The sequence below is a fragment of the Sturnira hondurensis genome, unplaced genomic scaffold (genome assembly GCF_014824575.4).
Source record: "Sturnira hondurensis isolate 20B ecotype Veracruz unplaced genomic scaffold, ASM1482457v3 Scaffold0009223, whole genome shotgun sequence".
In the NCBI taxonomy this organism is placed as follows: domain Eukaryota; kingdom Metazoa; phylum Chordata; class Mammalia; order Chiroptera; family Phyllostomidae; genus Sturnira; species Sturnira hondurensis.
Genome location: NW_028081854.1, coordinates 283,151 through 355,239, shown reverse-complemented (window position 1 = coordinate 355,239; position 72,089 = coordinate 283,151). Strand labels below are relative to the sequence as shown.

General features: G+C 37.3%; 1 pseudogene; it reads left to right on the top strand.

The window, feature by feature from the left end:
• Window positions 1-40,173: 40,173 nt before the first annotated feature.
• Window positions 40,174-45,473, top strand: LOC118994263 (serine/threonine-protein kinase 16-like; annotated as a pseudogene).
• The last annotated feature ends 26,616 nt before the right edge of the window (window positions 45,474-72,089 follow it).

The window sequence follows — 72,089 nt, the reverse complement described above, 5'->3', positions numbered from 1 at the left end:
GAAGATAAATAAACTATAGTAGGAATTCTAGTGACTTAATATGCATAAACTTGCTGGAGAAGAAATGAATGTTAAAAGTTATGTAGGAGAGAAAATATCACTAATCATGGAGAAGACCACAATGGATTTAGTCTCAGTAGACTTTAGCATTTACCTTTTTTTTCTTTCTGGATCAACCTCTGGTGTTGTCCACTGTTGATCCCGTCTGACCTTAGGCACCCTGCTCTGATAGTGCCAGAGATCTGTTGTCTATAGTTGTGTCTTTCAGTTGTTCATTAGCCACTTTTCACTCAGCAGTCTGGCTTAATCTTCATGAAGGGTGCAGAATCCCTCCTGGGGTTAGGGATGTTGTTTTCCCTCAGGCTGCTTCTGCTCAGAGAGGAGTGGTCTTCTTGAGCAGGATGAGTGTTGCAGTATGGGTGACCACTCAGCACTGAGATCCCAAGATCTGTTCTCTCAGCTCTCTCCCCCAAGATTCTGTCCCAAGTTTCACCTCTGGCATCTCTAGCCCCCGCCTCAGGTGTCTCCAGCCTCTTCTGCTCCCACCTTTGCAGGAACCCTGGTAAGTGACAGCAAATTAAAATTTGTGCATTGGCCATTTAAAGGGCTTTTTATATCTCCAGCCATTTGTTTCTGGAAGAGAGCAACCCTGCTTCTTTTTGCTGCTGGTTGTTATCTGTGCATTTTGGGGGCTCTAGTGTTTTAGGCTGGGGGTTCCAGCTTAGGATCTAGACACCATTATTCTCAGGGAAATCCAACCTTCCCAGACAGCCTTCTCAAGTCTCCATCACACTCCTTACCAGACTCCTATGGAGATATTTTTTCCTTTGTCTTTATTTTTTTCTTTACTTCTAAAGTCAAAATACTCATGAAATTATAATAACATGATATCTTTTAACTATTTTGTTTTTGCTGGGTAAGCAATACCCATGTTCCTGAAATTCCCTCCAGCATTTTATGTTCACTAGAATTGTAAGAAGGTACAGCCAGGGGCTCCCCAAAGAAGGATTTGTAATGGGGTCCAGAATTCAAGTTGTCTAGGAAATAGTAAAAATATGGTATGTCCTCATCCCCACAAGTCTGAACTGGGGGGATGGGACACATGGTGCAGGTGCATTGAGAGTTGTTTTGCATAGCAACAGTTTTGCAGATAACCTCTAGAATGTCATTTCACATATCTATAACCTTTAACTGGTTTCAAAGATATGTTAAATAGCTGTGGCCATACTTTGAGCCAGAAAGCAGGGAATGACTTCCTCCCAAGCTATAACAGGGAGGCAACTCCTCCTGGTTACAGGACCTGCATAAGAGCTTGTGGCTCCACACCACAGGGCCATGCTGACCCAGACTTACTATGGCAGCCCAGAAAAAAAACTGGAAAAATATGGGAATGCTGGCAAGTATAGCCGATTGTGGGAGGGGTCAGAAATAGGGCTGCAGAGAAACATTGGCGCTGGGATTTAAATCCAGGCACAGCAGCCATGACAAGAAGAACCATGTGGCTTTGGCAGAGGAGAACTATGTGGCTTTTGGTCTCCTGTTTCCATGCAGCTTAGGAACCTGGAAAGCAAGATGTAGCAGTGATGCAGATCTCTCTCTTAGCAATTTAAAAAACTGTAGGAGAGACACTGTGTGAGAAAAGGGGTAAAAGAACTCTTTCTGGTGGGCCATGAGAAGGTGCCATGTGGTTTTGTATTAAGAACTGGAGATCCCAGTAACATAACGATTGTGCCAGGAATCGAGGGAGGCCTACCAGGCAAGCACGGATTACTGGGAGGAATGAGGGGCTACCTTAGCCACAGATCTTTATTTCTTTCCCTGAGATATGGTACCCTGGGCTGGGCAATGAGGGGAAGGGAGGACTATGTGTGTTTGTGGGTGTTTTAAGGAACTTTGGGATTTTGATGATGATATTAAGTCATTACTCTTAAGTCTGTAATAACTTTTGAACAAATAATTCCTTTACTTCTTACCAATCTCTGAGATGGAGAGCTATAATTCACTGGTGACAGGCAAGGCAAACATAGCACAGGGGGACCCCAGGAGAAGGGAGGTCCATTTAGTAACATCATGTGACCCCTTTTCCAGTGGCTAATCAAGGAAAATTAGGGAGACCACATGTGCAGTAGCTTAAAGTAATACAACTACTTGTACATGTGCAGTAAAAGCCCACTGAAACTAACCAGGAAGGATCTGCCCTGTAAGAATAAAATCCCCCCAGCCCACGAGGTCAATCTCTACTTGGAATTGGCCTGCTCCCATGTTCTCTGCTATACACTCTGTGTGTTCAGTTCAATTCTTTGTCTCAGTCACCAAGAACCTGGTTACCTGTGCACACTGGTGACAAAATGTCAATAACTGATGAAGACAGAGTCTAAAGGCAGCTGTTTTTATGCACATCTCAGCCAAACAAAATACCAAATTTCTTCTGAATGTGCTTTTTCCTAAAACAGTGTGATTGAAAACCAGTAACCACCATACTTAACACATATTCTACCAAAAACATAAAAATGCCTACATATGCATAAAATATAAAAAGGGAAGAGAAGCTCACAAATATTTTTGACATGAAGCAAAAACAGTATATTATTTGTAGAGATTTTATAAAGGCCTAGCAAAAATCAATTGTATCTATACTTTTACTACTTGAAACTCATGACATCTGTCCTCATGATAAAAAGTACTCTCAAATTATCCATTTTAATGCTAACTGTTTTGCTAACACAAAGAGATATCTGGAAGAATTAGTACAATATGATAGGGTAATTTATTTACTAGTATTAATACTTTTGAATGACAAAAAAAGTTAAATAGAAGGATCTAAGAATTTAGAACGTGATTCTCTCTCACTAGAAAAAAATGAAACAATGAAAGAGCTGCTATAATAGCTTGTCTCATTGTGGTAGCACACGAATCCAACAATCCACCTAACCATTAGAAAACAGTCATTAAATATTAACTTTTTTGTCCACCATTTTTCAGAATGTAAAATTTTCAAAAGTTGCATTTTGGACCATAACTACTATTTTTCTAAAGGATACCATTTTTGATATACTATTTTTCAGAGTGGTGTTAGGTTCACAGAGATATTGTTAGGTAAGTACATATGCTCAACTTATATTGGAATTATGTCACAATAAATCCAATGTAAAATCAAAATATTGCAAGCCAAAATGCAATTGAAAAACCTAACAGAAAAACACCATTGCTTAGCCTAGTACGCCTTAAATGTGCTCAGAAAAAGGCTAACTACACAGTACATTGTAGAGGTTAGGTTGTATTCTCTAGTGAACACCTACCTTACTGGGAACTGCAGCTTGACTCACTGCCACTACCCAGCAGAATGAGATAATATTGTACAAAACACCAAAAGTCTCCAATAAAGCATATCACTTTCACATCATCATAAATTTGAAAAGTTGTAAATTGAACCATCATAAGCTGGGGACCACCTGTATAGAAATTTACCATGCGTTCCCTTTTTCCCATATGTATAATTTCAACAATTTTCAACACCCCCCACCTGAGTTGTGTATTTGTTACCACTAATGAACTTACATTGACATATCATTATCACTGAGAGTGCAAAGTTTACATAGGATTTTCTCAAGGTGTTTTACATTTTACAGGTTTGCACAAATTTAAGATATGTAGCCTTCATTATAGTATTATACAGAGTAGATACACTGTTCTCTAAATCCTCTGTGCTTTGCTCATTAATCTTTTTCTCCATGTTCTAATTCTCAACAAACACTGATCTTTTTACTGTTTTCATAGTTCTGCCTTTAGAAAATGGCATAGAGTTGTAATCACAAAGCCTACACCCTTTTTATCATGATTTCTTTCAATTAGTAATATGCATTTATGTTTTTTCTATGTATTTACATGGAAGGATAGCACATTTTTAATCACACTAAGTGGTCTTCCATTTATTTGATGTACCACAGTTTATGTATTCATTCATTCACTGAAGGACATATTGGTTGCTTCCAAGTTTTGGTAATCATAAGTAAAGCTTCAATAAACATCTGTGTGCAAGTTTTTTTTTGTACATAACTTTTTAGCTCCTCTGAACAAAAAACAAAGAAAGCAAGTGCTGGATCAAATGGTCAGAGTTGTAAGAACCACAGAATTGTCTTTCCAAGTAGCAGCACCATTTTAAATTTCTAATAACAATGACTGATGGTTCTAGTGGCTCCGTATCCTCATCAGCATTTGTTGTTGTCAGTTTCCTGAATTTTGGCCATGATATTAAGCATACGGTGATAGCTCATGGTTTTAATTTGCATTTCTCTGATGACATATGATGACAAACTTCTTTTCATATGTTTATTTGTGATCTGTATATCTTCTTTCTTGAGATGTCTTGTAAAGTCTTTGGCCCATATTTTAATTGACCTGCTTTTTTTTATTATTGAGTTTTAAGGGTTCTTTGTGCCCTGTAGATACAAGTCCTTCTTCAGATATGTCTTTTGCAAGTCTGAGGCTTTTCTTTTAATTTTTAATTTAAATGAATTTCAGCTCATAAATTTTTAAACAAATAATGCTTTTATGTTATAGCTAAAAAGTTATCTAGATTTTCTTTCAAAGTTTTGCATTTACATCTAGAATCTGCAATCAATTTAGATTTCATATTTGTGAAGAGTGTAAGAAGTATGTCTAGAATCACTTTTTGTTTTACTGATACCTAGTTATTACAAGACCATTTATTGAAAATGACTATTCTCCACTGAGTTACCTTTGCTCCTTTGTCAAATATCAGTTGACTGGCTTCTTTTTTTTAATGTAACTTTTTAAATTTAATTATTGTTCCAGTAAAGTTTTCTGTCTTATATTCCCAGCCCTGCCCCCCAAGTGCACCCCACCTCCCTCCTATTTCTACCCCCCATCTTATTGTCCATGTGTCCTTTATACTTGTTCATGTGAGTCCTTCCCCTTTTCCCCTGTGATTCTTTCTACTCTCCCCTCTGGTCCCTGTCAGCCTTTTCTGTATTTGGTCATATTTTGCTTGCTCATTTGTTTTGTTGTTTAGATTCCTGTTAATGGTGATATCATATGGTATTCGTCTTTCACTGCCTGGCTTATTTCACTCAGTATAATGCTTTCCAGTTCCGGCTTCTTGTAAGTCAATCTCCGCGCTCTATCTTCCATACCACTGACCTATATGTTCATTTCTTGCTAATGACACACTGTCTTAAGTACTGTAGCTTTATACTAGTAAGCGTTTTTTAACTCTTCACCCAAGGGTATATTTTCATTGCTTTTAGAGAGAGAGGAAGGGAGACAGAGAAACACTGATGCCAGAGAAAGAGAGAAGCATTGATCAGTTGCCTCCCATAAGCACCTGGACATGGGATCAAACCTGCAAGCTAGGTATGTGCCCTGACCTGGAATAAAACCTACAACCTTTTGATTATGGGACAATACTCCAGCCAACTGAGCCACACTGACCAGACCATATACTAGTAAGCCCTGAAGTCAGGTAGTATTAATCTTCCAACTTTGTTCTTCTTTAATATTGTGTGTGCTGTTCTGGGTCTTTTCATTCACACCAGTACTACAGTTCTTGTGCAGTCTTCCTATCATATGGTCAAAATCTGGTCTGTGTGGGCCTGATGAATGATGCTGGAAAGACCCTGATTAATCCCTGAGACTCAGTCCCACCACAAAGGTCCACGAGCAGCACATGGAAGGTGGCAACTAACCTTTGTGTACCCTGAAACTGTCTCAAACAAGATGAACTTAAAGAAGCAAATACAAAGACACATCATAACTAAAGTGGCAAAAGTTAAAGACAAAAGCAGAATCTTAAAAGCAGCAAGAAAAAGACAGTTACCTGCAAGAAAGCTCCCATGAAATTCTCAGCTGATTTCTCAACAGAAATATTTTAGACCTGAAGGTTTGGGCATTAAATATTCAAAGTGATGAAAAGCAAAGACCTACAACCAAGACTACTCTACCTAATAAGTCTATTATTCAGAATTAAGGTGAAATAAATACCTTCTCAGACAAGAGAAAGCTAAATGAATTTACTAACACAAAACCAGGGTTATAAGAAATGCTAAAGGGTCTTCTTTAATAAGAAAGAAAAAAACACACAGACAGAACCATAGTCATAAAGAATAGCAATAAACACATGCCTATATATAATTTCCTGTAATGTAAATGACTTAAATGAGCCAATCAAAAGAAAAAGGTAGCGTAATGGATAAGAAAACAAGACCCATATATTCTGTCTATATGAAACCTACCTCAATCCAGAGACACATGAAGAGATGCTCAATATCGCTTGTTATCAGAGAGACAAAAATTAAAACCACAATGAGATACCACTTTACACCGGTGAGAATAGCTATCATAAACAAAGCAATAAACAACAAATGTTGGAGAGGGTGTGGGGAAAAGGGGACTCTGGTCCACTGTTGGTGGGATTGTAGACTGGTACAACCATTATGGAAAACAGTATGGAATTTTCTCAGAAAACTAAAATTGGACCTGCCTTTTGACCCAGCAATTCCACTGCTAGGATTGTATCTGAAGAACCCTAAAACACCAATCCCAAAGAACATATGCACCCCAATGTTCATAGCAGCACAATTTACAATAGCCAAGAGTTGGAAGCAAACTAGGTGCCCACCAGTAAATGAATGAATCAAAAAACTATGGTACATATACACAATGGAATTCTAGGCCACAGAAAGAAAGAAGGAGCTCCTACCTTTTGCAACAACATGGATGGAACTGGAAAGCATTATGCTGAGGGAAATAAGCCAGGTGTTGAAGGACAAATACCATATGATCTCACCTTTAACAGGAAGCTAAACAACAAAACAAACAAGCAAGCAAAATATAACCAAAGACACTGAACTAGAGAACAGGCTAACAGTGACCAGAAGGGAGGGAATTTCAGGGGAAATAGGGGAGGGATTTAGAGGAACATATATAAAGGATACATGGACAACAACTGAGAAGAGTGGAAATGAGGGGGAGAGGGGAGCATGGGGGGTGGGATGGGATGGGAGTAATAGACAGAAAACTGTACTTGAAAAATAATTAAATAATTTTTTTTAAAAAAAGAAACTTACCCCAGAACAAAAGATACACACTGATTGAAAGTAAAGAAATGGAAAAGAATATGAGAGGTCCCCCCAAACTGGAATTTACTTATAAAAATCATGTATTTATTCTTATATGTTTAAACTTCATTAACCTTCAAATTACTCCCCATTTGATGGAATATGTCTATTGAGACATTTTTTTCAAAGGCTCAAAACAGTTTTTGAACTCTTAGATTTCGATGACTTTTAGTGCTTCCGCCATCTTCTGCTTTGCTTCTTCCACATCAACAAAATGTTTCCCTTTGAAGACTCTTTTTTCATCTGAGGAAATACAAAAGTCACTCAGGGTGAGGTTGGTAATTAGAGAAGATGGGTATGGGTGTTATGCTGTTTTTGGTCAAAAAACTGATGAACACTCAGAATGCTGTGGGCAGGTGCACTCATAAATCAGCCATCATTATATGGGCAAACATGTGAAAAGAGCCTTTAAAAAATTCACTGAATCCAAAGGCAGTCTCGCACAACAACACCAGCTGGTACACGGATACGTATGGGTTCTTAGAACACTGACCTAGTGGGTAAATCCTGTAATACAAAGAACCTGCCCTCCAGAATATAATTTCATTTTTGCAGGAGTGACCCCTCATATATTAAAAAACTGAAAAAGAAAAAAAAGTTGAGGTAGCAGTGTTTATAATGGACAAGTTATATTTCAAAACAAACGCTATAAGAGACAAAGATGGACACTACATAATGATAAAAGGGACAACCCAACAAGAAGATATAATCCTTTTAAAGATTTAGGCACCCAACATAGAAGCAACTCAATATGAAATGCAAATATTCATTGATATAAAGGAAGGGATCAAGAGAAATAGAGTCATACTAGGGAATTTTTAACATCTCACTGAAATCAGTAGAATGCTCTTCCAGACAAAAACTCAACAAAAACAGCAGCTTTTAAATGACAGACTAGATCAGAAAGATTTCATTGATATTTTCAGAGCATTTCAAACCAAGAATCTTCTCCAACCACAATGGTATGAAACTAGAAATATATTACAAGAAAAGAACTGAAAACGCACAAAAACATGGAGGCTAAATAACATGTGAGCCAACAACGAAGGAACAAAAATGAGACCAAAGAAGATATCAAAACATACCTTGAGACAAATGAAAATGAGCACACAACAACTGAAAACCTATGCATAAAGGAAAAGTAACCCAAAAAAGGGAAATTCAGAACAACACAGGAATACCTTAAAAAGCATAAAATATAAAATATACAATCTAAACTTACACATAAAGGCATTAGAAAACAAGTAATAAACAAGGCACCAAATTAGTAGAAGAAAGGAAATAATAAACATTAGAGAAGTGATAAGTGATATAGAGACTAAATAAAAAGGAAACCGAGAGCTGTATTTTTGCAAGACAAACAAGATTGACAAATATATAACCAGACTCATAAAAAAGAGAGAGAGAATCCAGATAAATAAAATCAGAAATGAAAGAAGAGTAACAACGGATACCACAGAAATACAAAAGATTGTGAGAAAATGTAACAAACAACTATATGCCAACAAATTTCACAACCAGGAAGAAACATAAATTCCTACAAACATGCATTCTTCCATAACAGAACAGAATAAATTAGAAAATCTAGCACAGTGATTAAAACTAATGATATCAGAGTAAAAATTTAAAAAACTGTCAGATGTTTTAATGATGTTAATTCTTCCTACCCATTGTTATGGTACGAACTTCCACTTATTTGTATCTTGTTCAATTTCTTTCTTGGGTGTCTTATAATTTTCCAAGTGAAGGTTTTTTACATCCTTGGTTAGCATTATTCTTAGGCATTTTATTCTTTTTGAAACAATTGTGAATGGGATTGTTTTCTTAATTTCCCTTTCTGTTAGTTCATTATTGGCATATAAAAATGCAATTGATTTCTGGATATTAATTTTGTATCTGGTTACTTTGCTGAATTCATTTATCAGTTCTAGGAACTTCTTGGTGGAATCTTCTTTATGTACAGTATTGTCATCTGCAACTAAAATCAGTTTTACTTCTTCATTTCCAATTCTTCTTGTCTGTTTGCTGTGACAGGATTTCCAGTACTATGTTGAATAAGATAAGTGAAAGCAGACATCCCTGTCTTGTTCCCAATGTTAAGGGGAACACTTGTAGGTTTTGCCATTGAGTTTGATGCTGCTAGTGGGTTTGCCTTTATTATGTTTAAATATGTTACCTCTAATCCCACTTTGCTGAGAGTTTTTTTTTATCATAAATGGGTGATGGATTTTATCAAATGAATTTCTGCATCTATTGATGTGATTTGTGTGATTTTTATCCTTCATTTGTTTATGTGGTGTATCACATTTATTGCTTTGTGAATGTTGTACCAACTTTACATTCCTGGAATAAATCCCTCTTGATCGCGGTATGTGAATTAGCTTTCTGATGTATTTCTGTATTCAGTTTGCTAATATTTTAAGGTTATTACATCTATGTACATCAGGGATACTGGCCTGCCATGTCTTGACCTGGTTTGGGAATTAAGATAATGCTGACCTTGTATAATGGGATTGGGACCTTTCCCTCTTCTTGAATTTTTGAACTAGTTTGAGAAGGAGAGGTGTTAGTTCTTCTCTGAATGTTTGCTAAAATTGACCTGTGAAGGTATCAAGTCCAGGGATTTTGTACCCAAAGCAATCTATAAATTCAATGCAATTCTGAACAGGATACCAATGACATGTTTCACTGAAGTAAAAAAAAAGTTTCAAAAAGGTGTATGGAACCATAAAAAGCCCTGCTTAGCAACAGTGATTCTGAGAAAGAATAACAAAGTTGGAGAAATTATAGCATCTAATACAAAACTACACTATAAGGTGATAGTAAGCAAAACAGCATGGTACTGAATAAAAACAGACACATAGATTAATGGAACATAATAAAGAATCCAGAACAAACCCACACCTTCAGAGCCAATTATATTCTATAGACAAAACGAACACATACAATGGGCTGTAGGTAATTTATTCAATAAATTATGTTTGGAAAAGTGGACAGATACATGAGGAAAAATTAAACTAGACCACCTTCTTACACCACACACAAGAATAAACTGAAAATAAATTAAAGACTTAAATCTTAGACCCCAAACCAAAACTATAGAAGAAAACATAGGCATAAAATCACAGACACTGTTTGTAGCAATATGTTTCAGGTATTTCCTCCCAGGCAAGAGAAACAAAAGAAGACAGGTAAACAAATGGGCCTATATTAAAGTAAAAAAATTGCACAGCAAAGGAAAACATCAAAAAATAAAAGGACAATCACAGAATGAGAGAACATACTTACCAATACACCTAATAAGGGGTAAATATCCAAAATGTATAAAGATCTTACAATACTCAACATCAAACAAACAACCCAATTAAAAAATGGCCAAAGGACCTGAATAGAACAAACAACCCAATTAAAAAAAGGCCAAAGGACCTTCCACAAATAGAACATCCAGATAGCTAATAGACATATGAAAAGACACTCAATGTCACTACTTATCAGAGAAATGTACATTAAAAACCACAATGAGATATAATCTCACACCTGTCAGAACAGATCATCAATGAGGCAACAAACAAGTGTTGGCGAGGATGTGGAGAAAAGAGAATCCTTTTGCACTATTTGTGGGAGTGCAGATTGATGCAGCCACTGTGGGAAAAAGTATGAGTATACTTCAAAAAAGTTAAAGATAGATGTGCCTTTTGACCCAGCAATCCCATTTCTGGGAATATATCTAAAGAAATACAAAACACTCATTCAAAAAATATAAGCACCCCTATATTCATTGCAACATTATTTACAATTGCCAAGATACGGCAGCAGCCCAAGCATCCATCAGTAGATGCATGCATCAAACAACTATGGGGTTTTTAGGAAGATAGTGGCAAAGTAGGTGGGAACTGAGCCCACTTACTTGTGCACCCAACTATAACACTTAGCCATTCTTCCAAAAAACAAAATGAGCTGTCAATAGAATCTTACCTGATATGAAGCATGGAAGCCAAAGTCTACAGAGGATGCTTCAAAATGGGCAGTAAGTAGGCTTTATAAGTGGATAGGTAGAGTCCCCTGGCATGGTGCCAGAAACCACAGCTGCCGCAGGGACAATATCCGAAGAGAACCTGGTCAGGAATAGCAGCCTAGTGGCTTCCTTCCCTCCCAGGGTGGGGGAACAGAACTAAACCAGGACTGACTTGAAATCACAAAGTCACTGGGGAGAAACAGGCTGCACACATACACACAGTTGGCAGTGGACCCTAGCAGGGGCGGTGGTTGCTGGTGGGGAGATTGCCAAATTGTGGAGGGGACTGTGGCTGTTCCTGAATCTGGAAGAAAGGACAGCCATGACTGGCTGTGACTCAGATGAGCTCTTGACTTGTCATAGAGTTGGAGTGTGTGGAAAGCCAGGCAGTGGGTCAGAGCCAGGGACAACCAAAGAGATTTATCAAAAGGGGAACTGAAGCATGCTGAGCATGGACCACACATGTTTGTTGCTGCCTAACCAACAAGGAGGGAGTTGGGGGCACTATTTGCTCTCACTGGTGGACCTGTCAGATTGATCAATAGGATGCAAAGCAAGGCGCTTTCTTTGCCCCAGCCAAGGGCAATGGCTCAGACTGGAGAGTGAGCCACAGAGTGCTGTGAGGGCAGTGAGCTGGAAACTGTGCACTTGTGATTACTGTAGGCCAGACTGAGCCCTCTTCCTTGGCAGAACCACCAAGAAGGGAAAAGTGAGCCCAGACCCCTCCTCTGGCAGGATCAGGGGTGGGGGAGTTACCAGAGGAGGGAGGAGATCTGCAAAACCAGTGAGGAGGCTTAACAACCAGCAGAGTTTTTTCTGCAAGAGCAAAACAGTAAGATTAACACCTGAAGGGGCCCATTTTGAACTCCTCGCAGGGAGACAAAGTGTACTGTGTCCAAGGGCCCTATTTCACTGAGGCCATCAAAATAGGAAGGTAAGACAGGGTACAACAAGGGGGTTGAGAGTGCCACCTCAACTTGGCTCACACACACAGCTACAGACTACCTCAAGCACTAGAGAGCTGACACTCTTATGCAGATTGCCCCCTGCCTCCAATGAAACAGACAGATATTTAAGCAGAAACTATACATTACAGGAAATAAACTGGGACAGACTAAGATGGGAGGGGCAGGGGAAACGTACCCACAATTTTCCCAGAAAACCAAAAGGTGTCTTCCAGTGGAAACACAGAGACTTCACCCTCTCCATCACAACAGAACCTCCCTCTAAAGAGAGGTGAAGGAGATACAGGCAATGTTGCCAGAAGCTGGACAATCTGCCTGGGACCTTGAGCTGAATGAAAACCAGAGTCGGGTCCAGAAAGAAGTCAGAAAGTGAACACCAACAGCTGAGACAAATTTCAATTTGATTTTCATCAGAACCTGCATGATTTTTAAAAATTTTCTTTCTTTTTTCTTATCTTTTATGTTTTGGGTTTTCTTGCTTCCTTTCATATAGCATTATATTTTTTCATATAGCATTATATTTTTTCTTCTTTCACTTCACTGATATTCCAAATAACTCACTACTCTTGGTCTTTTACTTTTTATTCTTTTAACTAAGATTATATATTTTTATCATATTATTGTTATTCCAAATCACAAGCAGCACTCTTCCCTGGTCTTAATCCATTCTGCCATCTTCCTGACCTTTGGTACTGTTTTAAACTTTATTTTCTTTCACACTAAGTCATTTTCCTATCCCTTACTCTTACTGTTTCTCCTCCAGCTAAACTTGCATAAGCTCTCTTCTTTCTTAAGTCAGCTTACATTCCCCCCACCCCTTTTGATAGTCTTATTTCCTTTCCATCTTTATGAATTGTGGCTAATTGGGCAAACTGCCATGGTTATTGTTGTACTTCTCCAAAGGAACTCCTATTTGTTCACTATTTGTTTATATTTTAAATCCCATAAAATATTCTCCCTCTGTCTCTATTATGGCTTCTCTCTGCCCTTGCTCAGTTCAGTGAGGAATTTTATTTTAATTTTTATCCTCTCTCAGCCTGGGCTTTACCCCTTACTCTTATTAGTTTGCTTCCCCCATCCTCTCAAAATTATTTTTCTTTACCATATAAATCATATTCACTTTTCTCTTTTACAATATTTTACAATATTCTTATTCCCTTTCCACTTTTATTAAATTTTATTTAGTTGTGGTTGCTATTGACCTTCCTGTGGTTTGTCTGCAATTTTGCTACCATTGGTTCAATATTTTTTTTAATTTTACTTTGAACTTTATAGTATACTCTTCACCTTTCTTACCCCATTTTTGCCATTGCACTTCTGCATTTTGCTTATATTTTAAATTTTGTTGTTTCCCTTTCTTCACCATGGTTCTATCACTGCTCTTATTAATTCTCCTCCTTCTACCCACTCAAAAACATTTTTCCTTTTTTTAGTGATCTCATATTCCCTTTCTATTATAATATTTGTAATCTCTCTTCACCTTTATTAAACTTTGCTCAATTGTGGTTGATATTGCTGATGTGTTGGGGGTGGCTCTTTTTGCTGGTGTATGTTTGGATGTCTGGTAATGCTGCTTGGTTAACCAACACCTGTATAACAGCATATAAGACCATGAGGGAGTTGTGACTACAAGGAAGTACACTGGAGGGGAGAACACACCAACAAAGAAGCCACCAACAAACAAAGTCCAAGTACAACAAGAGAGCCCAAACAAACAGAATAAAGGGCAACTCTTGAGCATCCAGGCAAGAAGATCAAAGATAGTGCACCACTAAGTCCCACAGAACTCCTACCAAAGAAGTCTACCCCACAAAGAGCACAGGCAGGCACAGAAGAGCATCTGGAAATGTAGACACAAACAACAAGAGTGACATAAAATGGAGAGACAAAGAAAGAACCCCCAATCAAAAATGATGGAAGAATCCCCAGAAAAAGAGCTAAATGAAATGGAGGCAAACAATGTATCAGACACACAATTTTTAAAAAATGATTATAAGAATGTTCAGGCCCTGGCTGGTGTAGCTCAGTGGATTGAGCGCGGGCCTGCGAACCAGAGGATCGCGGTTCGATTTCCAGTCAGGGCACATGCCTGGCTTGTAGTCCAGTTCCCTGCAGGCCAACTCCCAGCAGGGGACGCACAAAAGGCAACCATACATTGATGTTTCTCTCCCTCTCTCCTTCCTCTCTAAAGATAAATAAATAAATAAAATCTAAAAAAAAATGATTATAAGAATGTTCAAGGAACTCAATGACAACTATTAAGAACTAAGTGGGAAATACAACAGCATGGAAAAGGAAATAGAAACTATAAACAAGAACCAGGAAGAAATGAACAATACAATACTTGAAATTGAAAAAATACAATATAAGAAATTACATGCTTGCTGGTAAAGCAGAGCAGCAAATTACCAAGTTGGAAGACAAGGTAGAAGGAAATGTTCAAGTAGAGTACCAAAATGAAAAAGCATTAAAAAACTATGAGATAGCTTAAGGTCACTTAACAATGACATGAAATATAACAACATTCCCATCCTAGGAATACAAGAATGAGATGGGAAGGGGCAAAGGATAGAAAACTTGTTTGAAAAAATAATGACAGAAAACTTCTTTAACTTGGAGAGGAGAAAAGCCATGCAAGTTCAGGAAGCACAGAGGGTCCCAATCAAGAAGAACCCAAAGAAGCCTATTTCAAGAAACATAATAATTAAAATGCCAAAATTTAAAGACAAGGAGAGAATCTTAAAGGCAGTAAGGGAGAAATAGATAGCAATGTAAAAAGAAGCTCTGATAAGGCTAGCAGCTGATTTCTTAACAGAAACACTACAAGCCAGAGGGAATGGCAAAAAATAATGCAGGTAATGAAAAGCAAACACCTGCTACCAAGACTGCTGTACCCAGCAAGGTTGTCATCTAAAGTGGAAGGTGAAATAAGGAGTTTCAAAGTAGGTGAAATAAGGAGTTTCAAAGTATATATATACACATATATATACACTTATATATATATATATATGTATACACATACACACACACACACACATACATATATATGCAATGGACTATTACTCTGCCATAAAAAAGAAAGAATAAAATCTTAACCATTTCAGAGAGCATGGATCGTCCTGGAGTATATTATGCTCAGTGAAGTAAATCAGTCAGAGAAAACCAAATACCATATGATTTCACTTATAAGTAGGTGAAGAGGTGATGGTACTAAGGAGAACAAATTGGTAATTACAAAATAGTCACAAGCAATTAACGAACTATCAAAAATATAGTTAATAATATTGTGATAACTATGTATGGTGCCATTTGGGATACTAGAAATATCAAAGGAAATACTCTGTAAAGTGTATCCTTGTCTAACCACTAATCTATATACTTAAAACCAATACTTAGTGTAATTAAATAATTAGTAAAATAACTAAAAGTGTACATATAATGAGTTTCAAGCTACATATTTTATAATAAACACAAATGTTATTTCAAACAGTCTTTCAAATAATCAAATATTTTGAAATATTTGTCTGAGTTATTTATATTTAATTTTTTTTCTAATTTCTGGTCCTCACTCACCATCTCCCTACCTTTCACAGCATTTTTAGTTTGTTTTGTTTTAAGCTTTTTATATGTATGAGCTTTAAAAAAGGGAACACTGCCTTCATTTGACTACTTTCTACTTAGGATTTTCTTTTGTTTTTCAACTATCTTCCAAAACTTTCCCTTTAGCAACCATCAGGTTGTTCTCTGTATCTATGCGTCTATTTCTGTTTTGTTTATTCATTTTTAAGGTAAAATCACAAGGTATTTGCCTTTCTCTGTCTGACTTACTTCACTTATATCCATTCATGAATCCAACAACACCCATTTTAAGACTGCATATTTGTATGATTTGAAGTTTACCATCTAATTTGATCAGGTGATCAGATAATATTGTACTATACTGGAATAGTTTGATATTTCAAAGAATGAAATTTGTTGATATGAGCCTTTTCTAATATTTCATCACAATAAATTAAGAAGCATACAAGAAAAGCCCTGTGAAACATATTGCATTTAAGATAATGATATTATTTAAAGTGTTTCTCCATACCCTCAATACCCAAGGTACCATTGCTTTGCTGTGATAGATTCTGTGTGGGTCATGCAGATATCCACATTTCTCTGTAGCATCTATGGTTAGGAAATGCTCAGTTTGTGACTTATCTCTAGAAAGTCAATTGGACTTGATGTTGTCAATGTATGTATCAACTTTGCTCCTTATTTCACTTAAAAATTTTACAGTGATATTTGCCTTTAGCTCTATCTCTTCACTTCATAATTTTATTGTACTTATATTTGTAACCACCTTAAATCTTTTTAAGTGGAAAATACATTATAAGAAAAACAATAAGTAAATACTAATTAAATACTCACTATTTTTTTGAAGTTTTACAATAGAAGTAAAATGAAATCTAAAACAGGATTTCAAGAAAGGCTTGCAACCCTTAGGGCTTTGTGTTGGATTACAACTACAAGCAACCTATTTTTTAAAAGTGTGTATTAAAAATAGAAAGCACAAAGTTTCAGGAAAGTAAATGCATTAGGGGCTAGAAGAGAGAAAAATCAGAATGCTGTTTGGGTGTCTGGCAGTCTGCTTGAACCATAACACTCCCTCCCACCCTAGAAACAGTAAATAAGTAAATAAAACAAAGACTGGCTCGTATTAAATATAAAACCTCAGCTAGAAGGAAACTGAACCTCAAGCCTAAAGTCAGGCCACATACTCTTTGAACTTCTTCTATGCTCATAATGATTCCACCATAACAAAATAATGGAAATGTTATAGTCTACCTATAAAATCTATAATTATTTTAACACACTAACTAGCATTCCCTATTTTTGTGAATGATTATAATTAGCAAGAAATTATTCCATGTCCACATATAAAATTTGTTTTATTTATAAAATCTGACACAGAATACTGGTTTAGTCAACCAAAATTACAAGAGGGAAAAATGATTGCTTTTTCTCCCTTGCAAAGATTTAAGTGGCTCAATACATTGGAGTACATAAGTTCAAAATAATCAAGCAACTGTATATAAAATGGATTTAAATGACACCTGTATTACTGCAGCTGAATACTAAAATAAATAAAATTTTTCTATCTAGGTTGACTCAATCAGAAATCAATATTGGAAAAAATTATAAGGGAAAATATATATACCAATAATGCTGTTCTCTGCATAACAACAAAATAATCAAAATAACAAAGAAAATATTAAGATAAATAAGACAGGCATAATATTTGTACTACCTTATCTGACAAAAAATGGGAGAGACATAATAAAATGGCAAACATTCCAAGCTGACACTTCAAGGCCAACGTGGATGCTTCCAAATTAAATATCCCAGAAAGTTGGAAATTCTAGTTTTCTAATCTGCTTATGGAGAACAAGACTAGTAAACTGGCATTGGTCCAGTCAAGACAGCATAAAGTATATAAAACAAAACTGCATCATTCATGTCAACTAAGAATGCCAACTAACATGGCTTCCATCAGCCATTACACTTTATTTCAAGATGGAAACTACCTAAATCACACTACACACTGGCAAGGAGACACTCCTAAGATATCTAAACACATGAAAAGAACAGACATATCTGCAGAGCAAGACCACTCATAGACTAACTATTGGGGAAATTCCCCACTTGCCATCAGCAATACCAAGACGCTTATCAAGAGACCCAGAAGGGTGGAGTACACCACTTTCAAAGATTTAACTGAGCAGGCTTGAGACCACTGATGAGACAGCTGGGTTCCACACACCAGTGTGCTGCTCTACACTGTGCTGGTCACCCTTGGCATCGACCACTAAAGACTCTGCCCTGACTGAGGACTCCATCTTTCCTGCTGCCCACCTGGCTTTGGAGATCTGTTTTTTAAAAAAATTATATTTATTTATCTTTAGAGAGGAAGAAAAGGAAGTGAAGGCGAGAGGGAGAGAAATATCAATGTATGGTTGCCTCTCATGTGTCCCCTGCTGAGAACTGGCCTGCAACCCAGGCATGTGCACTGACTAGGAATCAAACTGCGATCCTTTGGTTTGCAGGCCCATGCTCAGTCCACTGAGCTACACCAGCCTAGCTGGAGATTCTTACTTAAGACACTTGATGGCTCCCTTACTCACTTTGTTGTGTCACAGACAGACGTGCAGACTGACACTCTGGGACTCGGATTCATTATCCCCCAATTCTCTTGTGTGGTGTTATTACTGATTGTTTCTGAGTGATTAACATTGTTGTTAGGTTAGTATAAACTTACTAAATCTGCAGTAATAAAAGCTGAGTGAATGTGCATTAATAAAATCCAAATGAACAGCATAATAATCTGTGTCGGCTCCCTGTTATCTCGGTAGCAGTGTAGGAGTGGTGGTTGCACAGGAGGCTTGGCACTTTCAGTTCTTAAAGCCCAGATCAGAGAACCCCAGCAGGAACTGAAGGCTGGCTTATAGGAAAGACTATGTTGCAAACATACACTCTCAACACTGCTAAACAAATAAATTCTAAGAACAACTTGTTCTTGTTGAAGCACATTAAAGTAAAGAAGATGAGACCAAGTAAACATTCAGATGAACATGAAACATCCTACCCATTGTACAGAAAGGTGCTAAATGTTAGTGGATATGTAAAAAGTGAACAGTTTCAAGTTTCATGTGAATTTTCTATTCTCAGTGGAGTGACTAAAAACAACTGATTACTGTATTTGGGGCAAGAAAACTGATCCTTTCACAAGTATATCCAGAGTCATTGCAGTTGTGTTCCTCCCAGTCAAATAAACCATCTGAAATTTTATTTGGTATACAAAGGAAACATCTAGGATAGGATTATTTCCACAATAACATTTTTTCTAAAATTCAATGTAGAATTTTTTAAGATTTCCAATAATTGACAAAAATGTAAACTAGTATACTTTTCTTTAATCCTCATCTGAATTCATGTTGTATTACTTTCAGAGAGAGAGTCAAAGAAAAATGTTGATTGGTTGCCTTCTCATAAGCACTTCTACTGGGAATTAAACCTGTAACCTGGATACGTATCCTGATTAGGAATTGAACCCACAAGATTCCAGTCTATAGGATGATGTCTCAACCATCTGAGCAACACTGCCTAGGCCTTTAAAATGTGCTTTAAAGTCACAGATGGAAAGCCAAATATTTTATGAGCCTGGTTTTTAATTTTTATTTTAAATTTATTTTTAATTTTTAAAATAATTTTATTGTTGTTCAAGTAGTTTTCTGCCTTTTACCCCCACCCCTCCCCACCACCCCAGCCTTTCCCACCTTCCTCCCCTGTCAAATTTCTTTATAAAGTAAAATAAATAAATAAATTACATCTAGTTTGTTAAAGTGGATGGAAAACCTCAGAAAAACTAATATAATAATATTGTAGAACAGAATAGACGAATTACCTTTCCTTCTTTGAAGGACGGGTCAGAGCACAATTTACAATAGCCAAGTGTTGGAAGCAACCTAGGTGTGCATCAGTAAATGAATGGATCAAAAAAACTATGGTACATTTACACAATGGAATTCTATGCGGCAGAAAGAAAGAAGGAGCTCCTACCCTTTGCAACAGCATGGATGGAGCTGAAAAGCATTATGCTGAGTGAAATAAGACAGGTGGTGAAAGACAAATACCATAGGATCTCACCTTTAACAGGAACCTAACTAAAAAACAAAATAAAGAAACAAGCAAAATATAACCAGAGACACTGAAACAGAGAACAGGCTGGCAGTGACCAGAGGGGAAATCTCAGGGGAAAAGGTGAAGTGTTTACAGGAACAAGTGTAAAGGACACATAGACAAAAACTAGGGTGAGAGAAAATGGGAAGGAGGTGGGGAGGGATGAGGGGTGGGCTGGGATGGGAGTAAAAGAAAGAAAACTGTACATGAACAACAGTTAAAATTTAAAAAATAAATAAAATAATTAACATTAAAAAATAATTAAAGGAGAGATCAGCAATGCATGAGGGACTGTGTCTTAATATGGAATATGACACATAAGATTTACTTGCATTTTTTCAGGCCATTTTGAAGACTGAAATCCAGCACTGTTTGAGACAAACATGATTAGAGCAGGAACTTCTTGACTAGGCTTTATAGACTACTATGTGGTCAAAATAGGATTAAAAGAGGTCATTTTCTCCCCACTTCAAGTTTATTCTTTTGGACAAATGACATGGGTTACTTCCTTCAACTCAGGCATTAGAAAATGGATACTGTGTTGTACTAACAAGAACTTCTGTGATCTTAAAGAAAACAAGTGCAATTCAGTCCTACCACTGACTGTAACTTTGAGCCAGTTACTTATTCTCATAAAATCTCTTATAAATAAAATGCAAAAAATAATGTAATAACTCATAAAAAAATTGGCAGACTGCCTGAACCATGTACAGTATTTATTATAAGGCAGAGAGAAAAGCAAACGAAAAGTTAAAAATTAGTAGAAATAAAAACATAATATAAATATTGTAATAAAATATTTCAAAATTTAGATGAAAGTTAGAAATCACAAAAGTTTAACCACCTCAACTGGAAATTGAGAGGTAAAATAAGATGAACCTGTAGTAAATAACATTACAGAGAAAAAAGAAAAGCCACACAATAAACTATAATAAAAAGCCACACTTAATTAACTATAAGCAAGAGGCAAATTCTACCAAATTTGAAAGAAACTTATCTTTCAATCTGGTATACTGTGCTACAAAATAAAACAAAGACAGAAACACTCCTACCTTAATACCTCAATCAGAAAAGTACTGTATAAGCCCTGGCTGGTGTAGCTCCGTGGATTGAGCGCGAGCCTGTGAACCGCACGATCGGGGTTTGATTCCCAGTCAGGGCACATGCCTGGGTTGCAGGCCAGTTCCCAGCAGGGGACTCACGAGAGGCAACCACACATTGATATTTCTCTCCTTCTCTCCTTCCCTTCCCCTCTAAAGATAAATAAATAAAATATTAAAAAAAGAAAAGTACTGTATAAGAGGTAAAAGATAGACCAAAATTCTAAATATTAGCAAGCTAAGGCCCACAGGAATAAGAATAATATATTATCCATTATGACGAATTAGAGTTTAATCACAACATGCAAGGGAAATTTAAAAAAAGAAAAGCTATAATTTAACTCAATAGAAAATGGGGCAGTGGGGGACTCTTCTCAACTGTAGAAAAATAGCATTTCATAGGGATCATCTTGTGTCTTAAAATCTCTTAAAAACTAGTAATAGTTTATTAAATCTTATCAACTATCTTTCAAAAATATTAGAAATCCTTTAAAATCAAGAACAAAGCAAAGATGCCTACTATGAGTGCTTCTTCAATACTGTAGTAGAAGTTCTTGTCAGCTGAGAAAAAAGAAAAAATAATAACAGGTAGAAGATCTGGAAAAGAAGAAATAAAAGTGTTGATTTGCAGAAGATAGAATTTTTGACATAAGAAATATATTTTTGTATAATAATTTAACAACAGAAGGAATAAATATTCTAAAAACATAAATATTCAGAAATTTATATATTCTTCTTAAAGAAAATTGTAAAACTTTATTCAAAGAGATTAAGAATGTATAGAGCAGAATAAAGTGTCTTCTACAGGAAGACTCAATGTCTCTCAGAGTTCCTCTATACTGATTTATGGAGTCAGTGTTATTCCCATGAAAATCCCAAAGGATTTCATGTAAACTGCCAAGGTGTTCATAAATTCATATGGAGAAACAACAGCATAAGAATATTCAAGACACTTCTTGGAAGTAGTATATAATTGAGAAAGCATGGACTACTCAATAACAATGCTAGATTATTGGTTAGACATATAGAATGAAATTCATGCTTTCAGAAAAATATATATCCCCCATAGAATGAAGATGTAAATGAAAAAGGTAAAACTTTAAAATTTTAATACAAAATAAGAAAAATAATTTTGCAATTGTAAAACTGAAAGTGTTTTCTTAAATAAGAAACCAAAATTTCTCCTCTGGCAGCGACCAGAGGGGAGAGGAAAAGAAATTTCAGGGGAAATAGGGGAGGGATTTAGAGGAACAAATATAAAGGATATGTGGACAACAAATAAGAAGGGTGGAAATGGGAGGGAGTGGGGAGCATGGGAGGTGGGTTGGGATGGGAGTAATAGACAGAAAACTGTACTTGAAGAATAATTAAATAAATAAAAAACAATAAAACCTTAAAAAAAAGAAACCAAAATTTGTAACTTTAAAAAAAGAATAATTGATAAATTTAATTAAAATAAACAACATCAAAAGTTTCCTAATGAAATTTTTAAAAAAGCAACACAAATTGGAAAGATGTATCTATAATAATGTATAATCACAAATTAGGAGAATGGTTTTGCCTTCTAATTATCCATGCATCTACCTATCTATCATCTACTTATGCAATGAAGTACTCATATATATAATATATAAGGAATTCCTTAACATCAAAGCACAATAGGCCAATAACCCAGAAAAAATGGGAAAAAAATATGAACGCCCAATGACTAATATAAAAATGAAAAATGGATCAAACTGATTAGCAGTCAAATAAATGCAGATTAGGAGTATTGTGAAATATACATATTTTTACCCATTGGCCTGATTTTTTTAAAAAAAGAGTTGACTACAAATATTAATGAGCATGTATAGAAAGTAGAACACTCATCTGTATTGGTAAAGTGAAATTAATGCAGTATTATGAAAAATATTCTGATATTGTCTTCTAACACTGAACACGCATACTCTATGACTGAATTATCCATCCCTAAGGGACGTTACTATGGAAACTCTTGTATATGTGCACTAACAAATCTGAATGAAAAGTATACAAATGATTTATTGTTGTTTGAAATAGCAAAACCAAAACTTGCCTACTGAAAACAAAATAGATAAGTAAAAAATGTGATATATTAGTGAAATATTAAATAGCAAAAATAAATTTATTCATTTTATTTATAATATTCTTTTATTGAGTGTGGATTCACACTGTTTTATTATGTTTCAAAACTTATGAAGACATTCATATTCTTTTGTATGTGTCAACTGTTATATAATAGAGGGAGGAAAAACACAAATAATCATAATTTAACACAACTCCCTGAACTATAACAGTTACTCAATATAGCAGAAAATTATTTTCCAAAAATTTTATTGAAATTTTTCTTGAATATAATAAAATATACCAACTTAATTTATTTATATCAATATTTAAAGTAAATATTGAAAGTGGAGACTTAGAGAATAAAAAAGCTGTACTAATTTGAAAAGGGTTAGAAAAATCTAGATAAAAATCTTTACCTGGATATGAAGAGCCAGAACAAATTTGGAGAAAGAAAGAAAGTTACTGGCAGTTTTGTGGTCAAACTTAATAACAGCTCTCTTAACTCACTCACTGCTTAACAGTGTTTCTCACTCCCTTTATTTAAACACACTGACTGATATCCATAGGAGAGTGAATATGAACATATGCTCCGGTATGTTAAATCAGGACTGACTGTGTTGGGTCCCAAGTGTTCCAGATATATTTCACTTGCCTTCCGATAGCCACTCCCCATTCTTCTCATTCTTTTGTCTGTCCTAACGAAGTACACTATACCATATACATCAATGTACATCTCTGGTTTCCTTTTGAGGCCAACTAAAAGAAGTCAGAATAAGGAGAATGACCTTAGGGTAACTATTCTTCAGTGCTGCCTAATCCTTTATGGTTTCCCTGCACCTTGCCTATAGTTTTGTATTAGGCCCTTTATTAAACTCTCATTAAAACAATCTGAGTGTGCCTTCTGCTGCATTTGTTTGAACTTATAAATTCCCATTGAATTTATGGATGTTGCATGATTAAATTAAGCATTAAGTAACATAGTAGAATATGAATTCAAAAATAAAAGAGCACAGTGCTCCTTTTTGGGGAGACTGAATTAATGTGTTGGAAAAACTCAATAAAGATTAGACCAGTGTGGCTCAATTGGTTAGGTGTTATCCTGCAAAGCATAAAGTCACTGATTAAATTCCTGGTCAGGACATATCCCTGGGTTGTGGGTTTGGTCCCTGGTCAGGGTGCATTTGAAAAGCAACCAATTCATGTTTCTCTCATTGTCTTTCTCCCTCTGTTCCCCTTCTCCAAAAATAAACAAAATCTTTAAAAAGATCTTATTGTTAAATTAGGTATAGATGTAATAAAGACCTTAAAGGATTTGATCCTCAAATTGATTTCCAACTTCTTTAGGTTCTAAAGCAAAAATTTAATGATACCTAACCTAAAAAATCATATAATGAATCATGGGTGTGACTTACACAGAAAGACCAAATGGAATCAAAACTGCAAACCAGTTTCTTAAAGAAAAGACCACAGCCTTATTAACTTAATAATTATGGCTAAGAAAGTATGATAGAAAAATGATATATTCATATCTTTAACATCTTAAATTATATGACTATGCCTATGAACAGGCATTTGATAAATTTTAACATGTATTTCTAGTAAAAATACTAAAAAGTATAATTTAATATTTTTATTTATTTGAAAAATATGTGTAAAGTAATAAATATCGACTGAAAAATAAGTATTGACAGCAGCTTTATTTTTAGTATTTAAATAGATTATAGACATTTAAAACATTAAATCCAAAATATGTCAAGCAAAGTAGTATTGCTAGAAGACATCATAAAAATGTTTATCCTTGCTAGCAAAGTCATGATATTTTAAATATCAATAATAATTGAGCTCTGTTTACTCAAGTAACAAGTATTTAGTAAATTACAATGCTAATTGCTAGCAAATCTGCAAGGAAATGGGCATTCTAATATACTAATAATATGAGTAATCATTTTGGGTGTGTATTCAACACTTCTCCTATGTCTTCAAGGTTACAGTATCCTGTGCCCTTATTTTGTTTTGAAATTCTTTTCCTTTTCATTTTGTGACAATTCCTCCATATCCTTCAAGACTCAACCCAAATATGACTTATTCCAGAAACTTCACATACTTGGGATTAATTTAAATACTTTTTTATGCTCACAAAGCAACTCATGCAAACTCCTTTTAATACGCAACATAGCTTACTATAAACATAGTTGCTTGTCTGTCTTTCTTTCCATAGAGTCTCATAATCTATTGATTCTACTGAACTATAAGCAAACTGCAGAGATGAAGAGAATTGTTTATATCCTTAGCATATTCCATAAAGCCTGGGCCATAGTTAATGCCTAATAAGTACATACATAAATATGAATTGAAATAAATCAGTGAATAAATGAGTGAATGAATAAATGAACATAAAGTATCAGAAGCAATGTCAAGGGTTACCCAAAAGTATATGTTCTGCTTGAAGATAAAGTCTCTTGAGAGGACCAGTACATGTGGGACCATTTCTGTTCTGATGGATATGGACTGGTCTGGTTCACATGAATAAACAGGTGTATCCCCTTCTGCCAGAAACCTTTATATCTGGTTGAAAAATCAGCTGTGTATCCTTAAGACATACCAAAAGCCAATGGCTTGGTAAAGAGCAGAGCTTAGGGGAAAAGGATGAAGTATGAACTCAATAAATATTGAGAATAGTTATCAAGGGTCATGGCCAGAATTCTACCATAGTGTCATTAATGTATCAGATATTTCAAGTCATTCAGTTCAAATGGTTTTCTTGATGATGACAAAGAAATTAAGCTTTAATTAAAGGAAATCAAGAACTGGTGCTGCAAAAGGCATATAAAATACCCCTTGTAAAAAAGGTGCCTTATTATGGTGCACAACCTTAGGGAGACAAGAGAATGTGGAAGAGTCAGAAGAAACACTGCCCAATGGCTGGAGTTTAAAAAAGAATAAAGGAGAATACACATGAAGAAAAATGTTACTTGTCAATTTTACCTAAGACTGATCCTTATGCCCTCTTTTTCCTTGGCTCTTTTGGCCCTAAGTATAGTAAATGAAAATATTTCTTAGAAAAACATTGGAATTACTTATTTATTTTTAGGTCAAGAATTTCAAGACAATTTGAACTACAAAACATCTTGGAAGTATCATTTTCCCTCATAATTTCCTGGAAATTGTATCATAAAGTAGAAAACCACAAAATAGGGACTTTCAGCCAAGATGGAGGCATAGATAGATATGCTTTGACTCCTTGAACAACCAAAATAAGGACAACAACAAATTTAAAAACAAAAAATGACCAGAACTGCCATAAAATCAAACTGTATGGAAGTCCAACAACCAAGGAGTTAAAGAAAAAACATTCATCTAGACTGGTAGGAGGAGTGGAGATGGGTAGCTGGGGTGGACATGACTCACAGCAAGGTGGTGGCTCAAGGACCGAGGTGGGAGAGGTGGCAGCTGGCAGACCAGGTGGCCCCACATGTCTGTGCCAATAAACTGGGAGGAACAACAGGAGAGTGAGACAAATGGTGCAACCCAGGTTCCCACCATGGGGAAATAAAGCCTCAAAACTTCTGACTGAAAAAACCTGATGGGGTTGCAGGGGCTATAGAAACTCCCATCCTCACAGGAGAGATCACCGGAGAGACCCACAGGGTCCTAGAATGTACACAAACCCACCCACCTGGGAAACAGCACCAGAAGGGCCCAATTTGCTTGTGGGTAGTTGAGGAAATGGTTGAAAGCCAGCCAAGAGCCAAGCAAGCAGCATTGTGATGTTGTTTCTTCTCAGACCCCTTCCCCACATACAACATCACAAGTCAGCAAAGTGGATTGCCATGCCCTGGGGGATATCTAAGGCACTGCCTCTTAACATAACAGACATATAAAAAAAAAACACCAAAAATGTCCCAAATGAAAGAATAGATCAAAGCTCCAGAAAAAATAACACTAAGATATGAAGAGACAGACAACCTATCAGATCACAGTTCAAAACACAAATAATCAGGATGTTCACAGTAATGGTTGTGCATGGTCCCAAAATAGAGGAAGAAGTCAGAACTCCTTTCCCCTAGAAGCATGAGGTCTTAACCACACCCAGAGGTCCTCAACCCAGAGCAAGAGAGATGGGCAGAGGAGTCTGTGAAGCATGTGGTGGTGAGAACCATTGGGGATTTATCCTGCCCAGGATACTCAGACCATACCCTCACAGAGTAGAGCACTGCTATTACAGCATCAATCTGAGAAGTTCATGGTTCAGACTCTCAGGTCCTATGCAAGGGTCTGTTGGCTACACCCAGCAGTGACTTTTAGAAGGCCCTCTATTTTCTGGGAAGGCTTTGACAGAGCCCCAGACAGTGACTAAACTGTGTGCCTCTGGAAGGAGGATAGGTCCGCCACACTACAAGTGCACAAACACCACTCCTCCGTGACCATTTGAGCCAATTGGCCTGCCCAGTCCTGCTGAGTACACAGGTACAGAGGAGCTGTGCGGGGCTAGGAATATTGGGTGCTAGCAGCACCTGACCTGCCAAGAGCAACCATGTGGAGAGATCAGAGCACAGCAAAGGGCTGTGATTTGGGGCCATACTGCTTGGTTCAATGGGATACCAAGGAGACAAACAGAGATGGGATTTTCAGACTGTGTCTCCTAGAAAGGCTACTTTTCAGGAGCCAGATGGGAGTGTTCTGGGCTGCACGGTTGCATTGTGCGGAGGGAAATCTAATCTCCCTGTGAGTTCAGCCTGAGGTACCCCAAGAAGGGGAAGAAGTGGTACGTATGCTCCACTAATGCTATGTATGCACCACCCCCAATCAAAAACTGTTTGAATCAGCCCTGCTAAGTCCCAGATAATTCTGCTGGGTGCAGTTCCATGAGGAGAAGGAAGAAGCACAGAGCAAGGACATTCAAAGTGGGAGACCCCAGGAGGCTATTGTCTGGGAGCAGAACACAGAGCATGGCCCATTCACAGGATAGATGAGCATCATCTCAAATGGGAGACATTTTTGATCTGCTGTCCTGATTTCTGGGCAGCCAAGCTTGCTCCTGCAAATAAGATGGCTGGGTATACACACACCCACCACTCCACGACCCCAGCCATTCCCACCTCTCTGCCCTAATCCCACCCCACCCTTGGTTTTGTCCATGTGTCCTTTATAGTTGTTCCTGAAAACCCTTCACCCCACCATTGTCCCCTCCCACCTCCCTTCTGGTGACTGTTTGTTCTTAATTTCAACATCTCTGGTTGTATTTTATATCTCACCCACTTAAAGGCTAGATCATATGGTATTAGTCTTTCACCACTTGGCTTATTTCTCTTAGCATAATGCTTTCCAGTTCCTATCCATGCTGTCACAAAGGATAGGAGCTCCTTGTTTTTTTCTGCTGCACAGTTTTCCATTGTGTAAATGTATCATAGTTTTTTGATCCATTCATTTACTGATAGGCACTTAGGTTGCCTCTGGTGCTTGGCTATTGCAAATTGTGCTGCTATGAACAGTGGGGTGCATAGGTTCTTGGATTGATATTTCAGAGTATGTAGAATATAATCCCAGCAGTGGAGTTGCTGGGTCAAAAAGCAGTTTTATTTTTAGTTTTTTGAGGAAATTCCATACTGTTTTCCATAATGGTTGTACCAGTCTGCAATCCCACCAACTGTGAACTAGGGTTCCCTTTTCCCCACAACCTCTCCAACATTTGTTGTTTGTTGCTTTGTTTATGATGGCCATTCTGACCAGTGTGAAGTTGTATCTCATCATGGTTTTAATTTGCATCTCTCTGGTAGCTGGTGATGTTGAGCATCCTTTCATATGTCTCTGGGCCCTCTGTATATCCTCCTTAGAGAAGTGTCTGTTCAGGTCTTTGCCTATTTTTTAAGACTTTATTTATTTACCTTTAGAGAGCTAGGGAAGGAGAGAAGGAGAGAAATATCAAAATGTATGGTTGCCTCTCACGAGTTCCCTGCTGGGAACTGGCCCGCAACCCAGGCATGTGCTCTGACTGGGAATCGAACTGCGATCGTGTGGTTCGCAGGCCTGCACTCAATCAACTGAGCTACACCAGCCAGGGCATGGTCTTTGCCCATTTTTTAACTGGATTGTTTGTCTTCCTGGTGTGGAGTCATGTGAATTCTTTATATATTTTGGGGATCAAACTCTTATCCAAGGTATCATATGCAAAAATATTTTCCCATAAGTTTGGTTCCCTCATCATTTTACTGATATTTTCTTTAGCTGTGCAGAAGCTCTTTAATTTGATGTAGTCTCATTTCTTCATTTTTTACTTTGTATCTCTTGCTCCAATTAAGATATCAGTGCAAATATTGCTGCATGAAATAAAGTATATTTTAATTTTTTAAAAAACTAGAAAAACAACAACAAAACAATCATAATTAGAAATGATATTAATTATTACAGTGAAAATAAATGACATAGAGACTAAAAAAAGAAAAATAATAAAAATCAATGAAGCTAAGAGCTGATTTTTTAAAAAGATAATCAAGATGGAAATACCTTTAACCAAACTCATTAAAAAAAGGAGAGAGGAACAAAAGTAATAAAATCAGAAGTGATGGGGGAGAAGTAAAAACTGATAACAAATATGAAAATGACTGTAAAAATTACTATGAACAACTATATGTCAACAAATTATACAGCCTGGGAAAATGGAAAAATTTCTTGACACATACAATCTTTCAAAAGAAAATCAGAGAGAAGCAGAAAACATCAATAGACTGATTACAACTAACAAAACTGAAGCAGTAAAAAAAAAAGCTCGCAGCTACCAAAAGTCCTGGACTGGATGGCTTCAGAGGAGAATATTAACAAATATTCAAAGAATAACTAACACTTATGTTTCTCAAATTATTCAAAAAAATTCAATAGGAGAAAAAAATTCCAAGCTCTTTTTACAAAGCCAGCATTATCCTAATTTCAAAACTGAATTAAGACATTACAGAGAAAGAAAAATATAGGCCAATATCCCTGAATAACATAGATGCTAAAATTCTCAACATAATTTCAGCAAAATTAATCCAGCAATACATTTAAAAAATCATGCAACATGATTTTTTAATCATGGGAAGGAAGATGGCCATGGAGTAGAAGTGAGCAGGTTACATTTCCCCCATACATATGGGAGAAAAACCTAGCTGATCTACGGAGGAACAGAGCAAACAGCCAACAGTAGCGCAGCATATATGAAAATAAGAGATAAAAAATTGTAGCGGACACTGAGGAACCAGATGGTAAAGAGAGAGCTTCAGGACATAAAGGTCTCAGGGACCAGTGCAGGGAACAGGGCGGCTATAGCCCCAGGTCCAGCTCTCAGCACCTGGCGCTGGGTCTACCATAGACTACTTGGGAGCCACCGGCCTGCCACAGAGTCCTTGAGAGAAGGTCGGGTCAACTGCTCCCTCCCTCCCTGGCCAAACAAGGTTTAAGCAGCACCCGGAGAGACCTGGTTGCTTGAAGTCTCAGAGAGAGGAACAAAGAGGCAAACACACAGGGGCCGTTATCACCCACAGAGTCTGTGGTCACAGGCTTGGGAGAGTTGAGATTCATGCAGTGATGCACAATGACCACAATAGTCACCTGTGTGGCTGGAGAATTGGGCTGTACATAGAAGCAGGCTAAAGTAGGAGGAATTTCTCAAAAAGAAAAACTATTTGGGGAATTCTCCTGCAACAACTGCTCAGCCTATTCCTCTCTGAGCCAGGCAGTGATCCCGAGGTTACACGGAAGGTGGAGTGGAAGGCCACAAGGAAGGCCCTGCACACCCCCATAGCACTGGGAAGGGACTGAGGCACACTGACTGAGCACACGCACCCACAACCCAGCCCAGAGGATAAACCCGGGAAAAGAGCCTCTGAAGAAGACCTGGATCTCACACCCAAGGAGCCAGGGTGAGGCACTAGACTAGCCCTAGGGAGAGTGTGCACAAGACTGGTTGAGTAAACATCGAGAAGGGAGAAAAGCCATACCAATTGCCCCTCAACCTGCTGCAGCCAACAAACCAGAAAAACCGGTATGGCCAGTTTTTAAACCAACAAGAGGTGGGGTTTTTTAGTACTTTTTAAAAAATTTTATTACTGTTTTATCTTTCAATACATTTTCCCTCTCTTTCCTTCTTTCTTGTTTTATTACTTCTTCCTTTCTTTCCAGACTTCTCTCTTCTTCCTCCCTTCTCCTGCTTTCCCCCCCAACAAGTGAGACAAAAAACTTGGAACTGTGAAAGGACCAGAGTTGGACCCAAAGAGGGGGCATCCCAACAGCTGAGACAGAGAGACAAACTTCACTTTGCTATTGCAAAGAAACTGCAAGTTACTGCATTTCTGTATTATTATTTTTCATTATTCTTACATCTTTTATTTTAATAGTATGTTTGTATTCCTCTTCTTTCTGTATAGTCTGCTTTGCTTGGCTGGTAATATTGTATCATTTGACAGGTTTCCCCTGTTCTCTCTCTCATAGTGTATTGCTAATTTACTGTGTCACGTGTTTTCCTTTAGCACACTACTCAAACTCCTATAACCCCTATTCTTGTTACCCAGATCATATAGATTCTGCCATATGATTGCTGCTCAAATATTATTGAAAATAATTGCTATTCCATACAATTGTAAATACTTCATAACACCCCTCCTGGGTCTTAGCCCACTTTACAGTTTCCTGATCTCTATTATTGCAGTGGTTAACTCTATTCTCTCACACACTAAATCTATTTACTATACATTACTCTCACCTTACTTCAGAATCTGACCTCCCACAAGCTCACTGCTTTCTAGATCCAAGTCACAATCTTTCCCTCCCCAACAAAAGTCTTCTCTTCTTTCCATCCTTTCTTTTTTTAAAATATAGTTTATTGATTATACCATTACAGTTGTTCTATTCCCCCCTTCATTCCCCTCCACCCGCACACTCCCTCCCCCACCCTTCTCCTCCCTTAGTTTATACCCACGTGTCTCAACTTCTTTAGATTCTATATTTCCCCCACTATTCTCACCCTCCCCCTATCTATTTTCTACCTACCATCTATGCTATTTTCTGTGCCTTCTCCCCCCTTCTCCTCCTCCCACCCCTCTGTTTCTAACCCTCCATGTGTTCTTCATTTCTATGGTTCCACTCCTGATCTAGCTGTCCTCTTGGTTTGCTTTTGTTTTAGGTGTGGTTGTTAATAACTGTGAGTTTGCTGTCCTTTCACTGTTCATATTTTTTATCTTCCTTTTCTTATATAAGTCCCTTTAGCATTTCATATAATAAAGGCTTGGTGATGATGAACTCCTTGAACTTGACCTTATCTGAGAAGCACTTTATCTGTCCTTCCATTCTAAATGAAAGCTTTGCTGGATAGAGCAATCTTGGCTGGAGGTCTTTGGATTTCATGACTTGGAATACTTCTTTCCAGCCCCTTCTTGCCTGTAAGGTCTCTTTTGAGAAATCAGCTGACAGTCTGATGGGTACTCCTTTGTAGGTGACTGTCCCCTTATCCTTGCTGCTTCTAGGATTCTCTCCTTCATTTTAGTCTTGGCTAATGTAATTATGATGTGCCTTGGTGTGTTCCTTCTTGGGTCCAACTTCTTTGGCACTCTCTGAGCTTCCTGGATTTCCTGGAAGTCTATTTCCTTTGCCAGACTGGGGAAGTTCTCCTTTATTATTTGTTCAAATACATTTTCCACTCGTGGCTGTTTCTTTCTCCCTTCTGGGACCCCTATAATCCGGATGTTGGAACGTTTAAAGATGTCCTGGAGGTTCCTAAGCCTCTCCTCATTTTTTTTGAATTCTTGTTTCTTTACTATTTTCTGGTTGGATGTTTCGTTTTTCCTTCTGGTCCACTCCCTTGATTTGAGTCCCATTTTCCTTTTCATCACTATTGGTTTCCTGGACCTCTCCCTTCATTTCAATTAGTTTAGCCTTCATATGTTCCTCTAATTTGTGACTAAGTTCCTCTAATATGTGGCTGTACTCTACCAATTCTGTGAGCATCTTGATAAATAGTGTTTTAAATTGGGCTTCTGAGAGGCTGGCAATCTGTTGGTAGCTTAGAGTTACTGGCTCCGGGACTTTGAGTTTTTGCACCATCTTTTGGGCTGTTCCTGCCTGTTAAGTAGCAGGAAAGGAGCCTTAGGTTTTCACCAGAGCAGGGCAACTCAGTCGCTGGGTTGTGACGTTGTATGTGGGGGCGGGGTCAAAGAGGGACAATGGCTTCCCTCCGGCACCTGCCTCCTCAACCCCCACCAGCACCACAGCCACCACCGTCACCAGGGCCACGCGCCCCGCTCCACTGCTCGCGAGTGTGCCACGGCTGTCAGCCCTCCACCACTGGGTTCGCCCCCTGGGGCCTGTGTGGTCCGTCTCACTGCACGCGAATGTGCGACCTTGGTCAGTCTGCCCCGCACCCCGACTAGGTCCGGGCTGCCTGCACTCCTAGGTCTGTCCTTCCCGACCCTGCTCCGCTTCTGGCTCTGCCTCTCTTACCGTCCCCGTTGAACAGTTTGTAGCTGTTGGACTTCCGTATAATTCAGTTTTCTGGTCTCTGGGTGTGTCTTAGTTCTCCAAAACTTTTGTTGTATCCAAACTTGGTTGTGGGAGAAGGCACAGTGTTTCCACCTATGCCTCCATCTTGGCGGAAGTCCTCCATCCTTTCTTAAAAGTGGCTAGTTGGGTTGAAGATCAAGGTTAACACTATACATAGCCAAAGGATCTCCTATCTTTTCTCTACTGGCTTCTACTGTGAATATCATAAAACACTCTCTTGCTGTCTTAAACCATTTTGCCTTCCCCTCAAACTGATCACAAAAAAGATTAGGTGGAAGCGGTGAATACCAGGATAACCACTGGGAGAAAAACCCCCAAACAAAGGAACCACCAACAGATAATAACAAAAAAAGGTGAAGGAGGGAGGGAAAACCACACAAACCTCAATGCAGGGCCTATCTGAAAATATAACTAAATAGAGGAGAAACTACTCAGTACAAGCAACTGAACAAAAGAAAAAAAGTAGCCTCAAAATCTTGTACACACAGAAGAACTAATTTCAACACAACCTGCCCTCACCAGCACAACGAATTAAAACAGGTGGTGGACAGAGTGACCCTAAGTTAACCAGCTGCTGGGAAGGACCCACCAAAGAAAGACCCCCAAACAATCAAAACCCAAAGACAAACACAGAGCCAACTTAAACAAAAGCCCAAGACCAGTGAGCTCAGGAGATCATGGAGATTGCACCACTGAATTTCTCAGGTATTCTACCACAGAACTGCACACCATAAACCCAGGCATGAGAACAGATCAATTTAAGAAGCTGAAGCTAACAAGAAGAGTCTCACAGATAATGGGAAGACAAAGAAACAATTCCCAAATGAAAAAAAGAAGGAATCCTCAGAAAGAATGCTTAATGAAATAGAGGCAACTCAACTATCAGACACTGAGTTCAAGGCAATGGTTATCAGGAAGTTCAATGAGCTCACAATGAGCCACCAGAAATTACAGGGAAACTAAACAAACTCACTGAAAACTAGATCAACATGAAAAAGGAAATACAAACTATCAACAAGGGTCAAGAGGAAATGAAGAATACAATCACTGAACTGAAGAACATAGTGGAAGGAATCAAAAGCAGGATTGATGAAGCAGAAGATCACATCAGCCAGTTGGAGGACAAAGTAGAAAAAGAAGACCCAGAAAGAGCAAAAAAAGGAAAAGAGGCTCAGAAAGAATGGAGAGGGATTAAGAGAAATGAAAGACAACATGAAATGTAATAATATCCGTATATTAGGAATACCAGAAGGAGAAGAAGAGAAAGGGATAGAAAACCTATTTAAAAAGTAATGATAGAAAACTTTCCTAATTTGATGAGAGAAAAAGTCACAAAACTCCAGAAAACACAGACAATCCAAATCAAGAGGAACCCAAAGAGGCCCACTTCAAGACACATCATCATTAAAATGGAAAAATTCCAACAAAGAGAGAATCTTAATCACACCAAGGGAGAAAAAAAAAATAACATACAATGGAGCCCTGATAAGGTTAGCAGCTGAATCCTCAATGGAAATACTCCAAGCCAGTAGGGAATAGCAAGAAATATTCCAAGTTATGAGACCTAGAGTCCGGCAACCAACAATACTTTACCCAGAAAGGCTCTCAATCAAAATAGAGGAGAAAATAAAGAGATTCCCAGACAAAAGAATTCTAAAAAAAATATATCTCCACCAAACCAGCTCTGCAAGAGATGCTAAAGGGACTGCTTTAAGGAAAGGAGGAAAAGAGATAGAGAGGAACACAAGTACAAAAATGGCAATGAATGACTATCTATCAAAAATAACATTAAAAATAAATGAATTAAATGCTCCAATTAAAAGAAATATAATAGCTGAAAGGAAAGGAAAGCATTATCCACACATGTGCTACCTACTAGAGATCCAACTCTGGACAAAAGACCTTCACAGACTGAAAGTGAAGGAGTGTATACAAATTTTGTAAGCAAACAGACAGGGAAAAATGGCCAGGGTAGTAATACTCATATTGGACAAAACAGACTAAACAAAAGGGCCATAAAGAGAGACCCAGAAGGTCACTTCATAATACTCAAGGGAAGAATCCACCAAGAAGACATAAACATTGTAAATATATATGCACCAAATATAGAAGCATCCAAATACATACAGAGAATCTTAGATGACTTTGGAGATTTTAAAACCCCACTGTCAAAAATGAACAGATATACCACACAAAATATCAACAAAGATATTGTGCCACTGAACAATGCCCTAGATGAAATGGACCTAATTGATACATAGATAGCTCTTCACCCAAAAGAAGCTAAATACACATTCTTTTCAAATGCACATGGAACATTTTCAAATGTTCACATGAGAGAACACAGAACAAGCCTCAACAAATTCAACAAAATTGAAATCACACTAAACATTTTCTCCAACCACAAGGGACTGAAACTAGAAAACATCTCCTAAGGAAAGAACCAAAAACACTGACAATCATGGAGATTGAATACCATGCTATTAAATAATGAATGGGTTAATCCTGAGATCAAGGAAGAAATTAAAGTTTCTGTAAACAAACAAAAATAAACTCACAATAAAAAAATAATGGGTCACAGCAAAGACAGTCCTGAGAGGGAAGTTCATAGTAATACAGGCCTACCTAAAAAAGATAGAAACATTTCAAACAAACAAGCTAACCGTACACCTACAAAAACTCAAATAACAACAACAAAGACATCCCAAAGCTAGTATAAGGAAAGAAATAACCAAGATCAGAGCAGAATTAAATGACATAGAGACTAAAAGCAGAACTCTAACCATCAATGAATCCAGGAGCTAGTTCTTTGAAAAGATAAACAAAATCGACAAGACTTTAATCAGGCTCATTAAGAAAAATAGAGAGAGGATGCAAATTAACACAATTAGGAGTGAAAAAGGAGAGATTACAACTGACATCACAGAAATACAAAGGATTGTAAGAAATTACTATGAATAACTGTATGCCAAGAAATTTGAGAACCTAGGTGAAATAGACAAATTTCTAGAAAAAATATAATCTTCCAAAACTCAATGAAGAAGAAGCAGAAAGCCTGAACAGACCAATAACAGCAAATGAAATTGAACCAGTAATCCAAAAACTCCCATCACACAAAAGCCCTAGACCAGATGCTTCACAGGAGAATTCTACAAAGCATTTAAGGAAGAGCTAATCCCTATCCTTCACTGACTATTCCGAAAAGTCCAAAATGATGGAAGACTCCCAAACTCTTTTTTATGAAGCCAGCATCATCCTAATTCCAAAACCAGATAAAGGCACAACAAACAAAAAAAATTCAGGCCAATATCGCTGATGAACATAGATGCTGAAATCCTCAACAAAATATCGGCAAATCGCATCCAACAATATATTAAAAACATCATACACCATGACCAAGTGGGATTCATCCAAAGGATGCAAGGATGTTTCAATATTCTCAAATCAGTAAATGTAATACATGACTAAAGAAAAGCAAAGACAAAAATCACATGATTACATCAACAGATGTGGAAAAAGCATTTGATAAGGTACATCACTCATTTATGATAAAAACACTCATCAGCCCTGGCTGGTGCAGCTCAGTGGATTGGGCACGGGCCTGTGAAGCAAAGGGTCGCTGGTTCCATCCCCAGTCAGGGCACATGCCTGGGTTGCAGGCCAGGTCTCCAGTGGGGGACACATGAGAGGCAACCACACATTGATGTTTCTCTCCCTCTCTTTCTCCTTCCTGTCCCCTCTCTCTAAAAATAAATAAATATTTTTAAAAAACACTCATCAAGGTGGGATTAGAGGGAGGATTCCTCAACATAATAAAGGCCATATATGAGAGACCTACAGCCAACGTCATACTCAATGGATGAACACTAAAAGTGTTCCCATTAAGATCAGGCACAAGACAAGGTTGTCCACTTTCACAACTTCTATTCAATATAGTATTGGAAGTTTTAGCCACAGCAATCAGAAAAGAAAAGTAAATAAAAGGCATCCAAATTGGAAAGGAGGAAACAAAACTGTCATTGTTTGCAGTTTGCATCATAGTACACATAGAAAATCTTATAGAATCAATCAAGAAACTGCTCAACCTAATAAATGAATTCAGAAAAACAGACGGATACAAAGTCAATATCCAGAAATCAAAGGCATTTTTGTATACCAACAATGAAAAAGCAGAAGCAGAAATCAAGAAAAAAATCCCATTTGATACAGCAAAAAACAAATAAATAAAATACCTAGGAATAAACCTAACCAAGGAGGTAAAAGACCTGTATGCTGAAAACTACACAAAACTGAAGAAAGAAATCAAGGAAAACACAAACAAATGGAAATATATACCACCTTCATAGATTATAAGAATTAACATCATCAAAATGTCCATACACACAAAGCAATTTACTGATTCAATGCAACACCTATTTAAGTATCAATGGCATATTTCACAGACATAAAACAAACACTTCAAAAATTTAAATGGAACCATAAATGACGTTGAATAGCTGCTGCACTTTTGAGAAAGAAAATCAAAGTAGGAGGGATCACAATACTTGTTACCAAACTATATTCAAGGCTACTGTAATCAAAATAGCCTGGTACTAACAAAAAACAGCAACATGGACCAATAGACCAGAACAGAGATCCGAGAAATCAAGCCAAGTCTCTAAGGTAAATTAGTATTGACAAAGGGAGCAGTAACATAAAATGAAATAAAAATAGCCTCTTCAACAAATGGTGTTGGGAGAGCTGGACAACTACATGCAAAAAAATGAAACTCAAGCACCAAATTACATCATATACAAAAATGAATTCAAGGTGGATAAAAGACTTAAATATAAACCGTGACAACATTATAGTCCTAGAGCAGGACACAGGCAGGAAAATCTCAGATATTTCATGCAGCAACATTTTTAGTGATATATCCCCTAGTGCAAGGAACTTAAAGAAAAAAATAAACAAATGGAATCTCCTCAAATTAAAAAGCTTCTGCATGTCTAAAGAAAACAGTATTAAAATAAAAATAGATCCAACTATATGGGAACACATATTTCCCAATGATACCTAAGACAATGGTTTAATCTCCAAAATATACAAAGAACTTACAGAACTCTACTCTAAGAGGGCAAGCAACCCAATTAAAAAATGGGCAAAGGGCTTGAACAGAGACTTCTCCAAGGAGGACATACAGAGCATCCAGAGACACATGAAAAGATGCTCAATATCACTAGTTATCAGAGAGATGAAAATTAAAACCACAATCACATACCACTTTACACCGGTCAGAATGGCCATCATAAACAAAGCAACAAACAAGAAATGCTGGAGCAGTTGTGGGAAAAAGGGGACCCTAGTTCACTGTTGGTGGGATTGCAGACTGGTACAACCACTATGGAAAACAGTATGGAATTTTCTTTTTTTTTCCAAAGATTTTACTTATTTATCTTTGAGAGGAAGGGAAGGAGAGAGAGAGAGAGAAATATCAATGTATGGTTGCCTCTCATTCGTCCCCTGCCGGGAACCGGGAACCGGGAACCTGGAACTGGCCTGCAACCCAGGGATGTGCCCTGAATGGGAATCGAACCGCGATCGTGTGGTTCACAGGCCTATGCTCAATCTACTGAGCTACACCAGCCAGGGCTGGAATTTTCTAAGAAAACTAAAAATGAACATGCCTTTTGACCCAGCAATTCTACTGCTGGGATTATATCCTAAGAACCCTAAAACAGCAATCCAAAAGAACCTATACACCCCAATGTTCATTGCAGCACAATTTACAATAGCCAAGAGTTGGAAGCAACCTAGGTGCCCGTCAGTAAATGAATGGATCAAAAAACTCTGGTACATTTACACAATGGAATTCTATGCAGCAGAAAGAAAGAAGGAGCTACGACCCTTTGCAACAGCATGGATGGAACTGGGAAGCATTATGCTGAGTGAAATCAGCCAGGTGTTGAAACACAAATACCATATGATCTCACCTTTAACAGGAACCTAAACAACAAAATAAGCAAGCAAAATATGACCAAAGACACTAAAATTCGAAACAGGCTGACAGGGACCAGAGGGAAGAGGGGAGAGAATTTCAGGGGAAAAGGAGTAGTATTTGCAGAAACTAGTACGAAGGACACATGAAGAATAACTAAGGGGGGTGGAAATGGGAGGGAGGTGGGGAGCATGGGGGGTGGGCTGGGCTGGGTTTGGGGATGGAAAACTGTTTTTGAACAATAATTAAATAATAAGAATTTTAAAATTAATTAATTAATTTATTTATTTATTAACAAACTATGCTGGAGAGGAAGTAAAGAAAAGGGAACTCCGTGCACTGTTGGGGGAATTGCTAATTGTTGTGGCAAATATGGGAGACACTATGGATGTACCTCAAAAAATTAAATATAAAACTACCATATGATACAACAATCCTACTTGTCGGCATTTATCACAAGAAATTCAAAATAACAATTCAAAAAGACATACACTCCTCTATATACATTTCAGAATTATTTATTATAAACAAGATATGAAAGCAACTTAACTGTCCATTGATAAAGAACAGATGGTATACATATGCAGTGAAATACTAGTTAAACATAAAATATAGTGAAGAAAGGACTCATGGACATGAGTGATCAATGGAGGAGGAATATAAAGGTACTAAATGGTAATGAAAAAATACAATAAATATTTTTTTAAAAATGAAATGTTTCCTTTTGTGACAACAGTCATGGACTGAGAGTGTATTATGCTAAGTAAAGTAAGTCAGAAGTAGAAAGACAAATACCATATGATCTCACTTATATTTAGAGTCTAAAGAATAAAATAAATGAATAAACATAACAGAAATAAACTCATAGATACAGAGAACAAATTGTTGGTTGCCAGATGGGAGATGAAAAAGGTGAAGGGATAAAGAGGTACAAATTAGCAGTTACAAAATAATTATAGGTGTATAAAGTACAAATAGGGAATATAGTCAGTAATATTGTAATAACTATGTGTAGTGCCCTATGGGTATTAGACTTACAGGGAGATCACTTTGTAAGTTATGTAAATGTCGAACCACAATGCTGTACACCTGAAACTAATATAATATTGAATGTCAGCTGTAACTGAAAAGTAGAATACTTAAAAAATAAAATGTAATACTTAGCTACATAATGAAGACAATATAACACCAACATAAGAATAAACATGTAGACTAATGAAATAGAATTGAGAATATAGAAATAAGCTCTTACATTTATTGCCAATTAATTTTTAATAAGGGAAGAAAATTCAATGATAAAAGAATAGTTCTTTCAACAAATGGTTCTGGCAGCACTGGATATACAAATGAAAAATAATGAGCTTGGACTCCTCCCTCACAAGGTAGATAAAAATTAAGTCAAACTGAATCATATTAGCTAAATACAAGAGCTGCAACTACAAAATTCTTAGAATACACAGGAGTCCACATTACGCAATGATTTATTAGACTTGGCATCAAAAACACAAGTGAGGAAGGAAGGAAGGAAGGAAGGAAGGAAGGAAGGAAGGAAGGAAGGACAAGGGAAGAAACTAGACTTTGACAAATTTTTAATTTTTGTGCTTCAAAAGATATCATTAATAAATAAAGAAAATAAGCCACCTAAATGGAGAAAATATTTTTAAAATTACATATCTGATCAGACTAGTACCCCCAAACACATAAAGAATTCTTATAACTCAACAATAAAAATACATGTAACCCAATTTTTTAAATGAGCACAAGTTTGAAAAGGTATTACTCCAAAGAAGAAATGGTCAGCACAGAAAAAGTTGCCAACATCGGTCATCATTAGGGAAATGAAAATTAAAACACAATGAAAACTCTACTCTAAGAAGACAGGCAACCCAATTAAAAAGTGGGCAAAGGACCTAAACAGACATTTCTCCAAAGAGGACATACAGAAGATCCAGAGACACATGAAAAGATGCTTAATACCACTAGCTATCAGAGAGATGCAAATTAAAACCACAATGAGATACCACCTTACACTGGTTAGAATGACCATCATAAACAAAGCAACAAACAACTGTTGGAGAGGATGTGGAGAAGAGAGGACCCTAATCCACTGTTGGTGGGATTGCAGACTGGTACAACCACTGTGGAAAACAGTATGAAATTTTCTCAGAAAACTAAAAACGGACCTGCCTTTTGACCCAGCAATGCCACTGCTGGGATTATATCCTAAGAACCCTAAAACATCAATACAAAAGAGTCTATGCACCCCAATGTTCATAGCAGCCAAGAGCTGGAAGCAACCTAGGTGCCCATCAGTAAATGAATGGATCAAAAAATTATGGTACATATAAACAATGGAATTCTATGCAGCAGAAAGAAAGAAGGAGCTACCGCCCTTTGCAACAGCATGGATGGAACTGGAAAGCATTATGCTGAGTGAAATAAGCCAGGTGTTGAAACACAAATACCATATGATCTCACCTTTAACAGGAAGATAAACAACAAAACAAACAAGCAAGCAAAATATAACCAAAGACACTGAAATAGAGAAAAGGGGGACAGTGACCAGAGGAGAGAGGGGAGGGAATTTCAAGGGAAAAAGGGGAAGGATTTACAGGAACTAGTATAAAGGACAGATGGGCAACAACTAAGGGGGGTGGAAATGGGAGGGAAGTGGGGAGCACTGGGGGGTGGGTGGGCTGGGATGGGAGTAAAAGACAGAAAACTGTGCTTGAACAATTATTAAATAAAAAAATTAAAAAACACAATGAAATACTACTTCACACCCTCTAAAATGGCTAAAATTAAAAAAGACAGACTATAATAAGTGAAACACTCCTACATTGTTAGTGGGATTGTAAAGTGGTGAGTCCACTTTGCATAACAACTTGTCAGTTCTTGAAAATTTACATATGATGTTACTGTACGAATCCAAAGTGTATATGAAAGAGAATTAAGAGTAAGACAGAAAACTCTACTTGAACAATTAAATTAAAAAATAAAATAAAATAAAATGATATAACAAATTAACAAATGTTTCAAACAAAAACATTAATGCTCACTGCAGTATTATTTACAACAGCCCAAAATTGGAAATAATGCAAATGTCCATCAATGAATGAATAGATAAACAAATATAGTACATCTATACAGTGGAATATTATTTAGCCATCTGAAAAGAACAGCTTACTGATGCATGCTATAACATGGGTGAACTTTGAAAACATTACACTAAGTGAATAAAGATAAATATAAAAGTTGAATATTGTACGATTCTACATATGATATGTCTAGAATAAGGAAATCCATGCAAAGAGAAAATAGAATAGTGGTTTCCAAGAGGTGCGATGGTGTCTTGAGACTCATCTAAGATCTCAAACATAGTTAATGTCAATGCTAGGACCACAATTTTAGATAAACAAAGTATAGAACTTCCAGACAATAGGATATTATTCAGTGTAAAAAAAGAAATAAGGTAACAAGCTATGAAAAGTTATGGAAAAAACAGAAATGCATATTACTAACTGAAAGAAATCAATCCGAAAAGGCTGCATACTGTATGATTCCAACTACATGACATGGAAAAGGCAAACCACTGTAGACAGTAAAAAAATTAGTAGTTGCCAGTGGTTATGGGAGGGATAAATAAGGCAGAGTGCAGAGGATTTTTAGGGCATAGAAACTACTTTGTATGATAACATAATGATAGATACTGTACATTTCATTACATATTTATTCTAACCCATAGGATGTACAACATCAAAAGTGAACCCTTATGTAAACTTTAAACTTTGGGTGATTATAATGTCAATGTAGGTTCATCAGTTTTAACAAGGGTATACGATCTAGTGTAACTTTGGTGGGGAATGTTGATAATGGAGGCTATGCATGTGTGGGGGTAGGGAGTATTTGGGACACACCTGTACATTTTTAATTTTCCTATGGAACTAAAATTGTTCTAAAAATAAAGTCTTAAATTAAAAGATTAAGGGATAATTAAAAGTGACAAATACATGAGAAAATGTTAAGAATCAGATGCAGCACTGTGATTATGTAATAAACAGGCTTTAAAAAATTATCTGGCTGGTTTTAACAGACTTGAAACAGGTAGTGGTATTTATTAATCCTTAGAAACCTATAAATGTTACATGCTACAAATGTTTAGCCCAGAGTCTTACACAGAGAAGAAACTAAATAAATATTTCTTAAAGAAAGAAAGAGACAGAGAGAGAAAAAGGGAGGGGGAGAGAGGAAGGGAAAGAAAAGAAGGAAAGAAGGAAGAAAGAAACAAAGAGTGAACACTTCTCAGGGAATACATTCCCTTTCCTAAAAAAAAGTTTAATTGTAACTAATTTTGTTGAAATTCTTTGATTTAGACTGAAAAGCCCAAATATCAGATGTGTTGCAGTACTATCAAGTACAGTTTCACATTTATAATAAGTTAATTGCCCTGTTTCCATATTCTTGTTCCCTATGGAATTTTCAGCCATTGCTTAACTACAGTACTTAAGTGCTGAATATAGTAGATCATCTTTCATTAGACTGAAACCTAATATGGTTGCAACCTTTATAGTTACTCTAAGACTATATTATCAGGTGTATGGAACAGAAATCCCTTTAATATAAGTAAATCTCTAGTTTGTATATGTGCAGCAGAAAAGAACTACAATCTTTGTATAAACACAGTAAGTATAACTAAATAAGAAACAAAATACATCAGTACAATTATAAATTCAAATTTTGTATGCTTCTCAAATTTCTTCAATTAAGTTATCTATTAATTGTGAAGGAAACTTATTTTAAATGGTCAGTATTTGGAAAAACATTTTAAATAGTAAAATTATTAAGAAAAACGTGACTTAAAAAACCAAATTACCTCCAGCCCAAGCCACCATGATCTGCTAGGCCCCCCAGAATATCCTTGGAAGAGGCCACTCAAGCTGGATGAACCCCTGTGGCAGCCTCAGACAGACCTCGAGGAGGATGACTTAGACATCACAGGCTACACACTGTACATCTGCTCTCAGGGAACTGTCATCATTGACAATAAGTACTACCTCTTTATCCAGAAACAGGGGGAAGGCAGGGCTGGGAAAAGGCCCAGTGAGAAGCAGATATGCATGGCCTCTTCCATCACCCAAACATCATTTGTCTTATGGATTACTGTCTGAGAGAGCAGGGCACAACACCAGTCCTGGCTATTGCTATTCTTAAAGAGAGGTAGCTGTGTAATGAGACAGAAAGTCTGAAAGACAAAGGTAACTGAAGATCAAATCCTTCTTAACTGAAGATCAAATCCTTTATCTGCTGCTGGGTATCTATAGAAGCCTTCATGAAATTCATGCCCAGGGTTATGCCCACAGTGACCTAAAACACACCAGTACCTACTTAGAGATGAGAGGAAGCTTGTTGTAGTGGACTTGGGTTCCATTAATCAAGCATGCATCCATGTGGAGGGCTTCTGCCAGGCTACAGCCTTAGAGAACTACCCCCACCCCCCGGCAGTTCACCATCTCCTACCTGGCCCTAGATCCCTTCTCAGTACAGAGCCACTGTGCCACCAATATGCAGATTGATGTCTGGTCCTTAGGCTATGTGTTATATGCTATGATGTTTGGGGAAGGCCCCTATGACATGGTATTCTAGAAGGGTGACAGTATGGTCCTCACCATGCAAAACCACCTGCAAAGACCCAGGCATTCTTTAGTGGTGTGGCAGCTGCTGGTCTCCATGATACCTGTGGACCCTTACTAGTGTCCTCACATTTCTCTCCTTCTTAGTCAGTTGAAGGCATAGCAAACCCAGGCTCTGGGACAACACATACCCAAATGTGAACAAAACAGTGGCAATGCTGAGAAAGTCTCCTCCTCCCCCAATCTATGTGTGGAAACAAGCCAATATCTTACTTTGGAATCCACGTCTTTTCTATCCAGGCTTGCTTTCTTATAGTTGGGTAGAGAAGGGTGGGAGGGGAGACTAAACTCAGGCTTCTATCTCTGCTCTATCTCTATCTCTATCTCTTCTCTATCTCTATCTTCTATCTTCTATCTCTATCTCTTCTGAGCAGTTCCCTGAGAACTAGACAGGGAATCTGAGTTGGAGTTCAGTGAAGGTAGGGGATAGGAAAAGCGAAACTGATAGAATCTGTTAAAGATTCTGAGGACTGCTGAGCTTATATTATGGTAAGCTTTCAAATCTGGGAGCTGGAGGATGTATGTAGAGAAGAATAAACTGAAAGCATTTTAGGAAGAAAAAATAAAATAAACAAAAACATTAAAAGAAATTAAAAGAACATTTTAAAAAAAATCCAAGATGCATAATATTTAAATTAGCCAATTTGAATAAAATCAGAAAGAATGTAAACAGGAAGATGGTGGTGAGGTAGGTAGGAGTAGAGCCAACTTGCCCCTGTGCTCAGCTGAAACACCTAGCCTTCCTAGTAGGAGAGATCTGGATTCTTGAAGTCACAGGGTGGGGGTCAGCAGAATGTGGGGAATAAAGACAAGTGGGAGATGCACAGAGGTGGTCCACTGGGACTGTAGTCACTGGATAGGTCACTAACAGAGAAACTGGGGAGCAGGGTGACAACTGGAAAAGGGAGAAGAGTTAGGCTGTGTCAGACCCTGATCTAGATAGTTTTGAGATTGGTCAGAAAGTTAGGCTTAAACAAGAGGATTTTACACACAAAAAAAGGCCCTCAGCCGCTGTTCAAACGACTCTTGCGCAGAGGCTGAGCTCCTGAAGAGGGAGGAGGAGGAGGGGTGTCATGCACCACACTGACCATTCAGAGGGCAGCAGGGCTCAGGGAGCTGGCATTCCCCAGAGAGACTTAACTTAGTGGGAAAGCTGAACTGCTCTGAAGGAACTTTTAGAGCACTCAGCACAGAGGCTAGCAAAGAGGGAGGAGGTGGGGTGTAAGTTGCTCCTAATCAGTGCACCTCACAGGAGATACAATTGGTGGATGAAAGGCACCTGCCTGGTGCAGATGGGCAGTGGGGTCCCAGCAGCACACGTGCAACTTGGGTTGGAGGCTGGGCAACTGTGAATATTGCAGCTCAGGCCTGACCCCATCCTCACAAAACTACAGAAAGGGAGAAAAGCTAAGCTAAGCTTCCTTCTGCTAGAAGCATCCAGGAAGACCAGCAGAACTCCCTTGGCAGGTTTAAAATCTGCAGTAAGCTTTTGTTTCTTCCAAGTGTAAGACAGTAAGACCTGAAGCTGTGAAAGGATGACAGAGAGATCCACAGAGGGATCATAATACTAAAGCAAATAACTGAGAAACTGAGACAACTTTCACTTTGCTGTAGAAACTTGCATTTTATTGTTTATTTTTAGAACTTGCATTTTATTGTTTATTTTTATTTTTCCATTATTTTTACTTATTTTATTAGTATGTTTATTTCTCTTCTTCCTGTTTAGTTTTCTTCATTTTGTTTAATTGCATTGTTTGACTGGATTTCTTTGTTCTCTCTTTCATATTGAATTTTAATTTTCCTTCTTTCACTTCGCTCATGTTTCAATAACACACTACTCTTGGTTGTGTACCTTCTAACTTTCTATTATTTTTATCCAGATCATATATTTATTGTCATATTATTGTGGTTTCAACATTATTATAAATAACTGTTGTTCCATATTATTACTACACCAGTAATAAATACTACACCACTCCTCCTCTCTGATCTTAGTCCATTTCACTATTTTCCTAAGCTTTATTATTGTTGTGGTTAATTCTATTCTCTAGCACACTATGTCTACTTTTTATCCTTTACTCTTACTATATCTCACCATTTAACCTTGCACAAGCACTCTCATTTCTGGATCCAGCTCACATTCCTTCTCCCCTCTAATAAGACTCTTAACACTTTTTCAAGTTTTATAAAAAGTGGCCAGTTGGGGGAAATATCACATTTAATACAGTACTTCTCCAAAGGATCTCCTATCTCTTCTCTTCTTGTTGGTACTTTAAATTTCATAGAATATGCTCCTGCTGCCTTAATCCATTTTCCTTTCCCCTGGCCACTGATCACATATAAGATTAGGTAGGAGTTGTAAACACCAATATACCTCCTGGAGGAGAGAATTCAACAACAAAGGGTAAAAACCAATGGGTAAAAACCCAAGTACAACAAGAGAACCTATAGAAACAGAAGAAAGGGCAACTGTACATCATCCAGGTAAGGAGATCAAAGACCACATCACTGAATCCCATACAACTCCTACCATAGAAGTTCACCCTACAAAGACAGCCTGCAAAGCAGAACATTAGGAAGCACAGAAACAAACAGGAGTCACCTAAAATGGGGAGACAAAAAAAACCCTGAAATCAAAAGGAATGGAAGACACCTACCAAAAGAGCTCAATAAAATGGAGATAAGCAAACTATCAGATATAGAATTCAAAATAATGGTTATAAGGATGTTCAAGAAACTCAAAGACAAATACAAGGGAACTGAGTGAGAACTACAACAGAATGAAAAGAAAATAGAAACTATAAACAAAAACCAGGAAGAAATAAAAAAATACAATATCTGAAATAAAAAAAACACACTTGAAGGAATTATAAGCAGGCTGGATGAAGCAGAGCACCAAATTAGTAAGCAGGAAGACAAGGCAAAAAGAAACACCCAGGTAGAGCAGCTGCATGAAAAAAGTCTCAATAATATGAAGATAGCTAAAGGGAACTCCAAGATAACACAAAAAGCAACAACATTAGAATCATAGGAATACCAGAAGAAGAAAAAAAGAAACAAGGGATAGAGACTCTTTGAAAAAATAATAACAGGAAACTTTCTGAGCCTGGAGAAAGAAAAAAAGCCACAGAAGTTCAGAAAGCAAAGAGGGTCCCAACCAAGATGAACCCAAAGAGGCCTACTCCAAGACAGATCATAATTAAAATGCCAAGTTTCAAAGATCAAGACAGAATCTTCAAAGTAGAAAGGGCGAAACAAGAAGCAACATACAAAGGGGCTCCGAAAAGGCTAGCAGCTAGTTTCTGAACAGAAATACTCCAATCCAAGAGAGAATGGCAAGAAATATTTCAAGTAATGAAAAGTGAAGGCCTACAACCAAGACTATTCCACCCAGAAAGCAGCTCAATTAAAATTGAAGGTGAAATAAGGAGTTTCCCAGACAAAAGAAGGCTGACAGAACACACGTTCACCAAACCAGTACTACAACATATGCTAAAGGTACTACTATAAGAAGAGAAAGGGAGTGAGAAAGAGACAGATACAAAGGGGGTAAAATTAATAAATACCTATCAATAAAAACCTTACATGTTAATGGATTAAATCCTCCAATCAGAACACATAGGGTAGCTGAATGGATAAGAAAAAATGAACTGGAAAAATGCCGTCTACAAGAGAACCACCTCATTAAAAAAAAAAAAAAAAGACCTATACAGACTGAAAGTGAAGGGTTGGAAAAAAAATACTCCAAGTAAATGGGTAGGGGAAAAAAGCTGGAGTATCAATACTTATGTCAGACAAAATAGACTTCAAAACAAAAGCCACAAGGAGACACTGAAGGGTTGGGAACTGCTCTGCCAGGTTTCAAGAATTGTAACCATTTCCCATGGCTAAGGCTGAGTGAACAACCTCCGGAATGTGAGCCATGAGGAGGCAAAGCAAACACTGCCTCTGCTTCATCCCCCTGCCCCCAAAGCATGCTCGATAGTCGATGATGGGTAAGACCCTTCAGAGTGGGGGGCAACCTAAGCCAGACACGATCACTTGGGAGGCCATCATGAAAGAACTCAGTGGGGAGAGCTGCAACAAAGAGGGAGTGATGGATCCTCACCCCCTGGCTATGCTGACATAGCCCAGTCCCCATTTCTGCCTGGGAGAAGTGCTTCCTGACTCTAATCCACTTAAGCCTGAAAACTTGTGATGGGAAAGGCAGTGCAGCCCCTTGCCAGCTAGAGCGGAATCTGGGCTGGGCTGGCAAAAGAAAGAATTCCTAACGATCCAGTGATGCCTGCTTTGCTAAAATTGCTTTTCGTTAAATGATAGAGGCCTGGGCAAAAAATTTGTTTATTTTCCCACAGTTTTATAGCCTTTTAGCTGATAGACCCTGATTTAGAAGAAGCCCTAATGGTTCTTTGTATACTATCTACTGTTTACTGCCTAAGAATCATTAATAAGTTGTACCTGAATCCCTTCGCAAACAAACAAACAAACCAACAATAAAAGCTTGTCTCCCCTTGAGAGAGTTGCCAGGCCGCTCTGAGGCACTCCCTCTATGAGGGTGTACCTGTGCAGCCCCTTTTCTACCACAGGATTCATGTGGTCCATGTGAATTTGTCTCATGCCTCATCCATGATGCCATGGGTACTGCAAGCCAGTGCACGCATCACTGAAGGACACTTCAAAATACTTAAGTGAAGAATAAATCAAGAAGACAAACACTACAAACATACAGGCACTCAACATAGGAGCACTCAAATATACAAGGAAAATCTTGAAGGACTTCAAGAAAAAGAGAGAAAGCAACACACTTATACTAGGGCATTTTAACACCCCAACACCAAAAAGGGATAGATCTTTGAAACAAAGTATCAACAAGGATAGTGTGGCACTGAACAATGTTCTAGAGCAAATAAACTTAACTGATATATATAGAACCTTTCATCCCACAGAATCAAAATGCACATTCTTTTCAAATGCACATGGAATATTTTCAAGGAGAGAACATATGATAGGACACAAAACCAGCCTCAACAAATTCAAGAAAATGCAAATCATATCAAGCATTTTCTCTGACCACAAAGGACTGAAACTAGAAACCAAGCTCAAGGAAAATACCCAGACACACTCAAATTCACGGAGACTGAATAGCATACTATTAAACAATGAATGGGTTAAGAACGGGATTAAGGAAGAAATCAAAAAGGTCCTGGAAACAAATGAAAATGAACATAAAACATTCCAAAACTAATGGGACACAGGAAAGGCAGTCCTGAGAGGGAAGTTCATAGCAATACCTAAAAGAGATGGAAACATTTCAAATAAAAACCTAACCTTACAACTACAAGAACTGGTGGAACAATAACAAACAAAGCTCAGAGCTAGTAGAAGGAAAGAAAAAATCAAGGCCAGAGCAGAATCAAATGGCATAGAGACTAAAATAACAATGCAGAGGATCAGTAAATCCAGGAGCTGGTTCTTTGAAAAGATGAACAAAATTGACAAGCTGTTAAGCAGACTCATCAAGAAAAGAAGAGAACCCAAATAAACACAATCAGAACCAAAAGAGGAGAGATTACAATTGATACCAAAGAGATACAAAGGGTTAAAGAAATTACTATGAACAACTATGTGCCAAGAAATTTGAAAACCTACCTGAAATGGAAAAAAATCTAGAGAAATATAATCTCCCAAAACTGAATGAAGAAGAAACAGAAAGTATGAACAGATAATAACATTAATGAAATCAAAGCAGTAATAAAAACTTCCCAGCACACAAAAGCCCCAAACTGGATGGATTCACAGGACAATTTTACAAAGCATTTAAGGAAAAGCTAACTCCTGTCCATCTCATACAATTATGAAAAATCCAAAAAAAGGGAAAACTCCCAAACTTCTTTATCATGCCAGCATCATATTAATTCTAAAACCAGATAAATTTACAACAAAGAAAGAAAACTATAGGCTAATATCACTGATGAACATAGATGTCAAAATCCTCAACAAAGTATTTGCAAAATGCATCCAGCAATACATTAAAAGGATAATACACCATGATCAAATGGGATTCATTCTAGGAACGCAAGATGTTACCACATTCTCAAACCAATAAATATAATATATCATATAAACAAAAGACAAAAATTACATGATCATATAAAGAGATGCAGAAAAAGCATTTGATACAGTACAGCACCCATTTATGATAAACAAAAAACACTCAGCAACATGGGATTAGAGGGAGCATTCTTCAACATAATAAAAGCCATATACTGAAAACATATTGCTAGCATCATACTCAACAGGCAAAAATTAAATTCGATCCCACTAAGATTAAGAACAAGACAAGAATTTTGGCTTTTAAACTTCTATTCAATATAGTATTGGAAGTCCTATCCACAGAAATCAAAAGAGGAAGAAGAATGAAAGGCATCCAAAGTGAAAAAGAAAAAGTGAAACTGTCACTGTTTTCAGATGATATGATGGTGTACCTAGAAAACCCTATAGATTCCAACAAAAAAGTTCTCGACCTAATAAGTTAAGTTGGCAAAATAGTAGGATACAGACTCAATATTCAGAAATTGAAGGCATTTTTATACACCAACAATGAAAGATTTTTTAAAAAGCCCTGGTGGGTGTACCTCAGTGGATTGAGCACAACAAGCCTGCAAATCAAAGGGTTGCTAGTTCGATTCCCAGTCAGGGCACATGCCTGGGTTGCAGGCCAGGTCCCCAATGAGGGGCATGTAAGAGGCAACGACACATGGATGTTTCTCTCTCTTTTTCCTTCCTTTCCCCTCTCTCTAAAAAGAAATAAATAAATATGAAAGATCAGAAACAAATAAAGAAAAAATCTCATTTGCTATAGCAACAAGAAAAATAAAGTACCTAGGAATAAACCTTACCAAGGGGGTAAAGACTTGTACTCAGAAAACTACACAACACTTAAGAAAGAAATTAAGGAAGACACTAATAAATGGAAGTATATATTGTGCTCATGGATTGGAATAATCAGCAACATTAAATTTTCCATATTATCCAAAGCAGTTTATAGATTCAATGCAATCCCTATTAAAATACCAATGGCATATTTCACACATATAGAACAAACATTTTAGAAATTTATATGGAATCATAAATGATCCCTAATAGCCATGGCAATTTTGAGAAAAAAGAACAAACTAGGATGGATGACAATACCTGACATCAAAGTATATCATCAGGCCACTGTAATCAAAACAGTTTGGTACCGGCACAAAAACAGACACACAGAACAATGGAAACAAATATAGAGTCTAGAAATAAATCCAACTCTTCTCAGTCAATTAATATTTTACAGAACTGGCAGAAGCATAAAATGGAGAGAAAATAGCCCATTCAACAAATGAGATTGGGAGGTATGGACAGATATGGACAGATTATGCAAAAAAATGAAACTCATCCACCAACTTATACCATACACAAAAATAAATTCAAAGTGGATAAAAGGCTTAAATATAAGTTGTGACACCACGAATGTCCTAGAGGAGAACATGGGCAGGAATATCTCAGATTTACATTAAATATTACTTTGTGGAATCTTACATTCCACAAAGTAATATTTTTATTGATGTGTCCCTTAGAGCAAGAGACATAAAGGAAAGAATAAACAAATGGGACTAAAGGACACATGGACAAAACCAAGTGGGGAGTGGAAGCAAGGGAGGGAGGTGGGTTTGGCTGGGGTGTGGGGAGATATGGGGAGGTAAATGCAGGAAACTGTAATTGAACAACAGTAAAATAATTTTTTAAAAAATTTGCCCAGGCTGGTGTAGCTCAGTGGATTGAGCATGGGCCTGCAAACCAGCCGATCACAGTTCGATTCCCAGTCAAGGCACATGCCTGGGTTGTGGGCGGGTTCGCAGCAGGGGACCCACAAGAGGCAACCATACATTGATATTTCTCTCTCTCTCTCCTTCCCTTCCCCTCTAAAAGATGAATAAATAAATAAATCTTTAAAAAATAAAATAAATTAAATTAGAAAAATAAAAAACTGCATGGCTAAAGAAAAGAGCATTAAAATGGAAATAGAACCCAATGGATGGGAAAACATATTTGCAAATGATACCTCAGACAAGGGTTTGATCTTCAAAGCATATAAAGAACCCACTCAGCTCCACTCCAGGAAGACAAACAACTCAATTAATAAATGGGCAAATGACAAGAACAGACATTTCTCCAAGGAAGACACACAGAGGGCCCAGAGACATGTGAAAAAATACTCAACATCACTAGCCATCAGAGAGATGCAAATTAAAGCCACAATGAGATACCACTTCACACCAGTGAGAATGACCATTATAAACAAATCAACAAACAAGTGCTGGAGAGGCTGTGGGGAAAAGGGAACCCTAGTGCATTGTTGGTGGGATTGCATACTGGTGCAGCCACTGTGGGAAACAGTATTTTCTCAGAAATCTAAAACTGAAACTGCCATTTGACCCAGCAATACCACAATTGGGATTATGCCCTAAGAGCCCTGAAACACCAGTCCCAAATAACTCATGCACCCCAATGTTCATAGCAGCACAATTTACAATAGCCAAGAGTTGGAAGCAACCTAGGTGCCTGTCAGTAAATGAATGGATCAAAAAACTATGGTACATTTACACAATGGAATTCTATGCAGCAGAAAGAAAGAAGGAGCTACGACCCTTTGCAACAGCATAGATGGAACTGGAAAGCATTATGCTGAGTGAAATAAGCCAGGTGTTGAAGGACAAATACCATATGATCTCACCTTTAACGGGAAGATAAACAACAAAACAAATAAGCAAGCAAAATATAACCAAAGACACTGAAATGGAGAACAGGGGGACAGTGACCAGAGGGGAGGGAATTTCAGGGGAAATAGAGGAGGGATTTAGAGGAACAAATATAAAGGATACATGGACAACAACTCAGAAGGGTGGAAATGGCAGGGAAGGGGGAGCACAGGAAGTGGGATGGGATGGGAGTAATAGACAAAAAATTGTACTTGAAAAATAATTAAATACATTTAAAAAACAAACTGTGATACCTTTACACAATGGAACACTATGCAGCAGAAAGAAAGATGGAGCCCCTACGTTTTGAAACTGCATGAGTGGAATAGAAAGCATTATGCTGAGTGAAACAAGCCAGGCAGTGAAAGAGAAATACTGTATGAGGTCACCAATAAGTGGAACCTAATCAACTAAACAAAAAGGGCAGCAAAATACAAGCAGAGATGTTAAAATAAAGAACCAACTAACTGTTGTCAGAAAGGAAAGGGGAGAGGGATAATAGGGGAGGCGATCAAGAAACATGTATGAAGGACACATGGACAAAGATAAAGGGGGTGGGTTGGGGGTAGGGTGTGGGGATGGGTGGGGTGGGCGGTCATGGTAGGATGAAAATGGAGACAACTGTACTTGAACAACAATAAAAACATTAATAAGTTCTTAATAGCTCCATTCTTATGGCTGCACAGTATTCTGTTGCTTAAATGTACCCTAGATATTTAATCTATTCATGTACTGATGGGCACTTGGGCTGTTGCTTGATCTTGACTGTTATAAATAATACTGCTATGAACAAAAAGGTGCACACATTCTTTTGAATTGATATTTCAGATTTCTTAGGATATATTCCCAGAAGTGGGATTGCTTGTCAAAAGGCCTTTCCATTTTTAACTTTTTAAGGAAAGTCTATACTGTTTTCCCAGTTGCTGCATCAGTCTGCATTTCCCACCAATAGTGCACTAGGGTTCCCTTTTCTCCACATCCTTGCCAGCCCTTGTTGTTTGTTGACTTATTGATGAAAACCATTCTGACAGCTGTGAGGTAGTATCTCATTATGGTTTCAATTTCCATCACTCTGATGGTTAGTAACATTGAGTATTTTTCCAGGTCTATTGGCTCTCTGCATGGCCTCCTTGGAGTCCCTTTCACGTCCTTGACTCCAATTTTTAATTGGATTGTTTGTCCACCTCATGTTGTATAAGTTCTTTATATATTTTGGAAATTAAACTCTTATTAGAAGTATCATTGGCAAATATGTTCTCCCATACAGTTAGTCCAGTGCTAATTTTTGATGGGTTCTTTGGCTGTGCAGAAGCTTTTTAGTTTGATGTAGTCCTATTCATTTATTTTTCTCTTTGTTTCCCTGCCCTAGGAGATAAATTGGGGAAAATACTGCTATGAGGGATTTCTGAGATTTTATTGCCTAAGTTTTGATGTAGAATTGTTATGGTATCATGACTTACATTTAAGCCATTTAACATTTTTAGTGTATTCTTCTGCATGATAGATGTAAATAGATGTAAATAGATGGTCTAGTTTCATTATTTTGCATGTAACTAGAATCTCCAATTTTGCCAACACCATTTAGGAAGAAACTGTCCTTACTCCATTGTAATCCCTTGTTAAATCTGTCAAATATTAATTCATCATAAAAGTGTGAGTTGATGTCTGGGCTCTCTGTTCTGTTCCACTGGTCTGTATGCCTGTACCAGTCTGTTTTTATTATAATGTCCTTATAGTATAGTTTGATATCAGGTATTGTGATACCTCCAATTTTGTTCTTCTTTCTCAAGATTTCTGAGGCTTTTGGGGCTCTTTTTTGTTCCATATATTTAAAAATATATATTTACTCTAGATCTGTGAAACAAGTCATTGGTATTTTAATAGGAATTGAAGTGAATTTATAGATTGTTTGGATAGTATGCACATGTAGTGATGTTAATTCTTCCAATCCTTGAACATGGCATATGCTTTAATTTATTTGTATCTTCCTTGAATTCTTTCTTCAATGTCCTATCGTTTTCCAAATATGGGTATTTTACTGACTTGGGTAAATTAATCCAAAATACCTTAGTTTTTGCTGTTGCTGCAATAGTATATCAGAAGTTCCTTAGTTTCTCTCTCGGGTAGTTTCATTATTGCTGAATGGAAAGGCAACCAATTTCTGAACATTGATTTTGTGTCCTGCTGCTTTGACAAATTCATTAATTAGACTTAGTAGCCTTTTTATGAAGTTTTTGGGTTTTCCATAGACAGTAGTATCATGTCATCTGCAAATAATTATATTTTCACTTCCTCATATCCAGTTGGTTCACTTTTATTTCTTCTGCTTGTCTGATTGCTGAGACAAGGCTTCAATGCTGAATAAGGGTGATAAAAGTGGACATCCTTGTCTTGTTCCCATTCTTAAGGGAATGCTTGTAATTTTGCTAAGTATGATGTTAACATGGGTTTGTAATATATGACCTATAATACATTGAGGTTATGTCCCCTTTATTACCACTTTCCTGAATATTTTATCATAAATGGGTGTTGAATTTTACTAAATTCTTTCCTGCACCTATTGATATGATCATGTGGTTTTTATCTTTTTTAAAATGTGATATATCATGTTGATTTGAGTATATTGTACCTACCTTACATACCCAGAATAAATCCCACTTAACCATGGTGTATAATCTTTTAAACATATCACTGGATCCAGTTTGTGAATATTCTGTTGAGGTATTTAGCACCTTTGTTTATTAGGAATATTGCTCTATAATTTTCTTTCTTTATAGTGTCTTTATCTGGTTTTGACATCAGGACAATGCTGGGTACATGAAACAAGCTTGGGAGTTTTCCTTCCTCTTGTATTCTTTTGGAATATTTTGAGAAGGGTAAGTGTTAGTTCTTTGAAAGTTTCATAAAACTCTCCTGTGAAGCCATCTGGTTCAGGGCTTTTGTTTGCTGGGAAGTTTTTTATTATTGCTTCAGTTTCACTAGTTGTAATCTTCCCATTAAAATCTTCCCATTAAAATCTTCCCTGGTTTGATTTTGCAAGACTATATTTCTAGAAATGTATTCATTCTTTCTAGATTGTCTACATTGTTGCAATATAGTTTTCATAATGTTTCTCATAATCCTTTTCATTTCATCAGTGTCAGTTGTTACTTTTTCATTTTCATTTCCAATTTTATTTATTTGAATCCTCTTTCTTTTTTTTCACAGTGATATGGCTAGTGGTTTGTTAACCTTGTTTATCTTTTCAAAAAAAACAGCCTTTGTTTTCATTGATATTTTGTATTTTTATACTCTATTTCTTTCATTTCTTCTTTTTTTTTAAGATTTTTATTTATTTATCTTAGGAGGGGAAAGGAAAGAGAGAGAGGGAGAGAAATATCAATGTATGGTTGCCTCTCATGTGTCCCCTGCTGGGAACTGGCCTGCAACCCAGGCATGTGCCCTGACTGGGAATCGAACTGCGATGCTTTGGTTTGCAGGCCCGCGCTCAATCCACTGAGCTACACCAGCCAGGGCTCTTTCATTTCTTCTTTGATTCTTATCATTTCCTTCCTTCAATTCACATTGTCCTTTTTTTGTGGGGTTTTTTTCCCAGCACTTGTAAGTCAAACCTAGATTGTTTGGGATTTTTCTTGTTTCCTGAGGTAGTCCTTTAATGCCATGAATTTCCCTCTTAGGACTGCTTTTTCTGTGTCCTATAGATTGCGGGCTATTGTATTCCATGACATTAGTTTCAAAGTATCTTTTGATATCTTCTACTAATTCATTGTGTAATAATATGTTACTTAGTCTCCATGTCTCTGTGAATTTTTTCTCATGATTGATTTCAAGGTTCATATCAGCATGATAAAATGATGCTTGATATGATTTCAATGTTCTTAAACTTATTGTGCTGCTTTATGTGTATGAACATGTGGTCTATCCTCAAATGTTCCATATGCACTTGAAAAGAATGTGTATTTCTCTTCTCTGAAGTGAAGTGCTCTGAAGATATCCATTAAATCCTCCTAACCTAGTGTGTCATTTAAACCCACCATTTCCTTGTTGATCTGCTGCCTGGAAGATCTTTCCATTGATTTTAATGGTGTGTTAAAATACCCTACTATGACTGCTTGACTGTCAACTTCTCTCTTTATGTCCATTAAGATTTACTTTACCTATTTAGGTGTTACTATGTTTAGTACATAAATGCTTACAGTAGTTATCTCCTCTTATTGCATTGTTCCTTTTATCGTTATGTAGTGAGTTTCTTTATCTCTTACTATAGCCTCTGTTTTAAAGTAATTTGTTTTCCTATATGTATCGCTACCCCAGCTTGTTTTTTCATCGCTATTTGCATGAAATGTCTTTTGTGGATGGCTCTTGCTTTCTCATCAATACAGCTACAACTAGATTTTTTATTGGAATATTTATACCCTCTACAGTTAAAGCGGGATTATTGATATGTATGTATTTATTGCCACTTTATTCTTTTAACTTTGATACTTTTTGCTGTTGTTTTGTTTTCTTCTTCTCCTTATCCTCCCCTGCACCCTCCTCTTTCTTCTAAAAGCAGACCCTTTAACATTTCTTGTAATAATGGTTTGGTGTTAACAAATTCCTTTATGTTTTTCTTGTCTGGGAACTTTTTATTTCTCCTTCGATTTTAAATGTGGGTCCTTGCTTTTCATCACTTGGAATACTGCATGCCAATCCCCTCTGACCTGAAATATTTCTCTGGAAAAATCAGCTGACAGTCTTATGGGAGTTCCCTTGTGGGTAATTAACTAATTTTTCTCTTGCTGTTTTAAAGTCATTCTTTTTGTCTTTAACCTTTGTTGTTTTAATTATGATGTGTTTTGGCACGGGCCTCTTTGGGTTCATCTTGTTTGGGATTCTCTGTGCTTCCTGGACTTGTCTGTCTTTTTCCTTCAACAAGTTAAGGAACTTTTCAGTCATTATTTACTCAAATAGGTTTTCAATCCCTTGCTCTCTCTCTTCTTCTGGTACTGTATGATGAAAATGTTGTTATGTTTCATGTTGTCCCAAAGGTACCTTAAACTATCCTCAGTCTTTTTTTTTCACTGCTCTGATTTTTTTACCTTGTGTTCCAAATTGTTAATTCTATCCTTTACTTCATCCAACCTACTTTTTATTTTTCCAATGTATTATTGATGTCATATATGGTATTCTTCATTTCTGACTTGTTCTCTTTCATGGTTTCTATGCTCTTTTTTCATGTTGCTATAGTTCTCATTAATTTCCTTGAGTCTGCTTATAAACATTATATTGAACTCTATGTTTGATATATTGCTTGCCTCCATTTAATTTAGCTCTTTTCTGGAGATTTCTTTCCTTTCACTTGGGGCCTCATTCTTTGTCACCCTATTTTGGCCACTGCTTTGTGTATCTTACTATGTTCTATACATCTACTGTGACTCCCAGTCCTCATGGGGTGACCTATGTAGCAGATGTTCTGGTGGATCCAGTGGTGCAGTCTGCTTTATTTCCTGAGCTGGGTGTTCTAGAATTGTCACTTTTGAAGGTAATGTGGGCCCTTCCAATGTAATTGAATCCTAATTGCTGTTGTTCCATTCATGTATGGGATGGAGCCTCAGACTGGTTGACTGTGAGGCTCAACCCTGTCTATGGTGTGCAAGCTGATCTGCAGATATGATCTTGATGTGGCTTCTTCTGCAAATTCCTGGTTATAAGACACCTCTTCAGCTAGTCATTAGTTAGTTATTTAGGGTGATTGTTCTTTAGTTTAATTATATCTCTGGTTTGGTTTTGGGAGGAGATGAGTGTAAGATCAGCCATACCACCACCATCTTGTACAAAGAACTAAACACAAATAATGGCCAGCCCACCAAGCAAGTTTCAAACCATACTCAGGCAATGGGGGTAAGAAGGCAGGAGTGTGAAAGGAGAAGTGAATTAATGTTTTTAATTTTCATTTTCATTCACACCTGTACAACTTTTTTGAAACTTGAGAGCAAGATGTTGTCCACCCCATTAATTTTCATGCTGCTGTACTCAAACCACTGTGCCAAAAATTTTGTTGGATCTGAAATCAGACATTCAACATACTAGTTTCCTTTCCTTAGTTTGTATATTTTGCTTGATGTGATAATCATGCCAGCTAAGGACAAAATAAGAGCTCTGTTATATATTACTGTGTCTTTGAATCAATGCATTCTACACATACTTCTGTTAGCTGTTCTGTTTCTAAAATTCCCACAAAGTTGAGAGGAAGTTGAATCTTTTTGAAATTAAGGAATAAGTAAAGGAAATATATCTGGTATTGAACTGCATTTTTCTATTTATCCATTCATTGATTTACATATATAAGGCCTGTCCGGAAAACTCCAACCACTGTTAATATAACAAGAATAGCTTGTTCGGCCCTGGCTGGTATAGCTCAGTGGATTGAGCGTGGGCCTGCAAACCACACGATTGTGGTTCAATTCCCAGTCAGGGCACATTCGTAGGTTGCAGGCCAGTTCCCAGCAAGGGACTCATGAGAGGCAACCATGCATTGATATTCCTCTCCTTCTCTCCTTGTCTCCTTCCCTTCCCCTCTAAGGATAAATAAATACAATCTTTAAAAAAAGAATAGTTTGTTCGATATCAATGTTAACCTGACAGCCAAGGAGAGTGGACTAGAATGCAGATGAATGAACAATGATGACATCACTGTATTACTAGTCAATGGGGGTGGTAGATGTCATTGAATGAGCCATCGCATTCAAATGACTAAGTGAGTAGAAAAAGGAACCTGCATCGAATTTTGCATTAAGCTTGAACATTACTCCACATAAACTATTTGGATGATTCAGAAGTCTGCAGCTATGGGCAACTAGTGATTGGCAGCTTCATCACAACAACACACCTGCTTATGCATCATGTCTCATGCAGAGTGTTTTGGTGAAACATCAAATTAGCCAGGTGACTCATCCCTTCTATAGCCCAGATTTGGCACACTGTGACTTCTGGCTCTCCCAAAACTAAAATCACCTTTAAAAGGGAAGAGATTTGAGTATGTTGACAAGATTCAGAAAAATAAATGGGGCAACTGATGGCAACTGGGAGAACTATCTGAGGTCCAAAGGTGCCTACTTTGAAAGGGACTAAGATGTGATTGTTCTACCTACAGTGTTTTTTGTATCTTGAATCTTCTTCAATAAATTATTACATATTTATTGTAATAAATATGTACTTATTACATATTTCCATATTACATGCCTGAATAACTTCTAGATATACCTCTCATACTAATTTACTACATGTTACATTAATATATTTTCAAAATTATAAAGGTTACATAGTATTTTCAAATTCAAAAGAAACATTAAGGAATGGTGTAATGGTTAATTTTATGTGTCAAATCAGCTAGCCTATGGTTATTAGATATTCAATCAAACACCAGTCTAGATGTCACCGTGGGGGTACTACTTGGATGGTGTTAACATTTGGGTAAAGCAAATTAGCCTCCACAATGTAGGTGGGCCTCATTCAACTTGTTAAAAGTCTTAAAGGAAAAAAGACTGAGCTCTCCTGATAGAGAGAGAATTCTGCCTCCATAGTGATTTCAGACTTGAGTTTTAGCATCAGATCTTCCAAGGCTCACCAGCCTGAGAGCCTGATCTACAGATAGCAGAATCATCAGTACCCAATTTCTTTTTTTTAATATAATTTTTATTTAATTCTTGTTCAATTACAGGTTTCTGTCTTATATTCCCAACCCTGCCTGCCCCCCCACCCCATGCTCCCAGCCTCCCTCCCCTTTCCGCCCCCCACCCTTAGTTATGGTCCATGTGTCTTTTATACTTGTTCATGTGAGTCCATTCCCTTTTCCCCTATGATTCTCTCCCCTCTCCCCTCTGGACCTTGACAGCCTGTTCCATATTTGAGTGTCATTGTTCGTATTTTGCTTGCTTGTTTGGTTTGTTTAGATTCATGTTAACAGTGAGATCATATGATATTTGTCTTTCACTGACTGGCTTATTTCACTCAGCATAATGCTTTCCAGTTCCATCCATGATGTTGCAAAGGGTAGTAGTTCTTTCTTCCTTTCTGCAGCATAGAATTGCATTGTGTAAATGTACCACAGTTTTTTGATCCAGTCATTTACCGATGGGCATCTAGGTTGCTTTCAACTATTGGCTATCGTAAATTGCGCTGCTATGAACATCGGGGTGCATAGGTTCTTTTGGATTGGTGTTTCAGGGTTCTTAGGATATACTCCCAAGAGTGGAATTGCTGGGTCAAAAGGCATGTTCATTTTTAGTTTTCTTAGAAAATTCCATACTGTTTTCCACAGTGGTTGTACCAGTCTGCAATCCCACCAACAGTGAACTAGGGTCCCCTTTTCCCCACAACCTCTCCAGCACTTGTTGCTTGTTTCTTTGTTTATGATGGTCATTCTAACCAGTGTAAGGTGGTATCTCATTGTGGTTTTAATTTGCATCTTTCTGATAGCTAGTGATATTGAGCATCTTTTCATGTGTCTCTGAATCCTCTGTATGTCCTCCTTGGAGAAATGTCTGTTCAAGTCCTCTGCACATTTTTTGATTGTGTTGCTTGTCTTCTTTGAGTGGAGTAGAGTGAGTTCTTTGTATATTTTGGAGATTAAACCCTTATCTGAGGTATCATTGGCAAATATGCTTTCCCAAGCTGTTGCTTCTCTTTTTATCTTGACACTGTTTTCCTTAGCCATGCAGAAACTTTTAATTTTGATAAGATCCCATTTGTTTATTCTTTCCTTTATAGCCCATGCTCTAGGGGACATATCAGTAAAAATATTGCTGCGTGGAATATCTGAGATTTTCTTGCCAAGGCTCTCCTCTAGGGCTTTAATGGTTTTTATGGCTTATATTTAAGTCTTTTATCCACCTTGAATTTATTTTGGTGTGTGGTGTAAGTTGGTGCTCAAGTTTCTTTTTTTTTGCATGTAGCTGTCCAGTTCTTCCAACACCATTTGTTGAAAAGGCTGTCTTTACTCCATTTTATGTTACTGCCCCCTTTGTTGAATATTAATTGACTGTAGAGAGTTGGGTTTATTTCTGGGCTCTCTGTTCTATTCCATTGGTCTATGTGCCTGTTTTTGTGCCAGTACCAGGCTGTTTTGATTACAGTGGCCTTGTAATACAGTTTGATATCAGGTATTGTGATCCCTCCTACTTTGTTCTTCTTTCTCAAAATTGCAGCAGCTATTCGGGGTCTTTTCTGGTTCCATATAAATTTTTGAAGTGTTTGTTCTATGTCTGTGAAATACGCCATTGGTACTTTAATAGGTATTGCATTGAATCTGTAAATTGCTTTGGGTAGTATGGACATTTTGATGATGTTAATTCTTCCAATCCATGAACACGGTATATGTTTCCATTTATTTGTGTCTTCCTTGATTTCTTTCTTCAGTGTTGTGTAGTTTTCTGCATACAGGTCTTTTACCTCCTTGGTTAGGTTTATTCCCAGATATTTTATTTTTCTTTTTGCTATATCGAATGGGATTTTTTTCCTGATTTCTGCTTCTGCTGCTTCATTGTTGGTATACAAAAATGCCTTTGATTTCTGGATATTAACTTTGTATCCCGCTGTTATGCCAAATTCATTTATTAGTTCCAGCAGTTTTTTGGTAGAGGCTATAGGGTTTTCCATGTACACTATCATGTCATCTGCAAACAATGCCAGTTTTGTTTCCTCCTTTCCGATTTGGATGCCTTTTATTTCCTTTTCTTGTCTGATCGCTGCAGCTAGAACTTCTAATACTATATTGAATAGAAGTGGTGAAAGTGGGCAACCTTGTCTTGTACCTGATCTTAGTGGAAAAGCTTTTAGTTTTTGCCCATTGAGTATGATGTTGGCTGTAGGTCTTTCATATATGGCCTTTATTATATTGAGGAATGTTCCCTCTATTCCCACCTTGCTGAGTACCTTTATCATAAATGGGTGTTGTACCTTATCAAAAGCTTTTTCCGCATCTATTGATATGACCATGTGGTTTTTGTCTTTGCTTTTGTTTATTTCGTGTATTACATTTATTGATTTGCGTATATTGAACCATCCTTGCATCCCCGGGATGAATCCCACTTGGTCATGGTGTATGATCTTTTTGATGTATTGTTGGATGCGATTTGCCAATATTTTGTTGAGGATTTTAGCATCTATGTTCATCAGTGATATTGGTCTGTAATTTTCTTTCTTTGTTGTGTCTCTATCTGGCTTTGGGATTAGGGTGATGCTGGCTTCATAGAAAGAGTTGGGGAGTTTTCCCTCCTTTTGGATTTTTTGGAATAGTCTGTGAAGAATAGGGGTTAGCTCTTCCTTAAAAGCTTTGTAGAATTCTCCTGTGAAACCATCTGGCCCAGGGCTTTTGTGTGATGGGAGTTTTTTGATTACTTCTTCAATTTCATTTGCTGTTATTGGCCTGTTCAGGTTTTCTGCTTCTTTTTCATTGAGTTTTGGAAGATTATATTTTTCTAGAAATTTGTCCATTTCACCCAGGTTTTCAAATTTCTTGGCATACAGTTCCGCATAGTAATTTCTTACAATCCTTTCTATTTCTGTGGTATCAGTTGTAATCTCTCCTCTTTCATTTCTGATTGTGTTTATTTGTGTCCTCTCTCTTCTTTTCTTAATGAGCCTACTTAAAGGTTTGTCTATTTTGTTTATCTTTTCAAAAAACCAACTCCTGGATTCATTGATCTTTAGAATTGTGCTTTTAGTCTCTATGTCATTTAATTCTGCTTTGATCTTGGTTATTTCCTTCCTTCTACTTGCTCTGGGCTGTCTTTGTTGTTGTTCCTCGAGTTCTTGCAGGCGTTGGGTTAGGTTGTTTGTTTGAAATGTTTCTATCCTCTTTAGGTGAGCCTGTATCGCTATGAACTTCCCTCTCAGGACTGCCTTCACTGTGTCCCATAAATTTTGGGTTGTGGTGAGTTCATTTTCATTTGTTTCAAGGAGTTTTTTGATTTCCTCCCTAATTTCAATCTTGACCCATTCATTGTTCAATAGCCTACCATTCAGTCTCCATGATTTTGGGTGTTTTGGGTTTTTTCCTGTGGGGTTGGTTTCCAATTTCAGTCCCTTGTGATCAGAGAAGATGCTTGGTATGATTTCTATTTTCCTGAAGTTGTTGAGACTGGTTTTGTGTCCTATCATGTGATCTATCTTTGAAAATGTTCCATGTGCGTTTGAAAAGAAAGTGTATTTAGTTTCTTTGGGATGGATGGCTCTATATATATCAATTAGGTCCATTTCTTCTAGAGTGTCGTTTAATGCTGCTATATCTTTGTTGATATTTTGTTTGGAAGATCTGTCCATTTTTGACAGTGGGGTGTTAAAATCCCCTACTATAATTGTGTTGCTGTCAATATCTTTCTTGAGGTCCTCTAGGATTTTCTTTATATATTTGGGTGCTCCTGTGTTGGGTGCATATATATTTATGATGTTAATGTCTTCTTGGTGGATTCTTCCCTTGAGTATTATGAAGTGACCTTCTGGGTCTCTCTTTATAGCCTTTTTTTTGAAGTCTATTTTGTCTGATATGAGGATTGCTACCCCGGCTTTTTTTTCATGTCCATTTGCTTGGAAAATTTGTTTCCATCCTTTCACTTTCAGTCTGTGGTGGTCTTTTGTCCTCAGGTGAGTCTCTTGTAGGCAGCATATGTGTGGGTCATGCTTTCTTATCCATTCAGCTATTCTATGTCTCTTAATTGGTGCATTTAATCCATTTACGTTTAAAGTTATTATCGAAAGGTACTTATTCATTGCCATTTATGTACCTGTGTTCCTCTCTGTCTCTCTCTTTTCCTTCCTTTCCTTAAAGCAGCCCTTTTAGTAATTCTTGTAGAGCAGGTTTTGTGGAGGCGTATTCTTTTAGACTTCTTTTGTCTTGGAAGCTCTTTATTTGGCCTTCTATCTTGATTGAGAGCCTTGCTGGATAAAGCAGTCTCGGTTGTAGGCCTCTGTTTCTCATTACTTGGAATATTTCCTGCCATTCTTTTCTTGCTTGGAATGTTTCCGTTGAGAAGTCATTAGCCAACCTTATTGGGACCCCCTTGTATGTTACTTCCTTTTTCTCCCTTGCTGCCTTTAGGATTCTCTCTTTGTCCTGGAGTTTTGCCATTTTAATGATGATGTGTCTTGCAGTAGGCCTCTTTGGGTTCCACCTGCCTGGGACTCTCTGCGATTCCTGGATTCGTGTGACTTTCTCTCCCCTCATCTTAGGAAAATTTTCTGTTATTACTCTTTCAAGTAGGTTTTCTATCCCTTGTTCTTCTTCTTCCCCTTCTGGTATTCCTATTATTCGGATATTATTACGTTTCATATTGTCTTGCATTTCTCTTAGACTCTCCTCATTTTTTCTGATTCTCTTTTCCATTACCTCGTCCTACTGGGAGATTCTTTCCACCCTGTCTTCGAGCTCGCTTATGCGGTCCTCCGCCTCATCAATCCTACTCTTCATACCTTCTACTGTGTTCTTCAATTCAGAAATTGTATTTTTCATTTTCTCTTGGCCTTTGCTGAAGATTTCTACTTCCTTTTTCATGATGGTATAGTTTGCGGAGAGTTCATTGTAGCTCCCCTGTAGTTTCTGGTAGCTCGTTGTAAGCTCTTTGAATTTCCTGATAACCAGTGCTTTGAATTCCACATCTGATAGTTGGGTTGCCTCTATTTCATCTAACATTCTTTCTGAGGCTTCCTCCTTTTCTTTCATTTGGGGATTGTTTCTTTGTCTCCCCATTGTTGTGCTGCTCTTCTCGTTGGCCTCAGCTTCTTAGATTGATCTGTTCTGGTACCCTGAGTTTATGGCGTGAACTTCTGTGGAGGATACCTGTGGAATTCAGTGGTGCAGTCTCCTGTAGGTACCTTGGTATTCTCTGCTCCCACTACTCCTCCGGTTGGTGTCCATCGAGTCAAACCGTCTGGTCTCACTAACTGCAGCCGCCTGAAGGGCTGTTATTGTGGCTCTTCTTACGCCTTGGTACACTCAACTGGTCTTGCCAGTACCCCCCAAGATTCAGACTGGCGCCTCTCACCCGCGCCCTACTGAGAGCGGATTTTCTCCCAGGCTTCCCAGCCCTGGTCTGACATGAGGGTGCGTGCTCCCAGCCTGGCTTTCTTGTTCTCGTAGGCTTGGGTGTGGACATTTCCCTGTGTTGTGGCTGAATACACAGGGCAACTCACAATTCTCCCAAACCAACAGCAACAGCCTGACTCCCTGTGTTTCCCTGTCTGCGCCAGCTGAGTAGAGGTGAAGCTGGCGACTGGCTCTCTTCCAGGGGCCTAGCCAGCAGCCAGAGACTCCCCGAATTTATTTGCCAGCTGGTGCACGTCCTGTGCCACAGGGATCACCTGGGCAACTCTCAATTCCCCAAGCCTAGGGTCGGTGCAGACCCCGCCCCACCAGAAAAGCATGGGGACTGGCAGTTCCCCGAGTAGACGGCCTGCTCAGGGCCCCTCGGGGGCCAGGAAGGCGCTCGAGACCCGAGGCGGATGAATCCGGGGGGCCAGGAAGGCGTGAGCGGCTGAAGGAGCAGGCACTGGCGATGGCATGGGCTACGGGGGGGGGGGGGGGGGGGGGGGGGGGGGGGGGGGCNGAAGGTGCGCGCTACCAGCGGTCAATGAAGCTGGGGCGGGGCCGGGAAGGCACGCTTGGCTGAGGAGTAGGTGCTGTAGATGGCGCGGGCCACTCGGGGACCAGGAAGGCGCACTTGACTTGCAGCCGGTCAAGCCGAAGATCAATGCTTGACTCACAGTGTCTCCTAGTCTGCGCCTGCTGAGCAGGGATGGAGCTGGCCTGCACCGGCTGAGTAGGGATGGAGCTTCCAACTGACCCACTTCTGGAGGCCCTGACAGCAGCCCAAGATTCCCCAGGACTGCTTGCAGGCAGGCATGGGCCCCTCGAAGCAGGGAGTGCTCTGGCAACTCTCCCCAATTTCTTAAAGTAAATCTCTCTCTCTCTCTCCCCACTCCTCCACATATACACCCCAATATCTTTTTTACTCTGGAGTACCCTGAGTAATAAGGAAACTAATTGAATTCATTCCAAGGTTGGTATTCTCTAGAGTAGGTTTCTGTATCAGGTAGAAAATAGAGTACTCCGGATAATTTCTTTGAGCATATTCAATGTTCCTTCATGACTGCCAGTAACCTATCATTCCAATTAATACAGCATTTAGGTATCATATAGTTCATTACTTAGATGGGCTTATAATTACTAATTATAGGCAGCTGACTCACAATAAAATGCACTGCTGAAATATAATAATAATCTTTTATTATAGTTATACAGTGATGTGGTCTATATACCAATCTTTCACATATTTATTACATTTGAATTTCCCAATAATCCTAATCCACATATAGTTGACATTTTTATTATATTTCCAAACACAGAAGCTAAGATTAAAGAAGTACACTATTACTTAAGAAATGAATGATAGCCAAGAACTAGACTCCAGAAGCCCTTTTATTTTAGCATACCTCTTGTTTTATATAAGAAATTGTATTGCTATGGACTGAAGTGTGAATTCCCCCCTCAAATTCCCAGCGTGATGTTATTTAGAGATGAGGATTTTAGGAGGTAATTAAGTTTAGATGATTTAATGAGGGTGTGGTTCCTGTGATGGGATTAGTGCTACCCCCTCATGTGATGATACAAATATTGGGATTATAAAAAGAGTAGGATTATAAGAAGAGATACCAGATATATGATTTCTCTCTCTTTCACATACACACACATTCTTCTCTCTCCCTTGTCCCCACTACGTAAGGATACGGTGAGAAAGTAAGCCAGGAAGAAATCTCTCACCAGAACTCATCATGTTGGCACTCTTATATTGAACTTCCATCATCTAGAACTATGACAAATATGTTTCTATTGTTTAAGCAACCTAGTCCATGGTATTTTGTTACAGCAGCCAATGATAAATAATATATGGATTTATAAACTCTAGATGTTATTGAATACTATCATACTAAATATTATATATTAGGACTATTTATTTTTAAAAAAATAAGAAAAATTATTCTAATCAAAGAGGAAGTCCATATAAACAAGCTGAAATTGCACATGGGCTGCATTGTAATCTCTTAAAGTTTATTAAAACATAGATTACTGACCACATACCCCACAGTGTCTGATTCAGCAAGTCTGGGTTGGGGCCCAAACATATGCATTTCTAACAACAGTTCTTAGGAGATATTTATGCTTACAAAACCATATTTCATAAATTATTTATATAGACTGAGGAAAGGTATGCATCACAATATATTAGGAACACCAAGAGTGTATTTTAAACACACATATTTCAGGAACTACTCTGAAAGACACATGGACAAAACCAAAAGGGAGGGTGGAAGCAAGGGAGAGAGGTGATTTTGGAGGGGGTGAGGAAGGAGAAGTGGGGAGATAATACAGACAACTATAAGCCCTGGCTGGTGTAGCTCAGTGGATTGAGTGCAGGCCTGCAAACCACACGATCGCGGTTCGATTCCCAGTCAGGGCACATGCCTGGGTTGCAGGCCAGTTCCCAGCAGGGGACTCACAAGAGGCAACTGTACATTGATATTTCTCTCCTTCTCTCCTACTCCCCTTCCTCTCTAAAGATAAATAAATAAAATCTTTAAAAAAATAATACAGATAACTATAATTGAACAATAAAATAATTCTAAAAAATAAAATTAAAATCATAAAGAAAACACACACACACACACACACACACATATACATAATATCAAACAGGATTTACAAGATTTTAACCCTTGGTATCTAGAGTAGGGCGTGTTTTCAAAAGGAAGTTTTTCAAAATCTCCAGTTTGTTTTAAAAAGGAATTAATATTCTAAAATTGGAAAATTAGCAATGAAACTTTCACTGCCTTAATTAGACTACAATACAAAATAGGTTAAAATACTATTTAGGAAAATGTCCTTTCAAGATTTTTCTTATGAAATATATTATTAAAATACTATTTTATTTCTAAAGTGCACCATTGTCATAAAATATTCTTATTGTGAATATATTTGATACACATCTCTAAAATTCTGTGTATTACCTATATACTTAATAAGTCTCTTCTTTTTTAGCATAATACATGTAAACTATTCCAGCTGTAGGCAAAAAGAATCCAACAGATAACACATTATGCAAAAAAGTATATAAGAACTTAAAAATAATCATATGACAGGAAAAAATAACTGTATCAGTTAACTTTAAGAATAATAAGCTTCAGTGATTGTTATTCAATAAAATTAATGAAAAAGAACCATTGCTTAATATATCAATGTACTATATAATATGTTAGTTATAAATAACAATTTTATGTATTTAATACTGGTATAAATATATACATATAAATTGATCATAACCAGAAATAACAATTTGACTATTTATTTTGTATTTTGAATAAGTTATAAAATCAGGCTTGAGTATGAACAGTAATTATACTCAGCAGAATGTATAAGTAAGTAAGATAAATGAGAAGAAAGATGGTCAATAAAGTAAATCTGACTTTAATTCCTCACTGCTATTTTCTCTGGGTGAACTAAAGCAAGTCTCTTGATCCCTCTTGGTCTCTCTTTTTGCAACTATGGAATACCCCTCAAGAAATTTCTCCCTTGTTTGAAGCAGAGATGATATATCCAAGATTTCATGCACATCTATTTTCCTTATAATACTTAACTGTTCCTCTCCCTCTGTGAAAAGTGACTATCTAGAATGCTATCTTAGTGATTTCTTAGAATACCTAAAGACAGACCTATAAACCAAGAAGCAAACAAGTTGAGGGAAGTTTTATTTATACATTTTTGACAGATCTTCCTTAAATTCTAAGATAAATGGATATTAATATTAAAATATAGCATATATTAAACTAAATTTACTAAATATTTGGACAGATAAAGCATCATAATTTGGGGAAAATAACATCATCATGATCTGTTTTTTTTTAGTATGCCTTTGATATGTGCATATAATAGTATTATAAATGTATTACAGTTAATCCTAAACATTTTATAAAAGGCAATATTGATATAATTACAACAAATATTTGTCCCAAAAGTATATTTTGTAAACAGTTAAAGTTAGTGTATGATAAAAAGTAACTAAATTTGCTGTATATCAGCAACACATCAATTATTTGAGCTTCAGTTAAAAAAAACAAAAAAAGGAAAAAGAAGAAAATGTATCATAAATCTTTGAGTATCCACACAATTTGTTTGACTAAACATTGTTGTTGTTGTTTTCAAATTTAATACAGATAATTTAGTAGCATCTTCTCTTTTTAATTCAGCATCAGTAGACAAAGTGGGTTGTCCTTATATACAATGAAAATCTTACAACTAAAAAGATAAAACAAGAAAATCAATGAAGTAGCACAATGTTAAGAAGCATTATTTATGAGGAAATCAAAGGGAGAGAAGCTGAAAAGACTGAAAGAAAGATGGAGAGCAAAGACTTTAAAAATTAAACATAAGAGGAAAGATTAAAGAAAGAAAGACAAAAAAGCAATACAGCAGGACTCAGGAAGCCCATAAAAAGACAACATGCAGTGATTACAAAGAAACAGCAAGTACTTAAGAAAAGATACTCAAAGTATTGAAAACAGAAAAATAAAAAGTAAAATAATTGTAAATTAATGTTAAAAACAAAAGCAATTGTAAATTAATTTTAAACACAAAATAGAAAAAGTACAATGTTAATCAGCTTTCAATTTTTTATCTCCTTGGCTGTTACTGATAAGAAGAAAAATTAGTTGTCATGCACAAGAGATTTACAACAATAGTTTGAGTATACAGAAATACAGTATGGGCTTATAAAAAGTATGCTGCTACTGATGGCTTTATTACATTGCACAATTAACTTACCTTCTATACTACAATTCTGATATCCTTAGCTAAATAAATGTAATTTTTAAAATAATCCATCACTGACTGATTTCTGAAACCACTAATTTATATTATGGTGAAGTATAATGTGTAATAAATGACAAAGTGAACAATAGACTCAGCTTTAAATAATCAAATAGTCCTTAACAATGTTAATGTCACTCAAATTCAAAAATTTGAGAAGGTCATGGCAGCGGGGAGA